Raw genomic sequence first — 65,724 nt, forward strand, 5'->3', positions numbered from 1 at the left:
TGTCTGGAAACACAGGAAGATGACAGCTGTATTGGTTAATATTTTAAAGACTTTCTTCAAATGCTCAAGGGCTAGGAACAATTTGAAAACAAAAGCCAAACTACTTGCACACAGCTCAGGACAAGGGTGTGGTGTTATAATAAGTTACACAAAGCATATAATCCTGGACAGCAACCTCTAAGCAAGCAGAATGTTAATTTACTGGACCAAAACAACGAAAAAACACCCTTCCCTTTAAGCAGCATTTTCCTTTCATAGTGTGGTGCTGAGTAATTTCAAGATGTCTGGATTTTTTTTTTTCCCTGAAGCATTCACTGCAATTTGAGGTTAAAAAAAAAAAAAAAAAAACCCACACATTAAGCCAGGTCTGGCTTTGTTAACAGACCACTGAGGCCCAAGCTCCAGAGCTGGCTTGTGAGGTGATGGCATGGCTTTATCGATTGGGGTTTTGGGTTTTTTTTTTTTTTTTTTTTTTTTTTTTGTTTGGTTGTTTGTTTTTTTTTTCCCTATAGTTTCTAGCTATTCTTTATTAAAATTAAGATGTTTATAGTGCTAGCTGAGAAGGTGCTGATCCCGCTCAGAACATCACTGACCACTTTACTTTGGATCATTTTGGTGCTCCCCACCCTGACTGAAGGGTTCGATCCCTCTCCAGTAAAGTAAAATCGCGGGCCGGAGGCGGGTTGAGCGCGGCCCCGTCTCCCAGCGCAGCGGGCACAGGCACGGCCGGCAGTGTCCCCGCAGCAGCCCTCGGTGCTCAGAAGATGCTCGGCTTCCTAATCTCCCCCGCCCAGCCCCGGCTGTTCTATCTTTAACGCTTCCTGTTGGTGAGAGGAGCCGGCTCGAAAATGGTCGTGTTTCCTGGCGGGAGGCTCGGCGGGCTCTCCGGCGCGTCGTGACCGCCCCTGCCCCGCCGCCCCACGCACGCCGCCGGCATCGTGCGGGCTCCTGCCGCCCGGGACACGGCCCCGGCCCCGGGGGGAGCGCCCGGGGCTTGTGGAAACCTCTCCCACGGCCGCGTCCAGAGCGGGAGGCTGAGGGGAAGGAGTGAAAGGAAGAATAACAGCTCCGGCATTTCCCCCTGCGGAGGGCGCGCAGGTGGCGGGGAGACAATAGCGACCCCCGGCCCCGCCGCCGCCCCCCGCCCCACGGCAGGTGCGGCCGGGCCTCGCCGCTTGTCCCCGGCCCCGCGCACGGCCCCAGCCCCGCACAGGGGACCGGGGGTGTCCCGGGAGGGGCTCAGCCCGGGCCCCTTCCCTGCCGTCCCGCGCCGGCCGTGATTTCGTTGATTTTCGGGTTCCCGCTCGGGCCGGTCCCCGAGCTGTCCAAACCCGCTCCCCGCCGCTGCCTTTAGGGCCGCGCTGCCCGCGAGTGCCCCGAGGAGCGGATCCGGGACCCTCCAGCCACTCCTGCCTTCCCCCTTTCCATGCCACATCCAGGACCCTCCAGCCACTCCTGCCTTCCCCCTTTCCATGCCGGATCCAGGACCCTCCAGCCACTCCTGCCTTCCCCCTTTCCATGCCGGGAACCTCGGGCATTTCGGGGAGGTTTTCACGCCTCCCGTCGCTTTGCGATCGCCGCGCAGGGCACCGCGACCCCCGCACCGCCCGCTCCGTCCCCACGAGCCGCTCCGGGGGCACGGGGCTCTGGCCAGGCCGGGGGTCCCTGCCCGGGCCCCGAGCTGGCCGCAGCCCGGCTGAGCCCCTGCCCCGACGGGGCGCGCAGCCCGGCCCCAGCCCCGCTGGCTGCCCGGCAATGCTGCGGGGCGAGCCAGGGCCCTTCGCTCCCTTCCCCAAGCCCTCTCCTCCAAATTTCTCGGTACCCGCTCCACTCACGGTCCCCAGCATCCCGCATCTCGGCAGGGATGCTCGGCCTCCTCCCACCCCAGAAGGGGAGACGAGATAGGGAGCTCGCCCCAGTTCAGCCCTTCAGCAAAAATACACAGTGCTGGGGGGGAAGGCTGGGGATTGGGGCCGGTTTTCTCCAAAACATCTCCTTTAGATGTGCTTTATTTACCTCCTCTTGTCCCAAAGCAGCCCACACCCTTTCCCCCTCTCTCAACATCTCTAACCATTTATTTTGGCTCATTAAATTTAATTAAGAACGGAGTAGGTGTTCCATATTTAATAATAATAATTAAAAAAAAAAAAAAACAGAAAAAAAAAGAAAAAAAAAAACCACAAACAAAACAGGGGCATAATAACCTCCAAGAGGACTAAAATAAAGAATCGCTATTCAGATGCGGGCAGCCACAGTGCAATTTTTTATTACTTTTTTTTTTTTTTTTTTTTTTTTTTTTTTTTTTTTTTAGTGTCTTTTTAAGAGCATCTAAGCACACACACATAAAAAGCTAGAAGGCATGCATTCCGGAGTTATTCCTATGCATATCCCTGCAATAATTTTCCGCTTTCCTTCGATAAAATTGCCAAATAATAATGAATCATTTCATAAATAATGGGTTTAGAAGCTTATCAGGGCAGGCGGGCCACTGCTGGGGTTTTATCTCTCTCGGCCACATTGCAGTAGTGTTCCGCTCTCCATACTAAATAGGAAACTGGACGTGATGTGGAATTAGAGCCTACCCAGCTGAAGCCACCCAACACTTACTACAAATATAGCCGCGATGCGTAGGCCACAAAATGGCTCCACTCACTTTTCCCAATGAAAAGCAAATGGTGAGTAAAGAGGAATCGGCTCTGCAGAAGTCTGGGCGCTGGGGGCGGCGGGATGTGGTTTTGGGGGGCTTCGGAGGGCACCGAGGGAGCTTTTGGGGGCTTCTGCCCCACATAAGAGACGAGAAAAAACACAAAATCTTTTCCGCGGTTGGGTTTTAATCTTTTTATTCTTTGATGCGGGGTCGGTGAGGAGGAGAATACACTTTCCACTTTGAAATTTGGGGTGCGGCACCCCCGCGGCCCCGGGACCCTCGGGCTGCGGCTGGGACGGGCTGGGGGCGAAGCGCCCACCGGGCCCGGCTGCCCCAGCCTCTTGCCAGGGACAGACAGCGGGACACGGCCCGACCGACAGCCCGAACCTGAGCGCTTCTCCCCGAGACGGGGTCCCCCATATCCCGCTGCCTCCCAAATTGCTTTGGGGCGATTTCCCTACAAAGGGCCGGCGGGAGAGGTGCGCTTTTGGGTTGGAAATTTCCTGCCGATCGGCTGCTGGAAAACAAAAGGATTTTGCGAAGCAGAAACCAGCGGGCGGGGATTTAATGCCCCCCCTCCATTTTTTTCTAAACGAAACCACCCCAATTTAAGGCAAAATTCTGCTGATATCTTTGCGGGTTTGCGTATTTCGTTTTTTAACAAATGCGGGAACAGACGCCATCGGGATTATTCCTTTTTTTACCAAGGGGAAAACCTCATTTTTCGTGATTTCGTTGGCGGGGTGAGCCGGCCTCACCTTCCTGTGTCTGGGCGGCGGGGAGCGGGCTCACTCCGCCGCCGGCCCGGTGCCGGCTGTCGCGGTTCCTCGGCCGGTAACCGGCCCCTTGAGGAATTTAATTTGCCCCTTTAGGAATTAAATTTTCCAGCCGGACGTGGGAGAAACGCCGCCGCCGTCGCCGCTTCGTGCGAGCCCATCGGGAGAAAAACAACCCCGTGTCCGGCCCCGTCTGTGATTTCCTCCCGGGAAGACCGGGCTTGCAATGTGTCCAAAAAAACGCCCAATTCGCCCCAAATATAGGGCTCTTTTTTTCACCTTTTTTTTTTTTTTTTCTCTGTTTATTTTTTTTTTCCACGCCAGACCATGGCCGTCGCTCGTTGTGGCCCCGTGTGCGAGGCGGCGGCTCCCGGCGGCGGCGGGGGGGGACCCGGGGGTGGCCGCTGTCCCCTATCACAGGGGCCTCCCCGGGGTGCTGTCCCCTCCTTCCCTCTCCCCTGCACCTTTCTCCCTCCACTGATCTCTGGCAATCCGGACCCACGAGATCCACCCTCTCCTTTTTTTTTTTTTTTTTTCTCTTTTTTTTTCCTCCCCCCCTTCTCTTCCTCCCAGGATTTAGCAGTTTTATCCCGATGCGGGTGTCCTTCCTCTCTGTAAAGTCGTAAGTACCCTGAGGTGGGAGGAGTAAATTCAGCCTGACACTGAGAGCGCTTTTGTTGAAACAGGAGAGACTTGCGGTGTCCCTACTTAAATATGACACATGTGAGTAATCTCTTCCTATACAATATCGGAATAGGCAATTAGATTTTTCTTTCTAGAGGGCTGGCGGGAAGGTGGCCGGAGGGAAGGCAGAGAACTTGTGCTTTAGGTTGGGTGGTTGTAAATTTTTTTATTTTATTTTCCAGAGAGATAGTGATATATGGCAAAAAAACCGGTTGGGTTTTTGCTTTGGTTTGGTTTTTTTGGTTGTTTTTTTTTTCTTTTTTTTTTTTTTTTTTTTCTCGCGACTCAGTTTATCAGAAACGAAATAAAAAACAACCCGAGGCAAAGGAGCGAGAAGGATGGGTGGCAGCTCTCTGCTCAGTAAAGCTCCTTATTTATATAGAAAAGAATAATCAATCAACCAAAACAACAACAACAGCAACAAAATCCAAAAACGAACGAGGGCATATGTGGGAGATAAAGCATAGAAATAATCACGATATCTGCCCGAGGCGTGAGGTGCCCTGTCGCGACAGCATTTGTTCTGTGGGAGAAGGGGACAATGCTGTGCGTGCGGCCGCGGCCGGGCCCCTTCCTCCTTCCTGCGGCAGCGAATGCGCGGGGGGATTGACTCCGTTAGGGGCCGGGTTAACCCCCTCTCCCCCAAAAAGTGGTTTCAGGTATATTTCGATAGTTTATAAATAACAATAAAAAACAATCATGGGAGGAGAAGAGGCCGCCCGCGAGGCTAAGGCCGCTACGGGCAGGCCGGGCGGCGGCTGCGCTGGCTCCGCAGGGCAGCGAACACCGCCGGGGACCCCAAAACGGGGAGAAATACCCCCAGAAAAGCGGGGATGTGTGCTGGGCCTCCGCCGCAATTTGGCCGCGCAATTTAACCCGCACCCTCGGCGGCGGCGCTGCGGGCGCTGCCCGAGCCCCCTCGCCGCTCGGCCGCCCCGGCGGTGCCGGTGTGAATCCCCGCCGGGGGCTCCGGCCCGTCCCCATCGTGCGGGACCGGGGCGCTGCGCGACGTCAAAGCGCCGCTCCGCGAGCCCCCGTGACGTCACGGCAGGGCTGGGGCGCCCCGTGACGTCACGGCACCGCACGGCTCGGCGGGGTGGACCCACAGACCCCCTCTCCCCCCCCCAGCTCCCCCCAGCAAACTCTAAAATTATTTGGGGTGATCAGGAACTGCCCCGTTCCTCAGCGGCGCGGTCTGAGCCCCGTCGGGCGGTGCCCGTGCAGGGGCAAAGCCCGGCCGTGCTCCGGTGCGGGGCCGCCGCTGAGCGCTGCCTCTCTCCGCAGGACGATGGACAGGCCGCCCGCCCCGCCGCCCCCCAGTGACCCCCGCGATGCCCGCCCCGCCCGGCGGCACGACTCGGAAGCGGAGACCACGAGCGAGCCGGAGAGCAGCCGCGGGGGCATGGAGGCGCCGGCGGACCCCCAGCTGCTGCTCAACGGGGCGGCCAAGGAGGCGGGCCGGCCCTCCCCCGGGCCCCCCGCCGCCCCTGTGCCCGTCATCGAGCTGGTGCGCCGGGGGGGCTCCCTGGACATAAAAAGCCGTGAGGCGGCGGGGGAGGCGATGCAGAGAGCGCCGGGAGCCGAGCCGTGCCGCGCCGCCGAGGCCGCCTGCGAGGCCCGCATGGTGCAGCTGAGCCCCCCCGCGCTCCCGCTGCAGCCCCCCGGCAGGGCCATGCTCTACAACCTGGGCCAGCCGCTGGCCACCATCAACAGGTCCGTGTCCCCCCTGTCCCATCCCCATCCCGGAGCTCCCCCAGGGGTGTCCCGCGCGGTGCTGGGGAGGCGGGAGGCGCGGGGCGGAGATGCGGGAGCAGAAGCAGCAGCATCCCTTCCTCTGCGCGGGGCTCGTCGCTTAATCATCGCGGGTTTGCACGCGAACTTTGCAAAGAGAGAAAGGGAAAAGGCGGGGGGAAAGTCAAAAACGAAAAACTCGTTCCTCGAAGGAGAAATATTTGCGGTGGTAAAGCCCTGGGTAGATCGAAGGGGTCCGTCAATAAACGGACGAGAACCGGTTTAGCCCTTCCGAGCCCCCCGGGCTCTCTCTGTTCTCCGACGAGTCCCGCAAATGAGCGAAGGGCACAGCAGAGGCTCTGACAGGGGCTGAGCCAGCCCGGGGGTGTGCGGGGACGGACCCCGCCTCGCCCAGGGAAAGCTGCGGTGCGCACCCGGCCCGCCTGCGGGAGAGCAGAATCGCGGGAATGGGGGGATTTTACCCAAAGCCGCAAGCCTGGACGCCCCACGCCGCTCACATCCCCCTGCCCGCGCAGGGCTGGCGTCTCTTGCTGCGTGTCCCCGGCTGGCCGCGTGTGGTGTCACCGCACGACCCCGGCTCGGCTTCGTGAGCGGCGAGCTCGCTCCGAGGTCACGGAGCCGCTCCGCTTGCCGCCGCTCCGGGGGCAGCCCCCGTCACGGGCCGGGCCGGGGGGATGGCGGTGTGTCCTCACGGCCTGTCTGCCTTTCTTCGCAGCGGGTTTTTCGGCGAACCGGACTCCTTCTCCATGTACGGCAGCAACCGGGTGAAGCGGAGACCCTCTCCGTACGAGATGGAGATCACCGATGGTGAGAGAATTTCCCCCCTGCGCCGCATCTTGGTGGGGAGGGGTGTCTCCATCTGCCATGGGGGGCAAGTTCCTGCACAATCCCACACTCTGGGACTTAATCCCCAAATAATAAAAGGACTAAAACCGTAAAACGCGAGTGGGATGCCCAGGGAGGCAGGGTGGCTCTCCGGTAAGCAGAACTTACAGCGGTGCCCAGCAGCGTGCTCGGCGAGTTTGCCTTCACCCAGCAGCCAGGGATGCAGCTCAGCCTGTGGCTAATTGCATCCCTGTTCTGCGAATTGCTTAGAGATTAAATCCGAAAAAAGACAATAAACGCGTGTCTCTGTTGAAGTGCGGATCAGGGCCATTGCGGTGAGATGTGCGTGTGTAAACCCTTTCAGCCGGGAGAGGTTCGCACTGCAGAGCACAGCCTCGGGCAGAAGGGATAACCTGCCTTTAAACCAACAGCCCGGGCATCCGACTCGCGTTTCGCGGTTTGCCTGCTCCTGGCAGCAGGTTTGGGGTGTGGGATGCTCCGTGCAAGGGCATCTCTGCTGCCCACGCAAAGGGACACTTACAAGAGCGATTTGCACGTGGAAGGCCGGCCTGTTTATCTCTGGAGTTAACAGCCCGTGCACACGAGATTCACTGAAATGCGTTTTATCTTTAGCGATTGTAAACACTGTGTTTCAATTGCTGGACAATTAATTTTCCTCCTTTCCAGCTAGCTGTCCCTTTCCTTCTACCCAGCTAATCCGAGATCAAATCATAACCTGCATCGGTCTAAAATAATGCATCCCGAAATGACAGGCTCAGGGTGTTATCTGCACTCATCAGTCCTCCACTCCCCTCCGGTCCTTTCAGGCTGCAGCCCCGTGGGACAGGGGATGCTACAGCCCCGGCACAAGAAGGGCTTTTTTCTGGGTTTTGATCCCGAGGCTCAGCAGCTATGCTGGAAAGTCCATCGAATCTCAGTGTCTGACTAAAGCTTTGGACTTGCTATTAAATCAGGTATTAAGGATTACAGAAATACTTGGTTGTAACCAAGTTTCTGAACATGTGTTTTGATGCAGGTGTACAGATTAGGCCCAATCCTGCAGGTTCTGGCTCATGTGAATTTCCAAGATTGGACTCAACATTTTTTGAGGGGGAAAAGGGTATCAGACTATGTAGTGCAAACAGGAACAGTTTGTAGGGATGTACATCCCATGCTGAGGCACCTGTGTGGTGGGGGGCACCTGCTGGGTGACATCCAGGGCACACAGGAGCAGCCCTCTCGAGGGTCCTCAGCCCTTGGGGGCTGCAGAAGGGCAGGAAAGTCTTGCCAGACACTTTGTGGTTTTTTCTGTGTGGGAATAAGTGGTGGGGTTTTTGTAGTAGTTCTTTATCTGTTTTATGGAAATTTTGTTCCATTTAATATCTTCTTTAAAAATAACTAGAAGTGAAGATAAAAATGCAAAAAAGTATCTCTACAAAAAGTATATCCTGGAACTTTGGAAGATCATATTTTTATTAATTTTCCTCATATTTCTAATTTTAAAGAGCATCAGTCAATTCATTATAAAAAAATCCAGGCAAAATTTCTCATCTGATTGCTTGAATTAATTATGAGGCAAGTTTTTTTATGAGGAGTAGATTTTCTATTATAACACAGCTATGGGGCATTTTAATTTCCTCCACTGCTTGACATGTTTTGGCCAAAACCTGATATCTTTCTAAAAGATATGTTTAATTCAGCTGGGGCAGGAATCAAGAATTTGAGTGGTGTCAGAATTTGTTTTATATACTAAAGCTTGATTTGAATGCCCTTGGATGAAAATGAACAGGTCTTTTTTTTTTTTTTTTTCCTAATTTCTGACAAATTTATGAATAGCTGTCTTTTAGTCATCAACTTTCAGTGAACACAAACACATATTTGAAGACTGAAAGTCTCTTGAGGATATTTTTTAATGAGCAGTATCCAAGATTGGGTTATTTCTCATACCCTTATGGGAGTAAATAGCTTTTGAGCTCCATCTCTCTCTGGATTCAAGACCGCTTGCTTTTTCTTGTCTGGAAAGAGCAGTAAAGTGCTAAAAATGCCATATTGTTTTAGTAGGATGTAGCACATTCTTCACTGCTTAATTAGCAGCACTGCTGAGGTCCCTTTGGTCCCTGTCCCCTTCCCCACAATCCTGTGGCATAGCAGGCTGCTCACATCAGGGACAGGAAACCTTCCCTTTGCACGAGCTCTTGTGCCTTAGTTCATACAGAGGGCACTAGGTGCTGTTTGGGGGTGAATATTGCCTTTACTAAAGCATCACACTGGAATCCTAGAGGTCAGAGAGCATTTTGTCATTTCTGCATCCCCCAGCTCGTCCCAGGGGCTGTTTGTGACTTCAGGGGACTCCCAGCTCTGAGCACACCGTGAGGAGGAGTGAGTTGTGTGGCTGCTCACACACTGGAGGAGCTGGCAGCTTGAACTGGCTGCTTGGGAGCGTGTCCCCATGCAAACCCTGCAGTGCAGGGTGTTCTCTGTGGTGAGCCGGGCTGCAGGGACTCAGCTTCCCCCAAAGGGAGGAAAGTGTGATGGTGTCTGATCAGCTGGAACGAGGGATTCCACTTCTCCTGCTGTGCAGGGTGGATTTGCTGAGGTACAGCCTCACCAGGATACTTATAAAAAGTCACATGTTTGGTTCCTGTGCCACAGTCAAGGCAGCCAAGAGTTTTGCTAGAAAAGAATAAAGGTGTTTAAATGTGCCCTGGGGGGCTGGTTCCACTGGGTGATGTCAGAACTGTGGCTTAAACTGCTCACCAAGGCCAGGGACTTGCTCCCACCAGGAGGGAGAAGTTAGGCAGGTGTCACAGAGTGAGGAATACAGGGGAGAGATGGGGGGAGTGGGAATTCCACAGTCCTTTGGGGTGAATCTCACCAATGTGTTACCTGCAAGGCTTTGCTTCCCACTCTGTGATGATTTTCACTGTATGTGATGCTTCCTATCCCATGGGAGTTTCTGCCCTGGTCATTCTTCCAGATTTTAATGAGATTGATGAGACCTTCCATTGTTGATGTCTCCTGGAGGAGATGATGGGAAGGATGTAATAATAAAAGCATGTTAGGGTAGTGTTCCCTCAAGTGAGCTGGTTTCCATGGACCCAAGGGCCTGCAATCCTGATTTACAGCACTGCTGCTCCTGCAGAACAGTCCTTTTCACTAGATGTGCTTTTGGGTTTCTTCTAGCACAGAGACAAAGCTTTTCTCATGTACTCCAGGAGTTGCCCTGATGTGCTGAAAGGAGAATTGGTGTGCTTTGTGCCTTCATCCTGTGTAGCATCCCCTCTCAGAAACATGGCTGTAAAATTCCAAGGTGTAATTGGAGGTCACATGTAGTTAGGTCAAACGGACACCTCCAGCAACTTGGAGCCCCTTCTCCAATCAGTGTCCGAGGGAGTTTTTGCCCTGTGGCAGTGAGGAGGAGAGAGAGCAGGCAGCCCTCAGGTGAGCTGTGAAGCTGTTCCATGCTCACCTGTGACCACCCTTCCAGCAGGACACTGCCTTCACTCCGTGGGTCAGTGTGGTCACTTCCTACCTGTCCTCATTGCCATGGCACAAATCCCACCACCCTGTTTCATTCAGAGGGCTGCTGGCAAGCCTCTGGTCTCTCTCAGCTGGGAAGACCTCTGGATCTCAGGGTTGTCAAAGTCTCTTAATTAGCTCAGGCTAATTTCGTCCTGTCCCAATGGTGTGTCCTTTAGACAATTTTAGGGATAGAAATTAAAGCAATCTAGTGAGATAAACTTCGAACGGGACCATTGTTGCTGAGTTACCCTTGTTGTTGAGTTGAGATATCAAAAAATTATAGCAGCCTTCTGCACACATATCATGGCCTAAGCCTTCTTCCTTGGAGAGGTAAATTTTGATATCTGAGGAGACATCCAAAGAGATGCAACTCTATTTTTCCCTTCCACTGCATTGAACAAAGTTACGGCTTTCTCAGCTCATGGGGTCAGCTGGAAACTCTTGTCTCACTGCCTTGCTGATTAAACCTCACTAAAATTAGTCAGTTAGTTAATTTGCAAAGCAGAAATTCAGCAAAGCAATACTTGTTAAGCCCAGCTCCTAATTCTGCGTGGTTGGAATTGCAGGTCCTCACACGAAAGTGGTTCGCCGCATTTTCACCAACAGCCGGGAGAGATGGAGACAGCAGAACGTCAACGGGGCCTTCGCAGAGCTGCGCAAGCTCATCCCCACCCACCCGCCCGACAAAAAACTCAGCAAGAACGAGATTTTGCGCCTGGCTATGAAATACATCAACTTCCTGGCCAAGCTGCTCAACGACCAGGAGGAAGAAGGAAACCAAAGGGGCAAAGTGAACAAAGACTCGGGGATAGTCCAGGAAGACCTCCTGCAGGACATGCTGTCTCCCAACTCGAGCTGTGGAAGCTCTTTGGACGGAGCGGCGAGCCCGGACAGCTTCACGGAAGAGCACGAGACGCTGGATTCGAAGCACACGCGGAGCCTGCACCACGCCATCCTCCCCGTAGAAGGCAACGCGCAGCGGTGATGACCCCCACGCTGCTCCTGAAGAGCCACGGGGGAGAGGCCAGGCCTGGCTGTGCAGCTGCTGGAACTTGTGCTTGTGGGATTCGTGACTCTGCCTTTCCCTGGGGGCTCGGGCTGCCCGCTCTCCCCAGCCCGGCGCGTTGGCTGAGGACAAGGCCGACCCAGACGGACGCTCGGGGTTTAGGTACGTGACCGTGCAAAGAAGAAAAGCGTTTGAAGTCATCTTCGTTGTACAGAACTGCTCGGGATGGGACTCTGAGGAGGGGAAGGAGACGTGGCTGGCGCCTCTGCAGCGTTCAGAGGGTTTCCAGACCACTTGGTGACCTTGGTCATCTGGGTGAGGCGTGGAGCTCCTCTCCCACTGCCCACGGAGGCCACCGGCGCTTTCCAGCTCCGCGTGGTGCTGGAAACTGCTGCATCACGCCAGTGCTGCAGCACTTCTCCAACCTGTGGCACATCCAGCTGGTCTGAGCAGGAGCTTGGCCACATATTCCTGTTGTCCGAGAGCTTTTGACTGTATCTTTTTAAAGAGGTGAAAAAATACCCTCAGCAAAAGAACTATTAAAAGGATTTAGACTATTTCTTTCTCTCTCCTTTTTTCTTTCTTTTTTTTTTTTCCCCCTTCCCTTTCTTCCTTTCTCTTCTGTCTAATTTTGGATTGTTTGGGCTTGTTGTATTTATGATGTGGGATTACTTCCGTTTAACACTGTCATGCAGTATCCACTGAATGAAAAGGTACATAGGTGTTTTCTGCCACCCCCCTGATCCTTCTGCTGGTAACACTCAGCAGGTGAATTTTAAGCCTGCTGTGGTCTCCCAGAGTTTTTCCAGTGGTTTCTGTGGGGCCAGAGCTTCTCACGAGAAAGATGAATTTCAGAGTTGGTAAAGGAAGAAAATATTTGCTAGTGAAATATCTCTTTGGACTGGGGGATTTTTAAATTCAAAATAGCAAAAAAAAAAAGGGCAAAAGGAGTCAATGATGTATCAACAGTGTGCGTGTACATAGGGTTATAAAAAGGTTTTTTGATGGTATGCTTTGAATTTTTTGGTTTTATTTTGTGAAATGGTGTTTCAGCTGTGCCAATGCCCCCAGTGTGGACAATAGTGCTGGATTTATTCTGGAGTTAGGAAGGTCCTCACCTGTCGAAGCTGGTGGGAGTCCACAGCCTCTTTGAATCTTGGGGGAAAGCAGTAAAAACAGTGGTGGGATTAGCCTGCACTCCTGAGTGCTCAAATTGCTGCAAAACTGAGCTCTGTGACTGAGCTGATCCCCTGCCCCTGCTGCCCCCCAGGAGGACGTCTGGGAAGCAGGAGGACAGGGGAGTTGCTGCTCCCAGCTGTGGCCTGATGGAGCATTTGCCCCAACCCATCCCCACCCTCTGCAGACATGTCAAGGCACAGAAATCCCTACCATGATACAGCAGGAAAAAAAACCCAACCCCACACACAAACATCCTTTGGAAGGGAATAAATCTTTCTGAGTGGGGACATCTTCCACCACACTCGTGCCTTCCCAAGGATGCTGAGGTACAAGGGAACACAGAGAATTTGAGTGGGTGTCTGCAAGCCTGTCCAGGCTTAATGCAGAGCCCTGTCATTTCCATCCCTGCTTGGTTTTGATGCCTCTTTGTAAATAATAGGTAAGAGTCTGGCATGTGGCTTGGCATGTTTGGCAGAATTAGTTGTCTGGGAAGGGATCCTGGCCCATGCAAGGATTTCCAGCATAGCCCCCAAATATTTGGAAAGCACCAATCTCCCCCATCTTAAATTGTGGAAAAGGAGGAAGATTCTTGGGTCTGGGTAGCCTGTGCAGGGGGTTCTTACAGGAGAGGGTTACCTGCAGGGCTGGGAAGGTGCTGGGGGTGAGGAGGCGATGCTGAGGAGGAGGTTTGGACTGGTACTGGTGCCAGGGCTAGGAGAGACAGGCAAGGGGGCTGCCAGGGGACCCTCGGGGCTGGGTGGGGAGTAGGGGAGTGCTGTCACACAGCTAAAGCTGTTCCTGGTTCCCAAATAGCCCTGGGTGGGGTATGTGGGGGTTTTACACCCTTGTTATTAACCTGCCGCGAGAAAATAAAATAATTCGCCGATACTCAGAAATCCCTCATTCCACACGAACCCATCGCTTCTTGTCTGTATCTTCTGGGTAGCTGCACAGCTGGGGAAATGGTACAACCTTGTCAGCACCCCCAAACGCCCCCAGGCACCGGGCTCCTGCCGGGAGTGCCGCAGGTGCCCCGGGGTATGTACAGTTGTACTTTAATTGTGATTTGAATGGTACATTTCCTCTGCCCACCTCTCCTCCTGCCTGCTTCATCTCTCGCTGTGTGGACCATCACCCCCATTCCTGTTGGGAGCAGCGCTCTGGGGCAATGTCGTACCGTGTGAGTGAATTCCTGCCTTACGAATTTTGTTTTTTTCAGCCCCATCCCTTTCTCTGCCACCCTCCCCTTGGATTTCTGCATTTTTTCTGCAGAAATGAAGTAACCAGACCTGGTACCCTGAGTCTCAACCCACTGTGGATGTGCTATTTAGAAAACACATTTGTTGTAATGTGTGTGTATATATAAATATATATATATAATGAATATATCAAGAATATTTCTAAATAAAGTTTTACAAAGCAGCCTCCACTCGCTGTCTGCCTCTGTCCCACCTCACCACTCGAATCCATCATTACTTCGGAGTTCCATCCCTGAGTGTCGTGGGGTGAAGACACCAGGGTGGCCCATTCCCAGCCAGCCAAAGACATAAACGGGCAGCGAAAAACGTTGCAAAAGGATCTGCCAATTGTGTTTTTTTTTTTTTAAACTTGCTTGACTCACACGGTCCAGCCTGGGCGGGGGGAAGAGCGCGCAGGGCCGGCAGGAAGGAAGGCGGGCGATGAAGCAATGCCCCGCCGCAGGCGAGCGTTACCAGCCACCCCCAGCTCACCCCAGCCTGTCCCTTGCAGGTCCCCCCAAGGCTCCAGTGGCCTTTTCCCTTCTTTTGGCGAGGCTGGCTGTGCAAGGAAGGGGCTGCTGGGGGCCACGCTACTTCCCTTTGCACCATGGCAGGCATTCGGCCACGACTTAACAGGCAGCGAGAGTAATTCCTCTTTTTAAAGAAAGAAATTATCACAGCCACGTGCTTAAGTGCTTTTAAAAATATACAGCACTAATTAGGGAGTGTTTACAGGCTAAGTGGTCCATTGAACATGTGTGTGTTATATATATATATATATATATATGTGTGTGTGTGTGTGTGTATCTATCTATAAATATATTTATATGTGTATATATATATCATATACATTTGATATGTATAGGTATATGTATATATGCATACATATATCATATATATTTTATATTTTATATATTATATATATACCGCACCATGCTGCTGATGGTGGCTGACACCATGCTGAGCACAGAGCAGATGAGCAGGAATGGTACCCTAAGTATTTTCTTCTCTTTAATTTCTATGAATTACAGATGGTTGCCTTTTTCAACAGACCCTTTAAAGCATCCCTTGCTCTTTTATAGCCTCCCCACAAAAGCTTAGCTGCTAACCCTTCCTCCATGGCAGCCTGGGAGCCAAGGCTTGCTTTTAAGGTTTCTAGGTGAAATTTCCCCCAGATGGAAGAGGAGAGCCTTTCTCAGGCTCCACCCTGGGGGTACAGGGAGCCCTGTCCAGAGCCCCAGACGAGGGACATGGGGATGTCCCCTCCACAGCCAGGCTGAGCAAAGCCCCAGCAGCCAGGGCTGGGCTGGTTTCATCCCAGGCTCTGGGACAAGGCGTGGGGCAGGTGTGGGCAGTGTGTGGCTGCTGGGTGTTTATCTGCAGCTGGGAGATGGTGGCTGTACGTCTGGTTTAACCCCTGTCTCCTGTTCTGCTGCCAGCCCAGCATGAGCTGATAGCTCACCCACAGTTATCTCTGCTTCCCACCTCCTGCCCCCCTCCCTCCCTCCTTCCATTGCCTTCCATTCTCCTTTCACCTCCCCCTTCTGCTTTTTTTGCTTTCTTCAATAAAATATCCTTGATGGCCACAAGTATTTTGCAACCAGCAAAGGAAAAAACATCCTTAAGGGAAAAACACCTGCAGGGTGAAGGCTTCAAACAACCCTGTGCAGATTTATGGGTTCTATAACCTATGGAAAGGGCTGAGAGGCTTCCAGTGCCACCTGCTCCGTGGTGGGATGGTCAATGTGCATCACTCCTGATTGACCCCGGTGGTGGGGAGACCCTGGGTGCTGCTCTGCTGGCTCCAGGGCTGTGTCCACAGCTGGTGGCTTCATGCTGGCCATGCTGGAAGAAGCATCTTTCTTCCATCATCTTTTTCTCCTGAGCATCTGGACCTTGTTGCTGCTTGGCCACCAAAAAGCAAAAGTCACAGAAGGTAGCAGATATTCACCTGCCTTTGTGTTTTGGTTTGGGTTTTTTTTTTTTTAAGTAACCATTCACCTGCCTTTGTGTTTTGGTTTGTTTTTTTTTTTTTTTTTTTTTTTTAAGTAACTTTCAAAAGCCCTTCCCATTCTTGTCTTTTAATAGAAAATTTAATTCATTTCTCATCAAATGGTAATTTCTTTCGACAATCATGTTTTGTTGCAAAGGGTGATGTGCAATGTTCTGTGGATACAAATATATGGGGGAAAACCCCAGCCCAACCCATTTTTTTTCCTCTGTTCATGCAAAACAGAAAAGAAAGTTGGAGAAAGAACCTTGAGATCCTGGTTGCCACTGCACAGAAGGGATTGGTGCAGCAGGAGGGAAACAGCCTGGGTGTCACAGGTGGCATTGCCCTCAGCTGGGACAGTGCTGGGGTCCATCTCTCACTGGTGGCACCACAAGGGGTTCTGCTCTGCAGGGCAGGAAATTTTCTGACAAATAGCAGTTTCTTCACAAACTTGAAGCAGATGCATTTAAAGGTGTTTCGTTCATCCAGTTTTGTTGTTCCAGGAATTGAGTGGCATTCAGGCTTCCAGTGGCAGGAAATTTCCCTTACAAGTGCACGGATGACAGTGGGAAGTGAGAACAGCGGGACTTGACATTGAGATAAAATTCAATTAAAAACCAGAGAGAAGGTGGGAGGATTGCATATATCCAAAATGTTGAAAGAAGAAACACAAAGCCTCAAAATCACTCCAAATTTGGGCAGCTACTATTTTCCAGCCTCATTATCTGTTTTTAATTACAGCTTTTCTGGCAAAGCCATGTTGAGGGCAGCCTGCACTGGCAGCCCTGCCTGGGAACACAGCCGAAGCCAGGAGCAAGGACCTGCTTCATTAAGGGCATTCCCACATAATTGAATCAAATATGCTCACGGAAACGACAGGACCCAAACATTCCCACCCCGGCAGCCGATGAGAAAGCTTCTCCTCTTCGCTGTGACAGGCCAAGTGACAACAGGAGGGAGTAATTTATGGCTCTCTGGGACTGCTCGGTCTGCTCTTCATCCCGGGGCTCATCCCTGACATTCCCAGCGCCACACAAAGGCTGCAGCCGGCCAGTGGTGCCCAGGGGACACCGCGCTGTCACACGCAGCAAGGAGATGAGCAGCGAGCAGGATCCTGTCTCTCCTCCCAGTTCTGTTCTTTCTCTCTGGTCCTCCTGCCTCTTCTTTCATCTTATTACTCTCTCTCCGGCTTTTTTTTAGTTTCCATCCCAAAACTGGGATGGGAGAGAAGGCTAGAGGTGGATGGGAGAGGATAAGGATGCTTTGAGACCACAGGGGCCACAGCAGGGACCTGCACCACTGATGAGGATGCAGGAAACCTCCTGGGGTGGGTCCAGCAGGCACTTTCAAACTTGTCCCCCCGGTAGACATTCCTTTTCCCCTGCTCTTGGAGCTATTCTCAGCCTCCCCAGTGACCTTTCCGGGGAACAATTTACTATTGTGTTTTGGTGAAGCCCAGCCTCTATTTTTACACTCTGTTTTGCTGATGCGGGCACAGGGAGCGAGACGGGAATCCAGCAGGAAATGGGAGGGAGCGTCTGGAGCACGGTTAAAACCCCGGCGCTTTGATGTGAACCCGACCGGCAGCACGTGCTGGGGCCGGGGGCTTCTCTGCCTGCCCATCCCTCCGGCAAATCCCGCATGGCACCAGCTTAATCTGGCCGTGCCAAGGTGGCAGTGGCTGCAAAGGGCTTTTGGCAAAGGGGCCGGCAAAGCCGCGGTGCTACGGCGCTCCTCAGCGTGGGCACCGCAAAGGGAAAGGCGGCTTTCTGCTGTGGAGCTCAAGGAGTGCTGGAAAGAAGGGGAGGAGGTGACTTGTTGGCTGGGCTAGGAGAGGTTTGAGGGCATGCCCAAGGAAAGGCATGGCTGCATCTTGTGAAATAAGCCGTCTGGAGGTCTTTGTGTGAGGGGCTGTCAAGCCTTGATCCTTCCTGATGTAGGACCAGGAGCTGGGCTTGTCAGGAGTGAATGGCTCCAAAAATGCCAAGCATCGAGCTAGAGTGGCTGGGGAAGCGTGCTGCCTGCACGCCCTGCTCAGCCTGTGTTTGTGTCAGGGAACAACAGTGTCCCACTCCAGATGTACATCTGGGAAGATGGCCAAAGCCCAGGGAAGGGAAGGGAATGTGTCCAATCCTGCAGCTGTTCTGCTTCCACCACTGTCACCACCTGCAGCACAGCCCCTGAGGCAGAACCCTGCTGGCAGGGCTTGCCCAGAGCCCACAGAAACCAGAGGTGAAGTCATCCTGCATGTCTGAAGGGTCCAGCTGTGGTCTCACCTACTGCTGTGGTCTCACCTACTGCCCGTCCAAGGCTGCCTGGGGGGATTGGGAGCAAGGGGATGCTTTACAGCAGCTGTCCCATCTCCAGAGCACTGTGCTTGCTGTGATACATCCCTTCACACTTCGCTGTAGCTGAAATAAAACACATCCACACCATCCCAGTTGTGTCTTGCCACCATCCAGCATCTCAGCACCGCTGCTCTGAGCAACCAGCCTGCTCCATCCCCAGGAATGGCACTGGAACAGGAGCTGGAGGCTGGCAGGAGTGTGCTGGATGAAGTCAGCAGTGTGCCACTGTGGATGCTGTGGGTGGGAAGCGCCTGCTTTGGGTGGGGAAATCTCTGTGCGTGCCAGGGCTGCTGCTGGTGAACTGGTGCCCTGTTTGTGCTGGGCCAGGGTGAGGAACAAGCCTGAGGCTGCAATTTGGGACATCACAGAGGTGGGTTAGCAGTGACACATTGGCACAGCCACCTGTGCGACAAGGAGTCACAAACACACACTGCCCAAATACCTGTGCAGGCACAGGACAGGTGGGTGTGCACTGACCTGATCACAAATCACAGCCCATGTGCTCTTGCACTGGAATGGTGCACAAACACAAACTCTCCTTTCTGCACATCCCATTCCCGTGGGTGCATCCATGGATGCACATTTGTGGACAGTCCTAAATACACTGGACACAGTCCTGCATGTGTCCTCAAGCCACCCAAGCCCATGACACGCTCACACATGTGTCCCCATGCACGCTGCCCTGCTTGTTGTCCCCACCAGACAAAACTCCAGGGTGGTTTTGCTTTTGGCTGCCATCAGCAGAAATCACTCAGAGGCTGCTCCCTGCCTCATCCTTGCAAACCTTGAGCTGTTTTTTTTCCTTTCTGGGTCAGGTGGCACCAAACCACCCAAGGCAGGTACTGGATGCTTTCCCGGGGTGTTTCCAGGGCGGCAGGAAGGCTGAGCTGAGCCGCGGCAGCCGTTGCTCCTATCTCGGCTCTCTGCCCATCCCTGGGACCACCCTCCAGCTGGCTCCATGCTGCTCCGAGCTGCTCCCCTCTATCGCTGCGTGCAGGTGTCGCGGGATGGGGATAAGGCCCTGCATCCACACACCGCAAGGGACGGGCAGAAAGGCGGTGAGAGCGGGAGCGTGTCTGTCCCCTCCAGCGGGGACACTGCCACAACACCGCCGCCCTGCCCGCTGCTCCGCTCTCCAGCAGCAGCTCGCAGCCGACGCCTCCCCGGAGCCGTGTCCCGGGGGTCGCAGCGGGGCTGTCCCCCGCGGGTCTCACCCGAGCCCCGGACCGGGCGGGCGCTGCGCTCCCCGGGCCGCCTGCTCCGGGCGGGCGCCTCCTTTGAACAGGTCTGGGGGAAGCCCCGCTCGCAGATAAACGGCACATCAATGCCACCGCAGCACCAGCGCTTCCTGCCCGCGGGGCCAGCCCGGGCCGCGGCGGAACCGGAGCGGCTCCGAAGCGGAGCCGCGGCCGGAGCAGAACCGGGGCGGTTCCGAAGCGAAGCCGCAGCCGGAGTAGAACCGGAGCGGAACAGGGGCGGTTTCGAAGCGGAACCGCGGCCGGAGCAGAACCGGGGCAGTTCCGGAGCGGAGCCGAGCCCGAGCAGACCGGAGCGGTTCCGAAGCGGAACCGGGGCGGTTCCGGAGCGCAGCCGAGCCGGAGCAGAACCCGGGGCTGTTCCGAAGCAGAACCGGGGCGGTTCCGGAGCGCAGCCGAGCCGCAGCGGACCCACCCCGGCCGTCCCCGCCGCTGCCGCCAGAGGGCGCCGCCCCCGGCCCGAGCGGCCCCGCGGGAGCAGCGCCCGGCCCGGGGTTCGCTAGGAACGGGGTTTAATGTTTTCTCATGTTTTCCAAATAAAGTGTGTTAAAGACTGTCCTTTCCCATTCTCCCTTTCTCTGCTCCTCCCCTTCTCCATTCCTCCCTCTCCTTTTTCGCTCTTCACCCTCTGCAGGTCTTCCTGGGGTTACCGCAGACTGACATTCGCTGTGTTAAACCTGCTGTATCTGAACACTGCAGCTATTTTCCTGCCGAATTTTGTATTCTGGGGTGGAAAGGTAGACAGCTTGAGGCAGCTGCTGTTCCCCCAGCTCTGGGGGTCTCAGTGCTGTCTGCAGGTCCCCATCCCTGGAACATGAGGGCAGGGGGTCCGTGCCTGTGGTCACCAGCTCCCCGTTGGCTCTACCAGAGCACCACAGGCAGCCGAGCCCCCTGGGATTTCAGCAGAGGTGAGGCGACCCTGTGGACACTCACGCTTCCCAGTGGGAGCACCGGTGGCTGTGCCGATGCCCTAATTACTGAGTTCTAATTAATGTCCCGCCAGCCCTGGAAACAACCTGTTCTCCTCAGTCCCAGGCAAAGGCATCTCCCAGGGGTCTTCACCTTTTGTCCTCAAAACCTGTTCAGGGCTGGATCCAAGAGGAGCCTGTTCTGAGCTGCTGTGGCACATCGGCACAGTTCGGCATTGTTCAGCCCTTTCCTATCAATCCCGTCCCTCCTGCAGGAGCCTTGGATCCCTGTCCCCCTCTCAGGGTGCTCAGCGTGTCTGCAGCAGCATCCTGAGGGGGCCAGCAGCCTCCAAAGATTCAGGAATGGGTTAAGGTTCCCAAAAATGTCTCCTAATTTCAATATACCGTGAGAAATGCCTTTTTCAGGTCTCGGACTCACATGAAATCCCTCTGGCCTTTCCATGTCCCTCCCGTTCTCTTTCCCAGCGGCAGAAGTCACTGCTCTGAGGAGATGAGGACACGATTTTCCCCCTCTCCTGCATTACCTGCATCTGTTTGCTTGGGTGGCAGCCAGAAAAGTGACTTCATGCATTCAGTCTTTTTTCCCCTGCCCTTTATTTTTCATTTTATTTTCCTACTAGCCCAAGGCTCCCGCCTGTTGTAGAGTCGAGGGGGAAGCATTCCGGCCAAATCCTGTCCTTGTGTTATGGTAATCGCGGCTGCCACCCAGCAGATGCAGCTCGCTGAAATAAAAAGGCTGTTTAACAGGCAGGGAGAAGGAGAGGGGAGCTTTTGTTTGGCTCTCGCCAGGGTTGGAGTACACTTGTAAAGCAACAACTGGAGCTCGTTGAAAAGAAGTGGAGGTTATTAGGTTCGTTTCACTTACTGCCGATGGTCCTGTTATTTTTTCCCCTTCATATTCCAGGCTTTTGCCCTGGTTCTGAGAAGGAAGAGGAGAGAGGTGCCACCTGAAACCTGCTGCCTCTGCTGCTGACCATGGAAACAGGGCTAGTGCCTACTGACAGGGTTCTGGTTGATTGCAGCCCAGAGTCCAAGGATGCTCAGGATGGTTTCCTGTGTTAGGGATGCTCCTCCCTCTGCCCAGGTCCATTTCTTTTTCCCGGTAAGGATGTGGGGCTGGAGGAAGGAAATCACCTTCCTCAGGTGGTGCTGAGCAGGGCTGCCCTACTGGATGCAGGCTCTTCTCTACCCCTTGGGGACCTAGACAGTCATGCAGAGGTGTCCTGCTCATGGGGCATGGCCTTGCCTGGTGCTCCTCTGCCTTCCAGGGTGCTTGGTCCTGCTCTTGTGAGACAGCAAAGTTAAGAAGACTCAAGAGCACACTTAATTGTGCTTGGAGCTATCAAAACACAGCGCTTGTCAGCAGCAAAAGTGGTCCAGAATTTGTCAGAGCTTGGACAGCAGTGGGTTGCTGATGGGGAGGAAAAAAATTCAAGTGACTGCAGAAGTTGGGATGGTACAAACCTGCATCCTTGGGGGTTATGGTCTTGTTTTGAAGTGTTGCAGTTTTGGATGGGAGAATGACAGAAAGTAGTGCCTTGGGGTTTGTACCTTCCCCCAGGTAAGTGGGGACAAAAACATTATTAGATGGGCTGGATTTCTGTCCCTGGTTCCCTCTACCTACCTATCTATCCCTCTGTCTCAATGCATCTTTCACCAGCCCTCTTTGCTCTGAAAAACAGCAGCGATCCCTTCAGATGCCAGGAATAAAATCAATTCATGGCCTCTCCAATTCAGGTAGCTGTCCATAAATCTTCCCAGCTTCAGGCTGGTCTCCTAGGACTCCCACATCAGCTGGGAACCTATTTAATCGACAGAGATGATCTGTGCTGTCTGTTGCCCAAAGGCCCTTTGAACTCTTTGTCTCTCACTGAATGATGCTCGAGTCCCTGGGGGTTTAGCCAGACTGGCCCATTCTGTGTGACAAGGCTCAGGTGAATAATGCCTGGAGCTGGCAGTGCCCAGGGTGCTGAGAGGAGTCTCAGCCCCTCTGCCAAGGCTTTATCTCCACATCTTCCCATGGCCTCTCATTTGGCTCTCTGCAAAGCTCCATAAACCCACACCAGCATGAAGAGCACCCAGCCTGGTGCCAGGGGAAGAGAATTACAGCTCTTTTTGGGAAGGCTTGGCAAGGGCTGGAGGGGGTGTATGAAATCACAGCCTCTCCCTCCTGGGGCTGCAGGCTTGATTTTCAGGATATTTTAGTGCATTTTATGTTTTAGTGGCTGGGAATCAGTTCCAGGCAGCAGCTTTGCTGAGGGACTTCTGGAAGAGGTTTTCCATGCTGGTCCAGCCCTTGGAAACACAGAACTCAGCACTGCTTAGGATAGGGCCTCCAGGAAACAAATTTAAAGCTGCCCCAAAGCAGCAGGACTCTTGGATCAGTTTCCAACCAGGGAAATGCTGGAATGCCACCTTTAATAGCTGAGATTCTCTCCTGGGCTGTGAGGAAGTGCTGGAGGTGGCTTCCCCTGCCCCCCAACAGCCTCCACCTGGTGAGATCCAGCCAGGTCCATGCCCCGGCTCCATCCAGCCCTGGCCCAAGGGGTCAGTGTTTCCAAAGGCTTCTGCACTCCATAAATCACAATTTAGCACGGACCACCATCAACACAGACAAAGTAACCTAATCTGCCCACATATTAGGGTGTTGGAAAACAATAATCCAAGAAGGAAACACATTATCTGGCCTTGTTACTTTACAAAGTAATTTAAATTAATTTTTCCCTAGAGTGGTTAGGGAGCACTGCAACTTGCCCTTGTCTATTCTCTCCAGCTAATGAAGCTTTACCAGAGACTGCTCGTGAATTCCTATTAAGACCTCATCTTAGAGGTTACAGGGCAAAGCAATTTCTGCTCCTGGGAAAAATGCCTATGAATTTGTAATTGTAAGTCCATGTTTGATAGGGATTAGCATCTGAAAGGGGTAGAGTGGTGGGTAGCAGAGAAAACATTATTTCAATTAGCTGAAGAAAAGCAATTTGACGTCTGATTATGGTTTACACTTTTAATTTTCTCCTATTTCTCCTCTATTTTTTCCTAATTTTCTGGCATCTGAGGTAATTATTTCCTGAAACTTTCCACCCTCACCAAACCAGCCACCTTTCCCTTCTCCTCCTTTCATCCATCACAGTTGAGATTCAAATGTAAATGGTTGCTGAGTTTTTTCCTTTCCCTTCTCATCTCCAGATTCACTGAATTTGGGGCTGGTGTTGAGGATGCTGTATCAAATCACACTGAAATGGGACAGGATATTTCTCTTCATGCCAAGGAGGTGAAAGATGAGGAAGAAGAGGCTTTGCTCCACATCCAGGCTCATGGTCAGGCTTGTGCCCAGCAGCTTGACACGGCGCCAGTGCCTGACTCTTCTAGCAGAGCCCCAATGCCTAAAGATCCTCTCTGTGCTCAGAAATTACTTAAAATTCCCTCTTTTCCTCCCACCCTCGGCCTTAGCCTCGAGCTCAGCTGTGCTCCATCTATTTTTTCGTGGCTTCTTGGTCTCCTATTTCCTAATGACGATGCAATCAGTTTTCGGGTGGGAGATTCCTCGTGAGAAGGCTTGTTGTTATTTAAGGAAGATCATGAAATCCATCCTTAATGAAAGGACAGGAGAAAACCCTTCCACCAAGTTACACTGAAGCCTGAGATTATCATTTTTATGGGCTTCCAATCTTTCCTGCCTCATGTCTTATCAGCAAATGCAGCTGGAGGCTTCAAAAACCCTCCCAGCTTGCTGCTGATTTTATGGGATGAAGATTAGAGATGATCGGATAGCAAATTATTCATTCCATTCGATATCCCTGGGCAGGAGGGAATATCCAGAGCAAAGTCAGCTCCTTTCTCCCTCTCTGAGCACCACACATTGGGAACCTTCCTATCTGCCACTCCAGCCACACAGCAGAGCTTCCCCCCACACTCAGAGCTGATTAGGGGTGCAGAATTCCCTCTGAGCAGATGGAAAAGTCAGGGGGAATCACAGATGCAGGCTCATCCCCCAACAATAAGGCAAAGCAGAGGCAGGTGGGGTTTCTTGTTGCAGGGATTTTTGGTTTGATTCCTCCCAGCCCTCCAAGGCAGGGTGGGACGTGTAGATGTTTTCTCTCTAATTTTCCAAGGCTCTGGGGCCTGAGGCTGATGTGAACATGCTGTCAGAGCCCTGGCAGCTCCTGATGTCAGGGGCAGAGGAGCAGGGAGCTCAGGGGGGACAGGAGAGGCCCCAGAGCTGCCCTAAGATGTAGGAGCAGCAGCATCAGGCACAGGGAGTGGAGGGCGTGACCGCTGCCCGGAGATCCATCCCAAAATCAACTGGTGTAAAAAATATCATCCAGAGTATCCCATGAAGTGCCCGTGGGCCACAGAGGGGCTGCTGAGCAGGCCTTGAGGGCAGTGAAGGCCACAGATGCCTTTTGCCAGGCCATTGACACTGGGGTTTTCAACAGCACATAAATAAAAAAATACATGGCAGTCTAAAGGCATTTTTAAAGAGGAGAAGTGGGGCACAGAGCTGTGATAGATGAAAACCCAGAGCAAGAGCTGCTTTTTTCTGCTGCCTTTTACTCACAGTGGCACACTGAGCCAAGAAAATGCCCTTTTCACAGTGGTTGTAGCTCCTGGCTCTCTCCTGGCAGCATCCAGAGCAGGCAGGATTTGCAAGACAAGTGTCAATGGGAAATGAGAGAACCCTGGCACAAGCAAAGAATACTTGGTTTGGATGGTAGATGTCAAAAGAAACAAGAAATTTTACATTTGATTTGTGTTTGGGTTGGTTTTTTTTGGTGTTTTTTTTTTTTTTTTTTTTTTTCTTGTGTTTGGGTTGGTTTTTTTTGGGTTTTTTTTTTTTTTTTTTTTTGCGTGCGGGATTTTATATTTCATAGCAGCTATTGAAATGTAATAAATTTATAATTACTTTTCTAATTACAATCTCTTCTTTAGGGAATGTTCAGGTTTGCTGTCATACAGTATTTTTTAATTTTATGGCTCTGTCTGGGAGGCAGGGAGGAAATGGAGAGGATGAAAGAGGGAAGGAAGGAGGGAGGAAGGAAGGAAGTGAAGGAAGTGAAGAAGAAAGAAAACGATTTCCATTAAAACACAGAGTCCCACAATGTTTTCAAAGAGGAACTGGCATCTGTGCTATGAGATATATCATCCAGGAATGTTGCTTTGAGTGGATATTAATTTTTCCTAAAAGTTATGAAATCTTTAGGGAAAATAGTTACCTATTTTTGGTGTATATGAGTGTAAAGCCTGAAATTCCAATCCCTGCTTTGTGTAAAATCTGTTATACAGGCAACTGCTCGCATGGGTGTTTGAAAGAGCAATGAGCTGGCTCTGACCAAATGCTGCCAGAGTGATTTGTCCTTCCGTGCCTCAGTTTCCCTCAGTTCTAAAATGGACCTGTAGGGCTTTGTTTCACCATGGCTGGGTTTTGCTGTAGGCTTAAATGAGAGACACAGCAAGATTTCCATCACTCAGCAGCAGAAACACACAGTTATTTGTCATTGCAGGTCCCAAGACACGGCCAGGACGCCAAAAGGAAAACCTGGCTGGCAAATAATTTGTTGAAGTTTCAGCCTTTGCCCCTGCAGTGAGGCTGCTGCAGTGACTTGCAGCTTCTCATCCCCCCAGGCCAGACCCAGGGATATGCAGCCAAGGAGGTGCCACGGGAGCTTTGTCACACAGGCACCTTCCTTCCTAATGGCTGCGGGGGCTAAACGTGCTTTGGAGCACAGGGGAGCTTTCAGATAAGCGCTGAGTGATTCCCTGGCCTCACCAGTGAGCCAAAAGTCATTGACTTGTCTTAAATGTCCCATAAATGTGGGAACATGCAATTGGTGAAGAATTATTTGCTCCTCAGGATGGAGCTGACAGCAAGGGTGCTATCTGAAAGGCACAGAGCCCTGCCTTCATCCCAGGGCCTGGGCTGTCATCTGCTGTCACCCCAGCTCACCATAGCACGTGGATGGATCCTTGAGACCTCCCTGTCTTTGGGAAATCAGTCCCAAGTCCCTGGAGCTGTGCTGAGCAGAGCCCTGGGGTGATTACACAACGCAGAGTACGTGGAGAAGGAACCTCAGCACCCAGCCCCAGGCGTGGCAGGGGAGTGGACAGCAGCAGCAGAATGTCCCAGACCTTGAATTTCCCGGGGGCAGCAGCAGGACCAGCTTCTCTAGGACTTCTGATCTGCTGATAAAGCCTTCTGCTCCAAACAGCCCGGCTGCTTTTGCTGGCCTTTTGCAGAGAAAAGCAACAGGCAGGCAGCAAAGATGGAGAGATCTGCACTCTCCCACCGGGTTTCCCCAGGTCTTGGGGAACCCAAAGTTCACTCTCGTTTTTACTTATTCACAAGCCATTCCTTTTCCTGTGTAATATGATTAGATTGTTTTACAGGGCCTAATTATGGGCCCCTGTTGTGATACTTCCTTGCTGGGTGCATAGGAAAGTCCCTGCCCCACTGATTTCGCAAGCAAAAATGAGTGGGGTTGGCAGTGGGGTTACCCCACACTGCAGCTGCAGGCCTGGCCATGGGAAGGAATTTGGGAAAGAGTTGGGAACTGGCCTTGTACAGCTCAAAGTCAGATCTGGTTTGTCTTCAGGATAAATGATATTATTGTGAATACAGGGTAAAGAGTTGAGATGAAGGAGGGCAGTCCTCCTCCAGCAAAGTGAGCATTCCTGAGGGTGCTGCACATTCCTGAACATGGTGTTGAGATGAAGGAGGGCAGACCTCCTCTAGCAAGCGAGCATTCCTGAGGGTGCTGCACATTCCTGAACATGGGTCCTGTGGGGATAAAGTGTTATTTGCTTCTCAGGATGGAGCATCCAGGGAAAACCACCAGTCCCAGAGGTCAGGGGCTCAGATGCTGCTGAGAGGTTAAAAAGATGCTGTGACACATCACAAGACGAGTGACAGTAGAACCCCTGGCTCACAACTTAATAATTTCCTTCAGGAACAACTGAAGTTGCTGTGAAGCCAAATATCTTTTATTCTTCCTATGGGGTGGGTTTGCCAGTCATCCAAACCTGACATGGACTGGAAAACTGCTTAACTTGGGACCTGCAACTCTCTCTGTCCTGCAGCATTTGTGCAGCTTGTGTGAAGAGCAAGCCTTGCAGCCTGCTGCAGCTCTTTGGCTGTTTCTACCTCTTCTGGTATTGAAGAAATTCTGGGGACAGCCCTGGTGACTCAATAAAATGACGGCTGGGTCTGTTCTGTTTAATAGTGTCACCATTAAACAATGTGTGGGAGGTGAGAGGCAGTACCCAGCACGTAGTCTGGTCTATTAACTGGATGTTTTAGAGTCACCAATGTGTTTTTCTGGGTTATTAGTGACACTTGTAGAAAAGAAAAAGCAGGGAAGTGAGTGGGGGTCCCACAGGGTGGGAAGGGATGTCAGAGCTGGGGCATTGCTGGGCTCCCCCCATTCTCCTCCTGTGGGGAGGGGACTTGGGGCACACCACGCTCCCCAGGCACCACAGCTTCACTGAGGAAGAGTTTTACCCATCTCGGCCTCGTTGTTTTCCTCCAAATGTTTTGTGCCCGAGCTGCCTCCCACGCCCTACCTAAGGGAACTGTCCGGTTCAAACCACCGCGCCCCAAATTCCCCTCCGGCTTCGGCGGGACGGGGCAAAGAGGCACCTCCTTCCCACACGCAGCAGGATTTGAATAAGCAGGTGAGAGCATCGGCCTTCCTCCTCAGGGCGTTTGATGATTGACCAGAGCTCATTCCTGCGGCAGGGCGCCGTGCCCAAGCGCAGCCCCGGCTCTCCCCGCGCAGCCCCGGCCCCGCCGCCACCATGCCCGCCCGCTGCCTGCTGCTCCTGGGGCTGCTCCTGCAGCTGGAACCTGCCTTCTGCCAGGAAGGTAAGGGCGGGAGGCTGCCTGACATCCCGGGAAATAGAGGCAGGGAAAGGCAGCCAGCCCCGGGCAGGTGGGAGCTGCTGCTGGGGGACAAGGGACAGCTGTGCAAGAGCGTCTTGGGAAGGGAAAATTCATCCCTGCTCCTGCCTGAGCTTAGCTCTGGCTTCACATCAGGATGGGTGGGTGCCCGTGGGTTCAGGGGTGTTGCAGGAGCTGGGATATAGAGACTTTCTACCTGTTTTGCAGAAGGCTGAATCTGCCACCGGCGGTTTATCTGAGGTGCTTGCACAGAGATAAACTGCTCTGCTTTACCTCTGGCAGGACTGTGCAGTGACATGAGTAATCTGTTTTCTTAAGGCTTCTTTTTTCTTTCTTTCTTTTTTTCTCACTCTTATCCTTGAGCAAGTGTTGTTCTGGGTTGCTCCCTGAGCTCTCTGATCCTCCTGTTAATCTGTAATTTTGATCATTGCTGAGGAGAGGGAACAAATATTTTCCTCAGCAAATTGACCTCCTCTTCCCAAAGACTTAACAGAGAAATTTCCTATGCTAAGGTAATATTTTTAGGAAATTCACTAAGGACTTCTCTAGTGCTAGAAATAATGAGTAGTAATTAAAACTCATCTGGTGCCGCCAAAGTCCTGGAAAATTCCCTCCCCCTTTCTCCTCCTGATGCCCCAGCCCTGACCACTCTTCCTGTGTTTGTTTACCAACTTGCTGAGGATTTAACAGTCTGGAGTGTCCATTGTCAGCAGGGTTGAAAGTTTTGCTTGGAAAAAGTTGAACAAAAAAAGTCCTTTAATGAGGATTCAGAGCCTGGCACAGCTTCCTTAGACAGCAGAAAAGACAGGCCAGCCAAAGCTTTCCAGACACTCAGAGAAGATGTATTAAAAAGCAGGTCTGTGTCTTCAAATTAGCTGTTGAGTATGGGAATGGAATTGCAACAAGTGCACAGGCTTATTCTGGCACTAGCACTTCCCTTGGTCTGGTTTGTAGCTGCAGCTGTGAGGAGACACATCTGCCAGAGCTGCAGATTCCACACTGCTTAGCTTGGCTTTGGAGATCTTGTTTGTGGGGGAAAACCCCATCATTACCATGGGGCAACACAGCGAGGAGGTGGCAGAGCCCAAGGGACAGGCTCACCCAGGAGGGGCATCCCCGGTGAGGCATTTTTCCAGGAACACAGTCCTGTTTGCACAGGTGAGACTCATCCTTTCAGCCATCCCTCCTGGCAGGGCAGCAAGGTGTGCTGGTGGGACTGCAGCCAGGCAGTGCCCCCGAGGGCTGGGACACAAACATTTCTCCCTGAATAGATCCTATCAAGCTCTTGCTTCTGCCTGATCCCCATTCCTCCTTTCTTATGCCCGTGCAAGTTTCCCAGCGGTATTTCAGAGGCATTTGCCATTCCCTTACCATCCTTATCTCCCCCTGCAGCCAGGCCCCGCATGATCTCTCAAAGCCAGAAACCCTTGATTTTGGTTTGGTGTTTTCCCTTTTGGCTTTGGATGCTCTGGAATCTGGTGGAAACAGCCACAGGAGTGAGATTTCACTGGCAAAACCATCCAGTACCTCCTGAACATGCTTGCTCCAAGGAGGTCTGCTACCACTTTTCTTCCCCTCTCCTTTCCTGGAAGATCACGAGATGCAAATTTGGCAGTTTAAGTCGTTGCTGACTTCATTCCCTGGTTGCCCTTGAACTCCCTTAACCCCAGCAGGAACCTCACCAAGGGCTTGACCAACCCCCCACCCCCCCGCAGACTTAGGCTGGAAACCTTGGATCGGGCAGGAAAAATAAACTACAACTAATAAATAAATGTGGCCAGCAGCCAAGGGCAGAGTGAGGGAGGAAGCAGAGCGAGCCAAAATTCAGCCAGGAGGCAATAGGTGTGTTGGGGGCTGCACTCACGGGGGGGGTGGGCAGCAAGGCAGGAGCATCCTTGACCACCAGGCAGGGCAGGAGGGAACCGAGCCCTGCTGCTCCCCGCTGTCACCACCCCTGGCTGCCAGCAGCGGCAGCCTGCTGATACAATGGTATTTCAGTGGAAACACGCTGATACGAGAGGGAATTTCCGTCTGAGATCCTCCTGCTTGGGTTTCTGCCCTGGGACCTTGCAGAAACACGACAAATGTCTCTGTGGGGAGAGGGGGCTGAGAGATGCTACTCAGGGCTGTTCTCACAGCCCCTTGCCCAGGAGTCCTTTCCAGACTGGCACAGCTGGCCAGGCTGATTCACTTCCAAGAGGAAAAAAACCCCTGTGTTTTGGAGGTTGAGGTTTGCTGTTGTTTTATTTATTATTTTTTATTTAAAAGTCTCTTGCAGTAAAGACTCCAGGAGCTGGGGGTGCTACCAAAGGACAGTCTACCTCCCCAAAATCAGAGGGAGGAGAGGAGAGCTGTTAGCAGCAGAGCCAGTGTGAAGCTGTCTGTGGTTTAGGAGTTGGCACGTGTGGAGCACCCAGCCTGCTCTTACCACTGCTAGTAAAGATTATTTTCTGTTTATAGCAGAGGGCTGTCTCCTGTGAGACAGAGTAAGTGTTCAGTGTAGAGTTCCTGAGGGAGACTGAAGTACCCAGTGCTCATCCTGGGGCAGCTCAGCCTTGCAGGTGTCCCTGGCTGGGGCTGGGTGTCCTGGGGCTGATGCTGGGGCTGGCAGGTGTCACCCTCCAGCTGCCCCTGCAGAGGGACCACAGCATGTGCAGGGGTTGGTGTTTTGATGAGGAAAAACTGCGTCTGAGTAAATAGTAATTAAATCTCAAAGGCTGTATGGACAAGGTGTCCTGTAGTGCTGATGTGAGTGCTTAAGTGGCACTTAAGGATGGATTTGACTACTGTGAATGCTACATTGTCCAAAATCCAGTGGCAGGCAAGGAGCAGCCATCCCAGCAAGGGCTGGGACAAGGCTTCCTCTTCTCACTGCCTGCCCTTGCATCCTGCCCACATCCAGGAATGTGTCTCACAGCCTTCCCACCCGTGGCTGGATTCCTGCTTAGGTCTGGATAGAGAAAAATGAACTTGTCAGTCTGTTCCATCCCTGGGGGAAATGGGGCTATCCCAGCCAGCTCCCACTCCTCCACCCCAGTGCTGCTTGGGCCCCTGCCAGCCCCACCTGTTCTTTGTGCTGAGGTTATTCCTCTGAATGGCTCAGCCTTCAATTTCTGTCATAAATCATTTGCTGCTCTGGAAACTTGTTGAATGGTGCATTTTACCAAAATCCACAATGACAACTTTTTGCTGTGGGAGTGGCAACCAAATCTTACACTCTCCCTGTTATGGAGTCCTTATTTTACCAGTCAGTATTTGAAAAATATCCCAGGAATGATGTCTGTGGCATATGGGGACAGAAAATAAGCAGTTTGATGAAACCCCTCTGCCTTCCTTCCTTTGGCAAACATTCTCCTTCACTCCCTTCCTCCATGTCCCCCAGACCTTTTCTCCCCCATCACAGGGTCACCAGCCCCCCAAGGTGCATGTTTATGTATTTGTGTGTGGATGTCAGTGTACATGGGGCTCCAAAGCTGCCAGGCACCACACTCCACATGCAAACACCAGTGAAAATGCTGTTAATTGTACTTTATTTCATTGCTATCACCCAGGTAAGCCTGCCTGAACCGACAGCAACGTCCTGCTCGGATTTGCAGGATCAAGCTCTCATCTGGACCTTGCTGAAGCTGGATGGGAGGAGCTGGGCAGATAAACCTGAGGATGAATTCCTAACCTGTGTCTTTTCTCTCCCTGCAGCGCGGGGCAGCCTCCAGCCGTGGTCGCAGGGCGTCATCGCAGTGGTTGTGTTTCTAGTCCTGGTGGCCATCGCCTTCGTGGTCAACAGGTTCTGGTGTAAGGATAAAGTGTAAGTGTGGGAGGTGGCTCTGAGCTGGGCTCAGCCGCCATGGCACGTGTCACTTCCAGCAGCCTCCGTGCATGTGCCAGCATTGGGAACACCGTGCTTGCTGTGCCGGGAGATGGGCCGGGAGAGCAAAGACTCCCTGTCCTCATCTTCCTGTCCTTTTGTCCCTGTCCTGGTCTCTGATCCCTGTTACTGATTGCCAGGTGGGAGCTTGCACCACACAAAATCTGCCATGAGAAAACTGCTATGCTTTTGGATATGGCAAAACTTTTGGGAATGGCAAAGCCACAGCATCATGGCTGGATCACATGGGAACATGTTCAGGGGGCTGGCCCAGCCTGGTTTTCTGTGGATTTTGGGGGTGCAGCTCCCATGTTCCTTATATCCATTGGGTAATAACCCTGAACCAGCTTTTTTTGCAAAGCAGACAGAGCCAAGATATGAGAACACACTGAGAGGAGCTGGGAGAAAGGGAGGTAGCCAAGTCATGGCAGTACTTTCCACCTGGAGCCCATGGCACAGGCAAATGTGGTGTCTTTATTCATCTGAAAAAGGCTCTGTGGGGTGGGTTAACTCTTACCTCATGCTGGCCAAGCAGAGTCACAGGCTGCTGCTCCTGCTCAGCCCAGCAAGGCCAACTGGCTAAGCTGCAGTAACCTGATCTTGAACCTGATCCCAAAGGCAACAGGGGATGAAGACCAAAAGCACCCCACATCTATTTCCCAGTTTCTCTGCACTGGTGTGGTTGCTTTAGGCTGGAGCCTTCTTGCACCTGTACATTCCTGCAGCCCCTCCAGGCTGGGCAGGTGGGCAGCTGGTTTATCCTCTGAGCATCAGCAGGTCATCTTTAGCCCCAGAGGCATTTTAAACAGGTCCCTTTGGGATACATCCTTTGGCATGCATTCTGGGCCAATGCATGATACAGCATGTGTGTGTATATATTTATATATATATATATTTATATGGTCTGATTTGCCACTGTGGTCTTTGTTTCCCAAAAAGGAACCTTTGTCCTCAAACTGAAGGAACACCCAGCCCATGGATTGGCAGGCAGGGATGGTGTTTCCCACTGCAGCCTGTTCCTGGCTGCCTTTTCCCAGCCTGGAGGCAGAGGATGCTGAGGAGGGCTTGAGGAGGGAAGGTGCCTTGTTTTAATTAATCTGGCCTTTCTTCAGAAGAGCAGGAGCGAGGCTCAGCAGCCTGGAGCCCTGCCAGCTCTGCGCTGTCACTGTGACAGCAGCTATCAGCTCAAGCCACTGCCTGTTTATGACAGGCTGTTCCTTGGAAAAGCCTCTGAAATTGCCCTTGGGCAAGTCCTGGAGGCAGGGCCGTGCATGCAGGGTGGACTGCACCCACCTTCTGCAGCTAAATCCCCCTGCTGCTGCTCAGGCTACAGGCTCGCTCCAGAGCCGAGCTTCTGGAGTCTGGCTCCAAACACCCCATCCCTGCCCAGTGGCTCCTTCTACAAGTGATCCAAGCTCACTTTTGAGAGAGAGCAGTTTGGCTTTTCTCACATGGATGTGCACAAGGACAGCCCTCCTGTGCCAGGGCTGAGGCACCAGAGGAGCCTTGACTGCTCTCTCTGTGTCCATCGGGATCCACAGGGACTATTTTGCAACAGATTACACGGGAGCAGACTGGAAAAACCAGTTAGCAGGAGAAAACAATCCCACGTATTGACAATGAGTCCTGCTGACTGCCAGCACGATGCCGGGAATCACCGCTGTGGAGACAGGGGCTGGCACTTGGCACAGCCTCTGCAAACCTGCAGTGAGGGTGTTCCTCCTTGTCCTTGTCCTGCTGGGAAGGCGGCTGAGGGGTGTCTGAGGACAGAATCACATCCAGGTTGTTTATTGTCTCTGTGGTGTCATCACCAGTAAGAGGCTGCTCCCCTGCATGGCTCCTTTGCTGCTCTGTCCAAACTCCTCTCTTCTCTCCCTCCAGGGAAAATGCTGAGAACGTGGTGAGTGTGGAGGACAAGCCAGATGCTGTCACATCCAACGGCCATGAAGGGAGATATGTATCAGCTGCAGCTGACTTCAGGTGAAGGACCTGCTCAGACTTTTTCTCCATGGCTCCCAGGCTCTGTTCTGTTCCCCTGGGGACAGCTCAGACATGCAGAGTCATGGTCTCACCCACTCAGGGTCTTACACATCCCATGCACCTATCTTTGGGGCTTTTAACCTTTCCAGGGGCTAAGCACAAGGCAGTGAGGGAGTAGCCCCTTCTTCCTCATCTCTCCCTATCTCTGCAGCTGAGCCCCATGATCCATGCACCACCTCACAACCTGCTACACCACATTTTTCTTAGGCTACATCACAGCTTTCCAACAGAAGAAACCATCAAAAGTGACCACCAGTCACCACATAGATGGTGACAGCCAAGACAGCCCCACTAACAATTAGAGCAATTCCCACCCCACACTTGGCTCTGGTCCTTTCAGGATGACCCTTCCTGTGGTCCCCATCTCACCCTTCACTCAGTGCACAGCTGGCACCAGCAAGGTCAGGACACCAGTGGTGGCTTTGGGAATGCTGGTCTTGCTGGGACTGAGCTGAGCTTTGCACTTGTCCCCCTTGGTGCAGGTCCAAAGAGAACCAGCACGCCTACGAGAACACCGTGGAGCCCGAGGAGAAGGTGATCACCACGGCCATGTAGCAGCACCCACCCGCCGCCCTCCTCCTGCTCTCTATTCGCTTCCCACTATTGCCATGGGCATTTTCACAGAGACCCTCTGGCCTGGCACCCCCTGGGAGTGAGGGGCCCTGGCGTCTCCACGGCACCACCACCTCCTGATCTTCTCCTTTTCCACCCATGGGACATGCTCTTGTCCCTCTGGGGCTGGTGTCCACACGGGCATCGGTCCCCAGGAGAGGTCTGGAGGTGCCACCCCTCCTGCATGGTGGTCACCCCAAGTCCCAGGAGGGTGTTGACCTGTTCAAGACACAGAGGGGATCCTGCTGGGTGCCTGGGACATCCCCACGCTCCCAGCTGCCCTCCAGGGAGCTGCTGATGGAAAACGTGCTCTTTTCTCCCCAGTTCACCCTCCTTTTTGTGACCTACACCATGCATTTTAATGTCAGAACAAACCTCCCCCTCTGTACATATATTCCTGGTGAGCAATAAAGAGAATTGTTGCCTATGACAGCAAAGAGAGTCGTTCTGCTAATCAGCCAAAGGACTTTCTGGCATCTCATAGCTCTCCCAGCCTTCAGGCAGTTGGGAGAATGAAGGACATCAGGGAATGTTCAGCATTTGGACTGCCTAGGAGCCTCAAAGGGATTTACAGGGAAGTGAGAGCATCATTCCCTTCCGTTTGCCAGGTGGGGTTACTGAGCCACAGAAACAATCCAGCACTTCTCAGTGCTGCTTTATGGGTGAAAGGCAGCACTCCCTGAATCCCACTGACCCCAATGTGGACCCTGCAGCCAACTGGGAGCCATTTCCAGGGCTGGAGGCTGTCAATGGCAGTCATTGATCAGTGCTGCCAGGAAGTGGCCAGGGGCTACTCTGGCCAGTGCTGGCTCTCCTGGGGCAGCCGGCCACAGTGCAACCTGCTCCTGCCAGGCTGCTCATTAACCAGGGTCTGCCTTTTGCTGTGGTGGGGACAGTGCCAGGGCCACCATGGGAACAATGAGCTGTTGTTCTAAGCTGTGGCATTTGTAGACTGAAATGAGAGACCTCCGATGCTTCAGTCATTCCTGGAACATCAGTTACTCCAGTGGCATGAAGGGTCCTCTTCCTGACCATTGAAGAAAGGATTAAGGGACTCTACAACCAAGGGCAGCCCAGCTGGAGCAACACAGGGGTGGGAGATTTATAAGAGGGTATTTTTGGCAGCCCCTGGTTTTTGTGGGAGTGAGGTGTTTCTAGAGCTGTGCTGTGCACTTCCCACAGCTGAAGCTGCTGATGTCCCTAACAAGTGGAGACACAAAAATTCAGACAAGTGTCTTCCAGTAACAGCCCCACCTCAAAAGGCATTTTCCCTAGGGTCTGAGGTAGGTGAGTATTTTGAAAATGCCCTCAAAGACTTGGCATTGTGAAATTACAGCTCTCACTGAAAAATTGCATGGGCGTTGAAGAAAACAGGCAGAAGGGTTAGAGGGGTCAAGCCCTCAGATGTGAAGGCAGAATGGCTGCATCCCCAGAGCTGTTTCCATCTACCACCCTCCCTTGGGTAGCTGGAGGCTGAGCCAGCCCCAGGCTGGGTCCTGGACCACCCCACTTATGCTCCTGATGGATGCTGCTCCCCTGACTTTCACAGGTGCCAAACATCACGTGGGTTTGGAAAAAACCAAGCTCCTCAAGGTTCAGTGGTACTGCTGCACTCAGCAGGGTTTAAGGATTAGTCATTGCCTGTTCCTGCTCTGTCAGCACTTGGGCTGGGGGTGTGGCAAGAGGAAGGGAACCCATTAATTTTTTACCTCTCAGTTGCAAAAGACAGTAACAATGTCATCCTTATAATGAGTAACAGCAGGAGTTCATTCCCTGCCCTGTGTACACAGTGAATGTGTGACTGATGCCCGAGCTGTTCACCCTGCAATGCTTGGATGTGGGTTTGGAGTGGAGGTGTGCTCAGAGGGTCTCAGTGTCCCTTTCCCCACGGATCCCTGCCATGGCTGTACGTCTGAGCAAGGACAATTCGTCACTGCTGGGCTTGCCCAGGAGCTTCCCTGCTTGTTCTTATCACAACCAGTTACCCTTTGGAGTCCTCTTCGCTGGGGAAAGCGCCTTGTGCAGGGACCAGTGCTATGTCCTAGCAGGATCTCACCTCTGCACTGCCCAGGGTGCTGTCCTGCCTCAGTTTCCCTCGTCTGTGTGTGAAGCAGAAGCCGAGGCTGACGGAAGCTGCCTTCCCGCGAGCTGTGCAGTCGCTCGCAGATGCTTCTCGGTGTGATCCTAAAAAGAACAAAAGGGAGCAAGCATAAATGAAATTTATTGTTGGAAAATCTTAATTAGATTTTAAGCCCCAAAGGGAGAAAAGTGAGGTATTATCTGACACAGCTAATGAGTGTTAAGGGTCCATTGTTATATCTCTTGTTTACCTTTCTGTACTGGCTGATACAGCCCAGATCCTCGTCTGTACTGCCATAATTAGGATATCTCATCTCTTGCTGATAGGGTTGGGATGCTCTTTAAAGCACAATGCTGTCTCATCCCTCCCTGGCAGAATGAGCGTGATTGGGAAGACAACTTCTGGCGTGCCAGTGCTCGTGCCTTCCACACAGCCCCCATGAGCTGGGGAATGTCCTCCAGAGTCCGGGTTGTTCCTGAGACCCCCGGGTGAGGGGCACCTCCCAGAGCCTCAGAGACATCTCTGAAGGGCCCTAAACCAACTTGCCTGAGGGCCAAATCCCCTCCAACACCTCTCCACACAGCACAGTGGGGTTAAAGTGTCCTTCACAAGCCTCACCCTGCCCACCAGTGAAGGGTAAGGACACCACTTATGGAATGGGAGGTGGGAGTTCTCCATCCCACCCCCCATTCCATAATGCCATTATCTCTGAAGCCTTGGGCTTCAGGAAGATGTCCAGGGCTGTGTTCTGCTGCAGACAGGATAGTCTCCTCTCGGGGAGAAGATATTCGGGGGGGGGGGGGGGGGGTGTGTGGTGTTTGCATCCCCACTTTATTACAAGGTGTATCATGACTTTTCTTTGTGACCTAGGAGGGTGCAATCCATCTCTTGGAACCCCAGATAATGAGATATCTTGTTCAAAGCCACCTTTACTCTGATGCTTCCCTGATCTCTCCTGAGGCTCTTTAGCTATGAAGCTTTGAGATGTTTCTGTTCCAGCTGTAACTGGAGTAGTTTGGGCAGGTGGACACCTACAACATAAATTATCCCAAGGTAGTTTAATTGCAGATTTGCTGTATTCAGGTAAATTGCTGCTGGAAGCAGCACCAGCTCTGTCCTTGCACCTGAGCAAACCTGGGGTTTATCTCCTGGCATTGGGCACCTTGACACCCAGGAGGTGTGATTTGGATCTCCAGAGGAAAAAAGGGAGCCTGTCCCACCCCCAAGGTCCTTTGGTTGGGGAAGAAGCTCAGCCACCCAGGTGGAAGCCAGGAGCACGGCATGGAGGGGTGGCTGTGTGTGGGCAAGGGGGCTGCAAAGTTTTTGGTCTCGATTCAAGCCACTGAAAGCCAGAAGAAAAATACCATCCATTGTTGGTTTATACACCCGTAGTAGCCAAACAAACATCCCCGGAGCCTGTCCTTATCACTTTATTACACCTGCTAGAGTGAATAGATTAAAGAGAACGGGGGAGGAGGGAGAAAGCTGAAGAATCCAGCAGAAAAACTGGGTTTTGGGATTGTTAATTATTCTCTGGGGTCTCTAATCTTTAACTGGCAAACAGCATCACTAACTGTCTTAAAGCCCCTCCTGCAACATCCTGATAATAAGCCATCTGCATGAAGGCACCCCGTTATCTGCCCTCCTCCAGCCGCCTGTGACATGGCTGGAGTGGGAGATAATGAATGTGTGGTGTGTAATAACGACACGTCATTCATGATTATCGGCCTGATACCCAACCTTTTAGCTCCATTGTTTGTGCTTCAAAAAGAGAGAAAAAAAAAAAAAAAAAAAAAAAAAAAAAAAAAAAAAAAAAAGGAGAAGGGAAAAAAGGAAAAAGGAAATTTTTGGTGCTATGGATTGGCCCGGGGCGTCTCCGTGCCAAAGGGGCTGGCTCTCGCAGCATCTCCCAGAGGGTTTGTTGGTACTCGGGAAGGACTCGACCTGGATTGGCGGCTGCCGTAGCCATGGTGACGGAGGAGCGAGCTGAGACAGCGCAGAAATGTCACCGCCTGCCAGGGAGATACTTGGGGCAAATGCACGGGCGATTAGATCTGTGTCACTGCCTGCTGCCCGGCTCCTCACACAGCTCCTTTGCTGCTCTCCCAGCCGTTTGGCGGTGGCTTGGCAGAGGAGGTTATCTTGTACAAGCTGCTGTCCAGAAACTGCCACGGTTTGAAGGTGGGGGGGTGTTTGTGCTGCTCAGTTTGACCTGGCTAAGCTGAAAACTGGAAGAATTTTCTCCTGGTTGCTGCTGCATTAGGGCTTCACGGTGCATCGGTGCTGCGAGACCTTCCCTCAAAAGCTTTGGCCCTTCAAACTGCAAACCTGGTTTAAGCATGATTCTTAACAGGAAGAGATTTTAAAGTGTTTGGCTCTGCTTACCTCAATTACTGTCATAGCTGCCTGGAATAGCAATTCATTTTTTGCATCAAAAATGTCAGCAGTTTCTCCTCTCCAAGGAGGTTACCAAGAGCAGTTTCCCTGGAGAAAGTCTCTGCTGGAAGTGATTTGGATTGGCCATTCATAATCTAGCAATCAGAAGGACACTTGGAAACAAAATGGGCAGCTTTGGTCATGGCAGTGAATAGGGTGATGGCCCCAAAACACAGAGCACTGTTCAGTCCATGGGGTGGACAGAAGCTGGGGGTCCTACCCCCTCCATTCCCAAACCAGAAAATGCTGTAGTGACACCTCTAAGTGCCATCAGATTTGTTTTGGAGCCCACCACCAAGGAGACTGGGATGGGTCTTTGTGGCCAAGGGCACCCAAAGCTCATTTCTTGGACCACCTGCTGGAGAGTAGATGAGCAGAGCTTCAAGGTGGTTTGCCTCTTCCCAGATGGGTGGCTGAAATGTCTGACAAATATGATTTTTCAGTAACAAAAAGGTGTTTTTAAACCACTGTCCTCTGAAGGTCTGGCTGTGCTGGAGCTGGGGAGGAGGACAGCAGGAGTCTGACCTTCCAGACCTGAGTCCACCAGGGTGCCAGTGTGGTGGCACTGGCATCAGCACAACCTGCAGCCAGCCACCTTCTGCAGGTGAGAAGGGGAGGGTTGGAAGAGGAACTTGGTCTTCAGCTGCCTTGCAAAATAAGCACAAGCTGCACCTTGCTGGCTAATCTCAGCATTCCTGTCCCTTTTTGTACCCACATAGCCAAAACAAAGGTCTGGATCCAGCCCGAGGAGAACTCTGTTTCTCAAAGTGAGGATGCAGCAGGGATGGGGAGCAGGAGGGCTGCAGGAGTTCTGTCAGATGGGGAGGTGCTCAGGTCTGACTGTCCTGATCTGGCCATCAGCAGAGAGCTGCTCAGGCAGACAGACAGGCAGACAGACAGGCAGACAGACACGGTTTGGATAGGTTGGTGCCCGCAGTGATCCTGGTGGTGCCAGTGCTGGGGGTGACAGCTGCACAGCCTTGGCATGGCACATATGCAGGCCTTGGTGCCTTCATTTGCCCTGAGGCCTGCTGAGTGCCCGGGCCCCGGCAGTGACAAACTTCCCCTGGGCTGTGGGTAATGCCCCAGACACACGGGGACTCTGACAGAGTGGCTGCTCTGCCGAGGGAGGGGACAGGGATGTCCCCAGGAACAGGACACATCGTCTGCCACGCTGGGCCTGGCCGTGCTGCCTGCCAGGCCCGGGGGTTTTACCGGGGACCGGGGAGAACTTTTTCTGGGTCTCCCACTGCCACCTACTGATCCATTTCACACCCTGGACCTGCAGCTCATCCAGATGGTCCACATGGACTGGTGCTGGGGAAAGGCTCCCTGCACCCCCACAACAAACCCAATTCCAGGGCCCGTGCTCACCTGCACCCCTTGGCAGGCCACCCTGGAACTGAGCAGCCAGTTTTTAGCCTCTGCAGGACAGAGTTTGAGGCAGACTCACATCTCTTGTTTTATTTTGCAAGCTGACTTTGTTCTTACCACCAGCACTTTTGTGTGTGCGGTGTGTATTTCTGTTTTGCTTTGTTTGACCACAGAGCATTTCAGTTGTTTCCTTACCATTGAAGTGCCTGGAGTCACAGGTGAGGTGGTGGATGGCGTGGGATCTGTGGAAACAGGCTCAACAGGGTGCATGGAAGCAGTGCTTGTGGATGAGAAAACACTGACAGCACTGCACCCTTGGGCGCAGCCTTGCCTCTGGCCTGCTGGGACTTCTCTTGTACCCTGCTGGACCCCCAAATGCGAAGGAAGCCAAAGTCATGCTTGGAGATCATCCCCACAAGGCTTTATTTTCATTTCAGAGAGGAGAACAATGCTGATCACACGCTGTTTCCAGTGTGCCAAGTGCTTCCTCAGGTTAGCTGGTGGCGTTTTCTGTGCTGGCTCCTGAGCACCCTGAGCTCAAGGAAGTTCAGAGCTGGGGCAGAAAACAACCACAAGCATTCATCTCTGTAATGGTGGGCACAGTGCCAGCCCCAGAACAGGAATTGTTGGGAGGGGCGTGTGTGGGGATGCAGGGAGGATGCTGGGAGGGCCCTCCTGGCCAGGCACACCCAGGCTGGAGGCAGGGCAGGGGCTGTGCTGGGGCAGTGCCCAGGCTTTGGGCATCCCTGCAAACCATGCTGGGTGTTGTTCACTGCCAAGCCCATTGGGGAACTGACAATGGGACAAACCTACAGGCAGGTGACAGAAGTCCTGTCAGGGAGTGTGTGAGGGCAGATGTGGAGACGAGCAGGACATGGAGGATGCCTCTGGAGGTGAAGGATGAGCCACAGCAATGCTGTGGAACCCCCTTGGCAATGCTGCTCCCCTTGCAAGGAGGGGAACTGAACCTGCTGGGTTTGGTGTTTGTGGGCTCAGCAATCCCCTCCGGATGACAGTAGGACAGGGGATAATATGCGAGAGGTCCACTGTGGGTCTGTTTGGTGATCCTCTCTTAAACCTGTGGGTGAAGGGTGTCCCTTGGGAGAGCTCTGATCCCTGTGGGATCAGAAAATCTTCTTCAAATGCAGGTGTATCCCGTTGCTGGACCTGAGGATGATCTGTGGTATCATTATGGGAAGCTTGGATGGGTCTGGGTAGAGCTCGAAGCGCTTCAGGGTCAAGGCCAGGGCCACCTTCATCTCATTCATGGCAAACTGCTGCCCGATGCAGTTCCTGTGGGGAGGGGGACAAGTGCTCTGATTGCTGCCTTCATCCCCAGCCACCCCGAGCTGCACTCACCCCATGTGAGAGCTGGGGCACCTCCAGCTGCTGCGAGGATGACACCACAGCTTATCCAGTAAGCCCCTGATGCACCTAGCTCTTCAATACCAATGGTGGGGTGTTGCTGTTTATTTTATTATTAAACATTGAAGAAAGAGACGAGATTGAGAGAACAGGGGCTTACTTCAATAGGAAGTGCAGCCAGGATCCAGATAAAAACCCATACACCCCCAAAAGGTTATTTCTGGCTCTGTGAGGTGATCCTCTTGCAAGCTACTGAGACCTCAGTATCCTACATCTATCTACTGATACAGTATGGGACCCATGGAGACTTGGCCCCTTGGCTTTGAGGCACTCTAGGACTCACCCCTAAACAAGCGACTGGTGTTCCCAACACAGGCAACAGAAAATGTAAACATCTCCACAAAGCCACAAGAAAAAATGTATGAAATCCTACAGTGACCACAGAGCTGATGGAGCATGGAAATCCTATTACAGGAGATGCTGTAATAGGAGATCCTGTTACGGAAAGCCTGCTTGAGTTGGCCAAGCCAGCTTGGCTTGTGGAGACTGAGGAAGGATTAGCCTTAGGAGCTCGCATCTGAGCTAGGTCTCACATGCAAGGCAGCCTGATAGGAAGGAGAGGGATGAAGGATCTCCCACCTGGATCCAGCAGAGAAAGGCAGGAAAGCATGGGAGTGCCTCTGTGCTGAGTTCTCTGGAGAAAACCTCAGGGGATTATAAACCTGTGGGAGCAACAAAGACCATCTGGTCAGTGTTTGGTGTGATCTGAGCAGCACCAGGTTCTTCCCTGGTCCCCAGGGCTGGATGTGGCCTCTGCTCCTCCTGGGGGAGCTGCAGATGACAGTCATCTCTCTGCAAAGCCACTGAGTGGATCTTCCCCTTGGACATACCCAGGTCACCCACTACAATGCCCAAGATGACTGCAGGTGTTTTCTCATCCATGGCAGCAAGGATCAAGCCAGGATCCCTCCATTCCAGAGAGGTCTGATCCTTGTTCTCCAGACAGCCACTGGAGAGAGGCAGCTATACAGCTTTCTTCAAACTTTCCAGTTATTTCTTGAAGCCTCTAAAATATCATCTTCAAATCACACACTCTCTTGTGGGGCTTGGGACTTCTCACACCGTTCTAAGTGTGTGCAGGGCGGCTGAAAGGAGTCAGAGCATCTCTGTGTCACCGTGCACAAAGAGAGACTATTGAACACCATTTCCCAGCCCTTTGTCATGTTCAAAGCCTTTGGGGTGTTTGGTAACTCGATTGAATTTTGTATTTAGATGTGGACTGTTGGAATGACATGGGGAGGAAAAAAAACCACTGCAGGCAGGCACACGCTGTCTTCTTCAAGGGGAATGGATGTCTGGGCTCAGAGCCCATCCTCCCTTTCTTGTTATCAAGGTGAAATACCTCAGGGTCCTCCCACACTTCCCGGTTCCTGTGAATAGCAAATATGCTCAATGCAACATGGCAGCCTGTAAAAGAAAAGTGAGAAAAAGCTCATGACAGCTCAGAGTGAAAATGCAGGACAGGTGTTTTTGGGATGCTCTCCCTCCCTGGGATCTGCAGGGGCTGTTGCATGAGATCTGGCAGGGATCTCCTGAAAATCTCACATGTCAAAAACAAAGACCTCAGAGCTGGGTCCCTTTTTGTCTGTCAGTGTATCACTTTTACTTGGCCAGGAACAGCATTCCACAAGTCCCCTCTGAGCTCTGGGGCACGTCCTTGGACTATGTCTGGCCACCATTTCCAGGCTCACTGTGGCAGAAAGCTGTGGTATACATATATACAGCTACAGGAGGGAGAAGGGAGTCTGGAAGACCCTTCAGCCCTTCCACACAGAGTGTGCTGCTTGTCACAGACAGCAGCATGAAAGACAGACAAACTCAACAGACCTTCTGGCAAGCTGCGTCCATCAGGAAATGTCACGGGTTTGGAGAGCTCTCGGGACACACCAGCAACTGGTGGGAACAGGCGTAAGCTCTCTTTGATGCACATCGTGGTGTAGGTCATCTTCCCAAGATCCTCCCTGAAAGCAAACTTGCTGAGGATGCACTCAACCCCTTTGTCTGTGTCACTGACAAAGGTGTTACTGGTCTGTCCCAGTACAGATCCCCGACGGAAACCACTTGTCACTGATCTGGACAATTGGCCACCACCCACCGGATGCCACCTTCCAAACAATTCCCCAACCACTCAACAGTCTACCCACCAAATCCTTCTCTCTCCAATTTAGGGAGAAGAATGTTGGGAGGAACTATGTCAAAGGCATTCAAGGGTAAATTAAAAGAGTTCAAGATAAAGGAGTAAGTTGTAGCTCACCACTCAATGGTGTCTCGGTCTCCCAGGATGCCCTGGATCTCCTCCCTGCACCTCTGCTGGTGCTCAGGGTGCAGTGACATGCAGTAGAAGAGCCAGGAGAGCCCACTGGCCACAGTATCATGACCCTCAAACATGAAGGTGTCCACCTCAGCACGCAGGTCCTCATCAGACAGTCCAACTCCATTCTCATCCTAAGAAAGACAAGAACATGTCATTCCTAAGCACATAGGTCTTTTATTTTTATACCCAAAGGACTTGTATGATTTGGTGTCTCTTGTGCTTCCCTTCTTGTGCTGATGCACCCTCGGTGCCACATGGTTCTGTTCTTTGGCATTTGGTACTGTCATCTCAAACATTTACCTTGCTACAAAGAAGAATGTCCAGAAAATCCAGGTGCTTCTTCTTCTGGATCTTTTCAAGCTCCTTCTCATTGGAGAGCAACATCTTTCTTTCCTTTATTACCTGATCTGCACAGAGGAGAGGTCAGTTCTGTGCATCCTGTCCCTCCAGAGTACCCTCGTGTACCTGACTGCTCAGTCATCAGCTTGGACTCTATTTAAGCTGTAACCCTCTGGCCATTCCATGCTGTAACCCCACCCTGAGCCACTCCAGGGGCAAGTGGCAGAGAGGTTCAGCTGGGAGACAGGACTGGGGAGAAAGGGGCAGGAATACCTGTGTGGGTATGGGCCAGCTTGCAGGCATCCTGAAATGCGTGGCCACTGGGAGTGAAGTTGTAGAAGACATCCTTGAAGGAAAAATTCCGGATCCTATTGGTCAGGAGGTAGCTCAAGTCAAATACAGCTCTAATATAATAGTGGGAGTTGCTGTAAGGAGACCGAAGTCAAAGCTGGTATTAGCAAAATGAGTGGTGAAACAGGAGCGCTTGCTTTCCCAGGGTTTGGAAACTCAGGTGCTGACCTCAGAGTCTGGCAGCTGGAATTGAAACTGAAGGCACATTTCATGATGCTGTCTAGTGTCATCAAGCTGACATCCTGAAAGAGCTCCAGTGACCTCCTCTCTGTGATTCTCTTGTCCCATTTATCCTAGAGGAAGAGCCAGGGTGAGGAGAGACAGACCACCTTCTGTGGTCAGATCATATTTTCCTGTCCTTCTTCCCAGATCCACACTGCTAATTGCTTTCTTTTCTGGAAGCAGGGACCCTAGCTCATGATATATTCTGTGAACCTAATCTAACTCTGCCCATTTATTTTCCCAGGTATGAAAGGATACACATGAGGGTATGAAAGGATATTCTTGCAGTGGTTGATTTTATTGGCAAACAAAGAGAAAGAATAAGTGGAATGTCCAAAGGAAGGTGAGGAGAGCAATTTTAGATCTTCAAAACTTCTCCAAAAATTCAGTGAAAGTAGAAACTCTCTAAGTGCCGTCTCTTTGTCTTACTAATTTTTTATTTTCACTGTTTCATGGCTGAAAGGTAAAAGTAGCAGGAGTGGAGATTCTTACCAGCATCACTTTGACTGAGTCTGACATCAGGGTCACGTAAGATTTCAGCACATCATAATGAAAGGCTGGGGTGAGCATCTTCCTGTGCTGGAACCATTTGCTTCCTTCCAAGATCAGCAGCCCCTTCCCTGAAGCACAAAGAGCAAAGGCACAATCAGCTCCTGCAGGCTCTGATCACAGCTCTGACAGCCTTACTACTGCTTTTGGCTTACCAATCCAGGGAACTAGGAGTTTGTAGACTGCACTAGCCTTGGGATCTGTAAAAGGGAACAAATATCAGAAATGTATCAATAACTGATGAATTCAAGACAAAAAAAGACAATTGCCATTTGCCAATGCCTTCTTGCCATTGCCACAACAACTCACACTTTTTACTGGGTTTACTGGAAAGAACAAATATTGTGGTGGTAGAAGCCATAGAAGACAGTAAGACAAATGACTTTCGAACTGGGAACTGACAGGAAACTGGAAGGAACAGGCACCTGGTCTCTGTTTTGCCATGGGATACACACTGCTCCATGAAAGCTGGGACAGCCTGGGAGTTTGTGAAGAGGAGCAAAAGAATTGCAATAGCTGTGAAGGAAGCTGGCAGAGGGGATAACTCCAGGAAAGTTTCCCAGTATTTTCTTGGTAGGAAATGTCAAAGACTTCTCAAAACTGGAGGCAGAGACTCACCTGCTCGGCCAAGTATGATTTTGGCATATTCAGGATGGTGAATGATTATAGTTGGCAGGACTGGTCCAAGCCATCTGGGAAAGGCATAGGGATATTCTTCTCCCCATGATACTACTTGGTGTAAAAAATTTTCAGATTTTAACTGCAATGAGAGTTAATAATGGATTAATAAAGGCAGAAAAAGAGGGGCATGTCAGGGAGAGAAGAAGTTCTTTATTGGGAAATGAAGGAAGAGTGGGTGGACTTGTCACACAGGGGCTTTTATGCTGCAAGTGGAGGAGAGGACGAGCATTGCAAAGGGACTGTGCACAAGAGGCAAAGCTGCCTGAGCCACCAAATCCCTGCAGCACAAGACAGCTCCATGGAGAGTCCCTTGATGGGCTGGTGGCAGCTGAGACACCTTTGGATGGAGCAGCTCCATGCTGCACTTGGGAGCTACAGCTGGCATAGGCAATGCCAGGATATCTGGTGGACAGGCCAGGAGGACCAAGGCTGCCACACCACTGCTCCCCAATTTCAGCAGTGCAAGGTGGGCTTACAGTGTGAAAGCAAAGCATCTGCACTATAGCATGGTGAAAATGGCTGCAATAAACACCCTGCTTTTGTGGCCATGTCTTCTTCAGCAACTATAGGGTAAGATGCTCCTTTTGGTAGAAGGTTTAATGTAGCAAAGAGACATTAATTATGATTAATATCGCTCATTATGGTTGCTTATATTTAAATAACTTCATGGAAGTCCCATGACTCTTCATTTAACAACATGATTGAAAAGAGCATGATCCTTTTTTTTGCCAAATGATGCACACCACATATCCAGCACCCTTTCCTCCTGCCCTGCAGAAGCCTTGGCACTCCCTATGCAGAAGTCCTCTCCTGTAGGAAGAGACAGGAGCAGGGCACACGCACACCCCATCCAGCCCTTCTCCATCCTGACTGATACCTTGCACAGTTGGGACAAACCACCCTGACTGAGCCCAGCTACTCCTTACCAGGTGATTGTGGCCATAGAGCCAGTGTTTTGGGGGCCCAGGAAATGCCTCCAGAGCTTTGACGATCTTCTTTCTCTCCCAGTACAACTGGAGCACCTTCAGCAGCACAAAGGTTACACCAAGCAGCGCAGACAGCTGCAGGACGGTGGCAGAAGATCTGGTTATGCTGTCCAGCAGAGATGCCATGCTGGTCCGGGACACTGCCTTCTCCTGCCTGTTTCTCACCTGCTCCTCTCACGCCTGAGCCAGGTAGGGAGCTCAGAGCAGGTAAAAATCCTCTCCCTGCTCCTCTGCAGGAGCTGAGCCTGGCAAAGTGGAGCTGGCAGCACAATTTATAGCTGCTGGAACATCAGGGCAAACATTGCGTCAGCTCAGCCAGCAGCCTGTGCACCACTTCCCCTTTGACCTGCTTTCTGCAGCCTGTCCCTGCAACCTGGAGAACAACCAGCCTCTGAATATTTCCTGCTTTTGCTGAAGTTCCAGCAGCACTGTCACACCCACGCACAGTCCTCCATGCCCAGGTGGATGAAGCCAGAGGAGGGAGCAGGTGAGATGTAGGCAGGCTGGGGCTCTAGCTGAACTCCGTGCTGTCCTCAGAGAGTTCAGATGTAGAAGGTGTTCATGTGCCCACAGGAAGAGGAGCACACAGGCCACCTCTTCTCTATGAGTGGGCTGCATGGAGTGAGCCACCTTCACCTGTGAAAGCAGTGCCCTGGGTGCCTGCAGCATCACCCAGCTCTGCTGGGCTGTAAGCCAGAGAACGGGCAGCGCTCCAGCAGCACACGAGGGATGTGGCCCTGCTCCCCAAGGACTCCTTCCACGGACAAGCCAGAAGACAAAACTGCTGCCAGGGGAATTACCATGGTCAGTAGATGAGACAAGGAGAGGAAAAGCTGCAGAGCAGTGAAGTGAGCTGCAGCAAGGCTGAGAGCACATGATGGGGAGGTGTGATGGCAGGGCCATGTTCCCTCTACAGGCCTGGTGAGCCCTCCTTCCTCTGTCCACACGGCATCTCACCTTCTCCAAAAGGGCTCTGCATCTCTGCATTTACCTCTCCAATGCAGTGCTTCGTTGGTTGCAGTGCTTGGCTCTCTTTGCCATCCCTGTGCAAATCCTGCTTCTTACCTGGGTTCCCATCCCATAAGCCCAGAAACCTGGAATGGCAATGTGGAGTTGGTGGAGAGCTGGGGCTGGAAGTCTGACATGTGTGGGTGACTTCCACGTAAAAAGCAGGATCCCCAGATGGGTGAAATAATGTCCCATTTGTGTCTTGGAATATTATGAGGATCAACTGGGTTATCAGCTGTGGAGGCTCGTAGTCTGGTGGGCTACAACATAGGGGCTGAACTTTGTGAGTGCTTCTTCTCAATGTAACACATCTCTGAGACAGAGGACTTCTGATGTTTGGGTACTTCCCTTTAGTTTTTAGTCCAAAATATGCCATGTCCCACATTTTCTGCTTGTAGGGTCATTTTGCTGATAAAACCCACTGTTTGTCTGAGGTTCATGGTCATTGCCTTGGAGAACATCCCTGACAGGCACTACACTGAGCAGTGTTACCTTTTCACACACTTGGCCATCCTCATGTAAATTAGTGTATCTTTTTATACTGAGCCAGCTGTGTCTGTGTGAAAGTTCAGGGCAGAGTTAAAGGTTGATCTTTAGGAGGCAGAAAGCTGTAATCAAGTTAGGCATCTCTTAGGGAGGGCTTTGGGTATAGCCAGAGCATAAGGGACCCAGTTTGACATGACAAACTCTCATGTGAAGACCTGCAGAATGTTCATAAGTATTATGATGCTGTGTAGTTGGGTTCCTCACAATATCTGTGCAAGGAAAAGAGGGAGGTGTGATGGCTGAGCCTTTGTTCAGTGCCAGTGGAGCTGTTTGGGATGTGATGTGGTACCTACATCATTACCAGACTGACCAGTCTGGATTTGGCTGGCACCTTTCAGAAATCCCCTGCAAAATAACACATAAATACCCCCACACCCAGAGGTGGAGGGGCCAAGCCTGTGGATGAAGCTTCTGGTGCAGCTTCAGATGAAACTTTTATAATAACACAGAAATTTTCTGTGCTGAGGGCGTCCCTGGAGAGTGAGGTTGACCATGAACAGGGTCAATTTTTACCAAACTGGCTTCCTTATAGTTATAAATTAACCAGTAAGCTCTGTTGGGTATGAAGGTAAGGGATATGGTTTGTCTTGAAGTTCATATGATATAGAGGGAACATAGGGGACAAACTGCCTAAACCCTCATTTATGGGGATTTGGAGCAAGAATCTGATCTTTGGTGACAGCAAAACTGGGTTTAATCCAGACTCCAGCCTCTGCACTCTGTATTTCACTGATGGAGGGGAGACAAAAACCTTTCTCATGTATGTCAGAGGTTTCACAGCAAGAGAAACCATGAACACTGACAGCCTGGGGAAGAAAACTCAGGGGGTTTTGCTGGGGAAGAAACGATGAAAGTTCAAAAGGCAAAGTGAAGTTGCTGCAGAGCTGCAAGTGAAGAAAAGTGAAATGGGGCAGTATTGGCTTGATCATTGTAAGGGCCTGGGACAAGGCCAGAACCATCTGTTAGCAGAGAATCTACAGCCCTGGTGATGGAGGACCCCAGAAGAAGATCTCAGAATGAAAAAGCAGGTAAAAGGGTTTTCTGCTAGCCACAGTGGTTTGGGGAGGCTGGCAGGGCTTGGCTTGATCTTCTGAACGTTTGAGACTGGTGGAACTGCACCTGGGTGTTAAAGGACACTTGGAAAGTTGTTAAACATTTGCAGAGAGCCTCTGGAGGATTATCTCAGTGGATGTCCATGTGATGGCAGAGGTGCCACAACAGTTTAGGCCATCAGCATGAAACAACCCACTTACACTGGAGAATTTCCATCCCATATCACAGCCATGGACACAGCAGGCTGTGGAATTTGCTTTCTGGGTCTTGGGGATTTCTCCACTCCCTTTAGACACCTAAGCAGAAGAAGGAGAGGATCTTCCTCACTGATTTAACTCCCATGGTCAGAATTCATTGCAGAAAAAGTGGTTTACTGAGCAGGTGAAATTTAGGTGGCAAATGGGTGCTTTGCCCCAGAGGCTGACCTTGCAGCAGCTGCTTTCCCTGGTTGTGCCTGTGTTTATTCAGATAGGAAGGAGAGTCCAGGCCCATCTGTCCCTGTGTGTTCCTGCAGCACATAGTGATGACAGATGAAATGTAGCAGTAATGCCAAAAAAAATAATAACATTTCAAGCTTCCAAACACATGATAGATGAGAAAATCATGGCAAGAGCCCAGCAAGTGTTGCAGAGTAATGCAAGCTGCCTGGATCCCATCTGACCACACATGTCTCGAGGATGAATGTATATCTGGAAGCATTTAATACAGCTGTCTGACAAATATGTAGCAATACTTATTTAATTTACTGCTGCTTCCAGTGTAAAATCCCAGTGGAGTTTAGATGGAAATTGCTGGTGCCATCTGACAGTAAATTTGCCCAGAGAGCAGCATGGGTCCTGTGCAGGGACTGCATTCCTGGTGCTGCTAGCCAACTGCTCTCCCTGCTGGTCCTGTCACTTCCAACATGCCTGGCAGCATCCAAAAAAGTGCCACCAAGGAACCGAGATAGACAGACACCCTTCCCGTGACCGGGATGTGGCTGCACAGCGCCGGTGACAGTGTGTGGGGAGAGGAATAACTGCACGAGTAGGTGGCATCTTTGCCCTGCTGCTGTGGAAAAACCAAGCCGCAATGAGAAAAACCCAAGGTGTTTTTAACTGAAACCAAGACTGACCCTTCTTGCACAGCCACCACCAGGAGCTCTTGTAACAATAGTTATCTGAAGGTCTGAATGACGCAGTCCAAGGTCAGCCCACCATCTTTGCAATTACCCTTTCTGCAAAAAGTAGGGAAGGATGAAAGAAGGAGGTAAGATCTCTGCAGCTGGACCTTGACTGTCTTTATAGCAATAAATCCCATGTAACCAGGTGTTTTTATTATTACCATATCTCTAATACCTGGTAGGGGAAAGGTAGATTTGGGGAATTGCTGTTAGGAATTAGGGTTTAGAAAGATCTGGCTTGCTCTGGCACTGGGGCACAGCAGCTCCAGAAGCCCTGTCACAGCCTCAGCCCAGCTCTCCAGTTCAGAAGCAGGGCAGCCATGGAAGCTCTGTGATGCAGGACATGAGATGATGCAGGATATGGGATGATACAGGATATGAGATATGAGATGTGGGATGATGCAGGATGCAGGATATGGGACGTGGGATGCAGGATGTGGGGTGCAGGCTGGCTGGCCTGGCATGGAGAGCTGGCCTGGCATGTGCTGGCCCATGTAGCTCAGGGAAATTGTGAGCAGGGCTGCCATGTCTTATTTAACAGAGTGTTTCCAGTTCCTGGCCTCAGGGGGTGACAGCACCATCACAGGAGAGATTTGTGAGCAGATTTTATGCTGGGTTTAGGTGGCTGCAGGGGAAACCAGGCTCTGCTCCCTTCTCATGCGAAGAAGCCACAAGCACAACTTAGAGGACGGTGAGAATGCTGCAGGGCATCTTCCCTTTTCAGATATGAAGAGGCAGCTTTTTAATGAATCCTAAAAGTCATGAGGGAGACAATGGTTGAACAGGATGAAGACAGAAGCAGTCAGGCTTTTCCATCCCAGGGCCAGGAACATCCGTGTGTTGGATCGTCCAGCTGGTACAGCTACAATGCAGCTTTTCCTGTATCCCCAATTCAACCCATTCACAAAAACCAAACCAAACTTGCCCCAGCCTTCTACCACATCCATTACCTCCTCTGGGCTTCTGGAGTATTCAGTAAAGCCAGTCACCAACTCTTAAAACCTCTGCAGATTCTCCAAATAACCCATGCCAGGGCTGTAGAAATCTTAGGGAGTGCTTGATGTTGTGCAATCTATCTACCCAAATGCAATTTAGCAGCTGCCATTTATCTACATGAGGTATGTCAAGTTCCCCTGGTGTGATCCCCTTTAACCTACTCTCTTTTAGTGGGTACACCATGATTTCAGCCTTTGCTCTTGCTCATTAGATACTCGTGCTTTAATCATTCACATTGGAATGCCAAGATACATCCACTCCTCTTTAGATGGTATTTTTTTCAAATCTTGTCTTTGTAAGAAAATTGCATCCAATACAGAGATGTATGTAATTTACTTCTGGTAACTTCAGTTATTTTGATTAAAAATTTTCTCATTTTGCACTTTAGAGTATGTAAGCTTGGAGTAGATGCTGTTGCTTTTATACTTAAATCTCCAAACAGAGTTGAAGGACACTCTCATTTCATCTGCTGAAAGAGAGACAAGTGAAAAATTTTTGAGAAATATTTGTGCTTATGCATCCAAGTATGATGTTTGCTGTGATTGCAAGAGCAGGATATTATTGATTCATATTACCTTTTCTATCTCTCCATGTACAGAACATCCACTGGAGAAATTGCTGCCTGTCAGTAATTTATTCTCTTGGTTTTGTGCCATGCCTGTGCCTGCTCTTGTGCTTATGGACTTGCTTTCCATTCACAGCAGCAGTTTTTCAATTTATCAAAATAATTTTGTATCCTGACATGGCCCTCCAAAGAGCTTGTGGTGTCTTATAGTTTCATAACTTTTGACATTTTGATAAGCATACTCTGTCTCTCTCTATTGCATAATTCTGATTTCAGCTCGAGAGCTGCACCTCGTGTCTGAAGAGGGGACAGGCAGCTGGAGCAAGTGGATTTTCTCCTGGGCTGTCCCAGCACATCCCTGCAAACCGGACCCTGCAGGTGAAGGCTGTATGAAGTCAGCAGCTGCCCAACTGCACAGCAGCCTCCTCCCAGCTTTTGGGATTTCACAGTTTGATGTGTGATATTCCATCCCAGTAATGATTCCTGCAGAGGCAGAGGACAGCTCACTAGTGTCCTCCAGTGTACCAATTCTCATAATTTTATCAGCTTAAGAAAATAAAATAATACTTAAAAAAAAAAAAGAGGTACACCCCCCCCCCCCCCAGACACACTTTCCAACTATGAGAACTTTGATTGATTATTGATTATTGGACCCTTGTTAAAGAGTTGCCCATAGAAGAAGATGCTGTGTTGGCTGGAGACCCACAGGCAGTTTCCTAGCCTGTCCAGGGTGGTCTCTTGCTGCTCATGGACTTCCTCTCCACATCTTCCATTTCTAAAGGAGTTTTACACTGCGTTTGTGATGAAGCAGGCAAGCACCAGCAATATAAACAACACAGCTGTTGTTGCAGGAAAAATTATTGATTTATTAAGACAAAAATTACAGAATATTTTGCAATTTGGGCATGATTTCAGAGCCCAAATTAGAATCAGTGCTTTCAACAAATTATAGGCCCACTGAATGTGAGAAGTGAGACAGAGGTCTGTCACAGGCTGTCCCACTGCAGGAGAGCAGGGCTGACCTCTAGGCACTGAGGAAGGTGCTGATGACGGAGCAGGGCTGGAAATGGTCACAGATTTGGCCAGGGCACGAGTGTGAAGGCAGGATTTGGTAAGAAGGAGGCTGGTGGGACTTGCAGATGTTCCCAGGCCAGGCCAGACCCGCCCTTATGGCAGTGCAAGGGGACAGACAGCGTGGCCGTGCCTGGCTGCTCTCAGATCAGTGCCCTGGAGCAGATGGGGCTGTGCAATGGCATCCCAGCCACCTGGGCCTCGCTGGTGGACGAAGCACAGAAATCAGGAATCCTCATCCCCAAATCCTGCCCTGCACTTCTACCCCAGAGAAACACCGTCTGTCATCTGCTTGGTCCCTCCCTCTGGTGAAGGCAGGATGTTTTCCAGCATCAGTGGATTTTCTTTAAATACAGGTGAATCCCGTTCTTGGAGCGAAGGATGATCCGAGTTATTTTGAGGGGAGGCGTGGCAGGGTCGGGCAGGAGCTCAAAGCGCAGCAGGGTCAGAGCCAAAGCCACCTTCATCTCATTCATGGCAAACTGCTGCCCGATGCAATTCCTGCAGGGAAACCGAGAAACTCAGCTAGCTCCATCCCTGTGCTGGGCACAGCAAACCCCACAGCCCATCCCAGACAGCCCATCCAACACAGCTCCATTCAGTGCTGGGCACAGCCCATCCCACACAGCCCATCCCACACAGCTCCATCCCACAGCAAACCCCACAGCCCATCCCAGACAGCCCATCCAACACAGCTCCATCCAGTGCTGGGCACAGCCCATCCCACACAGCTCCATCCCCAAGCTGGGCACACCAAACCCCACAGCCCATCCCAGCCCTCCCACACCAGCACACATCCTCCCCCTCTGCAGCTCAGGGGTCCCCAGGGGCATGGGCTGAGCAGGAGGAATTGAGAGGAACATCAGGAACTCATCCGTGGTCAAAGAGCAGGGAGAAGGAGGGAGATGGGGAAGCCAAAGGACAGGCCAGCAGGGATGAGGTGGGTGGGTCTCCAAGCAGGGAAGGTCTGCGAGGTGTTTGCCTTGAAGGAGACAGCACAGGGCAAAGGGAAGGATTGGGAGGAGGGGGAAAGGGGAGAATCAAAGGGCAGGAGGGTGGGGTGGGGTCTCTGCATTAAGGAGGGGAGAGCAGGTGAGCTCAGAAGGCTGCAGGCTCCCTGCAGGATGCCAGCAGGATGTTCCACAGCTTTGGGACCCAGTTCCCTGTCCCCAGAAGGGGCTTGGCAATGATGCCTTCCCATTTTGCCTACTGGTATCAGAACCCCTCTGTTGCACAAACACTTATATCCTTATTTAACTATTTAACCATGTAATTCTGCAGAGCCAGGACTGCAGGTGATGGTCTCTGACCACTACTCCTTCAGTGTTCAACTCCTTTTACCTCATTCCAGCAGAAAAAGGCAGAAAGGCATGAGAGTGCCTGCCAGAGACATTCTCTGGGGAAAAACGCAAAGGGTCAAACACCTGGAAATGAAGAATATGCAGCAAGAAAAAGTGATTATTTAAAGAACACATTTATGAAGAACCCCATAGCAGAGAGAGAATTCTTCTCTCCTGCTAATAAGTGAAGGGTACATGGGAAGAGGCACATCACAAAGGGAAAGAATTATTAGGAGATCAAAAGAAAACTCACCAAAGGATCTTTCCATACTTCAGGGTTTCTGTGAATGAGGTAAATGCTTATTGCAGTGATGCTTCCTGGAAGACAATTGAGGGGGAGAAAAGGGCTCACTGACAAAGAAACAAGCCAACATCTGCACAGCCCTGCCTGAACATCTGTGCCAGCGAGGATGCAGCTGGTGCCTGAGAGCAGAGCTGTGTGCAGCAGGAATGGGATTTACGGGAATGGGACTTACAGGAATGGGATTTACAGACCTTCGGGCAGAGTGCGTCCGTCAGGGAAGGTGAGGGGTTTGCTGAGCTGCCGGGACACGCCCGGCACGGGGGGGTAAAGGCGCAGGCTCTCCTTGATGCACATGGTGCTGTAAGTCATCTTGGCCAGGTCCTCCCTGTTGGGACAGGCAGGCTGAGCCCCCCACTCCCCCCACTGCCTGTGCTGGGAGGCTCCTTCACCCACAGCCATGCAGCCCCTGAGCAGACTGCAACAGAACAGAGGGACTCACCATGCCCAGGCACAGGCTGAACAACCTGAACAACCACTGAACAAGCTCAAGTGCAAAGTGACAGGGAAAAGTGAAAAGCACAACTATGATGTCCTGTGGTGAGAAAACAGGAGAGAGCAAAGAGCAGTGCTGGTGGCCCAGGGCTTGGGATGGCGTCCAGAATGTCCCTTCCGGGGGGCAGACTTAGCTGAAGGATCTGTGAAGTCCCTGTGCATGCAGCAACCTTTAGCACCACCAGCATTTGAGCCTCGAAGACATTGCCCACTTGGAAACGGCAGCAACAGGAAAAGAGTGAGCAGCAGAGGAAATGGTGCACCCTTACCACTGGATTGTCTCCCGGTCCCCCAGGATACTCTGGATCTCCTCCCTGCACCGTTGCTGGTGCTCAGGGTGGATTGCCAGGCAGTAGAGGAGCCAGGAGATGCCACTGGCTGTGGTGTCGTGGCCCTCAAACATGAACGTGTCCACCTCAGCACGCAGGTCCTCATCAGACAGCGCAGCTCCATTCTCATCCTAACAGTCCAGAGACACTCTCAGTGGCCCATATATATATATATATAAAATTTATATATATATTACAGTAACACACACACATATATATAAAATATGTAAATATCCCAGTAGGGGCTATTACATTCTTTCAGCTGTCGCAAAAGGGGTGTGATGATGCCTGTGGGATACATGTAAACAAAATGAATGTCTGTTTACACTGAATTCAGAGATCCTTTCTCTTCAGTTTTAAATCTCTTTATGTCCCCATATTAAGCCACCAAGACTACAGAATTCTTCTGCATTCTGTATACCCAAAAAGCCACTGTCAACACTTCAACAATGGAAAATTGGATCACCTTGGCCTCTCTTCAACTGGGTGGGACTGGGCTAATTTTTTTTAATGGCTTGTGCAGTCCTGAAGGTCTCTGGGGGCTTGTGGCACCCCTGCAAAGACTGACTTGCTTTTGCACTCTGTGCCCTGCCACAAAAACACTCCTTGCCACTCACTTTGGCACACAGCAGAATGTCCAAGAAGTCCAAATGTCTCTTCTTCTGGATCTTTTCAAATTCCCGTTCATCTTTAAGGGATTCCTTTCGCTCGTGGATCACCTTGTCTGGGGGAGAAAGGGTTAAAGGTTCAGCAGAGCCAGGAGATGCCAAGCTGCAAAACTTTGAATGCAAAACTCAAAGTTTTGTGTCTCAAAACCTCATCTCAAACTTTGTGGTTTGAATGCAAACCTCACCCAAAGAGTGAGCACTGCTCAGTCCATGATGCATTTGATCTGTCCTTCTGCATCCCAGGCACTTTGGCTTTTTCAGCAACATGGCAACAAATGCCATGGATATTGGCATCCTTTGCTTTGTTCACCATGGACTTCTCAGCCTACTTTACACACCCTTCATGCATTTAAATCACACCTGGCTTGAAACGGAAAATCGTTCCTTGCACTGGTGCTGCCTGCAGTGCCCATTCCTTGTCTCATCATTGGCCATTTTACAGGAGCATTTCCAGAGGGCAATTCCTCCATTAGTCCTGTTTAATGACCCAGGAGCTGAGAGACCCCTTTGCTTCTTTTCTAGATCAGATCACTACTGCAAGCTGATGCCCTGCTCAGCTCTGAGCCTCTGGGCAGTATTCACTGCACAGGCAAGGAGAAAACCTGACTGCCTCTGTCCAAAGTTTTGGGAGAAGATGCCAGCAGGGAATACCTGTGTGGTCATGAGCGATCCTGCAGGCCTTCCTGAACTGAAACCCATGGGGGCTGAGCCAGTAAATGATGTCATTGTGGTAGGGGAAGATGCGGAGGCGCTGGTGCACCATGTGGCAGAGGTCGTAGACAGCCTGGATGTAGGTGTTTTTCCTGGAGAGAGGGGAATAGGAAGCTTGTAAATTTGGGAGCACAGTGACATGTAATTTGCCCACTTCCCTTCTTAGATGCAAACTTCCTGCCAGGGTTTGGGGCAGCCAGCACTGACCTGTTGGTCTGGCAGTTGCTGTGACAACTGAAGGCACATTTCATGATGCTATCGAGAGTCATCAAGCTGACGTGCTCAAAGAGCTCCACTGGCTTCCCATCTGCTATCAGCTTTTCCCACTTATCCTAGGGCACAAAGGAGACAGAAATGAGAAGACAAGGAGCAGCTCTGCATGATCTGCAGTCACCCCCTGGTTAAATGAGTGCTCAGATAGAGACCCATCCCAGAGAAATTTTCACTAGTTGCCAGCAAAATCCCAGAGAAGAGAAGCCAAAAGTGGAATAGTTAATATGAGATTTGCCTCAGGCAGCTGCTATTCTTGGATCCTGGTGGTGGTGAGCCTGGCTACAGCCCATTCTGAGGCAAGAGCACCCTGAAGAAGCCCAGGACAGGTGCATTTCTGGGTGATGGGCAGTCACCCAAATCTTTCTTAGGATAGAGTGTGTTTTTCTGTACAGGAGCAGCATATGCTGCCATTGGGCTTCACTGGGTGCCTTCTTGAGCAGATTTGAGCTTTGTGCCCAAGACACAAACTCTGGAGCAAGGTTTTTTCTGTCACATGATCTCAGTGCCAGTGTGTTTTGCCAGCAAGTAATACAGGAGCTCTTGCTCAACCTTCGCATAGGGCACCCCTAGAGAAACGATAAATCCTGCCTCTTCCACAGCAGACATGAAGTGATGATGAATCCTCTGTGCCCTCGAGGCTGTAAGGAACGAGCGGACTTCAAAGCTGAGAAAGGGAGAGGGAGGAGCACGGTGACATCAGAGCTCCACAGCACCAAACCAGGCTTATGGGGACAGATGCACGTCCGTAGCGCATGCAGCGATTGCCACCTGCTGGCACGGGCTCACACAACTGGCGTTGTGCACAAGGAATTTCAAGCTCCCAGGCACTCCCGAGCCTTGCAAAAGCTCTCCTGGCTCTCCAGCCCCTGGCTCCTGGCTGTTCCCTGGGCCAGTAGGAGGAATCCAGCCAGGATCTACTTGAAGCTGCCAGGGAGGTTGGAGTGAGGGAGGTGAAGGAGAAGGAATAGATCCAGCATCCAAACTCCTCCAGTTCACATGCACAATGCCCTTCTCCTGTAATTCCTACTGGTTTCCATCCTGCCCAGCAGCAGTGGATTGAAGAACAGTGCATTTTTACTGTTTATGAGCCATGGAAGGGAGTGCAGTCCAGTCATGGGTATGTTGACAGCAAATAATACCCTTTAACCTTAGGTAACACTACAGCTCTGCTCCAACCTTTATTTTTGACAGATTTATTATGAACGTTTATTTACCTCAATTCTTTATTTAGACAAACACCCTATAAGAAGTTGCTGTTGGAACTGAGATCATGCATGGGATGGCAGTAAAATCAATCCTGAAATCTCAGCCACAGATCCCAAGGCAGTACCAGAGACAGTGTCATTGCAGGGAGGCTCAACCTGCCCATCCCTTCCAAGGGATGCTCATCCCTCCCAGCTCAAGGGCAGGGATTTGGGGTGACTCAGAAAGATTTACCACCAAGACTCAGCGTGTCCTTACAATTACCAGATAAAGAAAACCCTGCTCCAGCATTTACCTCCTAACCAGACAGGATGGGGAAAAGCAAACAGGGCAGAGAGAGGAGCACCATGAGTCCTACCAGCATCACGTTTGTTGATTCTGCCATCAGGGCCACGTACGGCTTCAAGACGTCGTAATGAAACCCTGGGGTCAGGAGTTTTCTGTGTTGGTGCCATTTGGGCCCATGTAAGATCAGCAACCCATTCCCTAGGGAAACACAGGCAAGGCATGTTTTGCTGGGCACAGGCTGCTCTCAGCCTGCACAGAGCGTGATTAAATCTGCTATCTGAGCTGCTGTGAGAGGGTATTTCCAAATGCTGCCATCAGCCCCAGGGTTCCCAGAGCTGAGCAAAGCCCTGCTCACCAAAATGGCACAGTGGTGTCTCTGAGAAAAAACACCAACACTACTGGAAAAGAGAAATTCAGAACAGCAGATGTATTTTTCACCAGTCCTCCAATGAATTTAAGCTTCCCCCATCACCAGTCTTTGCTACCTATGGACATGTAAGTATTTGTACTTACATATGTTCTATGTAACATATATGTTACACATATATATATAACATATGTGTCTATATGTTATGTCTCAACTTTCCTTCCTTGAAAATAAATAGAACTACTTAGCACCTTTTTCAGTAAATGCAATAATTTCAGAAAGCTTTTACCTATAGCTCCATCAAGGAACAGGTACAATGCTGTTTATTTATAGCATGATTTTGACTAACTTCAGAATCATTCCTTGCAGGCAAAGCCCTGGGAATACATACCAATCCATGGGACAAGGTGTTTATAGCTGATGTTATCCTTGGGATCTGTAAAAAAAATAATAAAGAAAGAGAAAATAAAACGGTAAATGTTTCAATAGCATGAATTCAGGTTTGCAGCTGAAAGCTCCCTCTGGGCTCTCACTTTTTGTTGGGTATTTAGCAAAATCAGTGGCATCCCTGCAGAACTCCCAGTATTTCAACACAAAACAACTTTGTCTCTGCCAGCAGCAATAAATACATATAAAAGCAGATGCTCACGCTGAAAAAAACAACAATATTGGTAGTCCAAAGTCTGTGCAGTGTGATAAATGATTAACCCTCTCAGACATCACTGTTCAGCACCTTGTCTTCTCGATCCACCAAAGATACTTCTCTACAGTAGGAGCCAAAACTCTGAACCTAGAAAAAAGCTCGCAAGTGTCTTCTCCTTGCTGGGATCAGGCACTGAGTAGGTAAATTTCAAGGAGCACTTGAGGAAGTCTGATTTTCCAGCAATGGATTTGGAGTCAGCCCTGCAGCCCTGTGCCTGAAGCATCCAGGGCACAGCATGAAGGAGTGGTATCTCTCCATGCCTTTAGATGATTTCTGCAAGAAAACCTCTCTGAAACCCTGCCTTGCTGTAAATTCTGAGGCTGGCATGGGAAATCTGCAGGCTGGGGTTGCTGCTCCCCAGCTGAAGCCATAATCTCTCACCTCCTCTGCCCAACAGAACCTTGGCATAGTCGGGATCAGTGACAACCAGGAATGCTGAGAAACTCCCAAACCACACAGGGTGAGCATGTGGGTACTTCTGTGACCAGAGCTCTGCCTTGTCCAGCATCTCTTCCTCCTTGAGAAACTAGTTCAGGAGAAGAAAAAAGAGAAAGAATATACAGATCTGGAGGGAAAAAAATAAATATGTAATCTCCCAATACACTGTCTTAAAAGTTCAATGTCTTTCTGAACACAAAATCAGATGAGGATAAACAAGGTGTTTTTTCTTCATGTTTGCAAAGCATGGGAAGTAGAGATGTTTGCTACTTTTAAAGCTCCTGTAAAATAATTCTTCCTTATCACTTGACCTTAAACTAGAGAACATCCTTAGGCACCGTGGTGGTGCCTATCAGCTCATATGTGTTATCTGCTCTTTTTCCAGGGCCACCCCATAGAAGACAGATTTGCTCCAGACAGCATCTGCATTTTGTGGCATGCAACTACATTCTCACTTGCACGTGGCTGAGCAGTTAGCAGCCTGCAGCTGGGAGAAAGCAGAGCAGCCAACAGCATCGCTGCTGGGTCTGCCCCAGTGCAGCTGTGGGGAACACAGCCCCCTCCAGACATTTTGATGGAGAAGGCCAGTGTCCAGGAAAAACCGAACAGAATTAATCCAAAGTCACCAATGGATCATACAGAGAAGGGAACACTGGTTAATAACATTACATTAATAATTCATTGATATCTGGGAATTTAATTTTACAGGCAAGGAAGAGCTGGTGCTCCTAGAAAGATATATCTCCTGTCCTTGGAAGCTGCAATCTGAGGAGCAGCATGAGCACCAGCCTTCATATCAGCAGCAGTGGCAGGTTCACTCCAAAGTAATCTCTGCTTTATTGCTTTTACAGCTGGTGTTGTTATGTACAGAAAATAGGCAAAGGACAAGTGGAAAGATCCACAATCACAGGCAGAGGAAGAAAATCACTAGAAAAATAATGTAAGATTCTTTTTTCTTTGAAGAGAAACTACTCTGGGCCAATATGCAGGGGGAAGGATTTTGGTAACCTAGGTCTGACATAGCTGCTGCTGCTTTGACTTGAAGCTTGAAGATTAATTAAATCAGCATACTGGTGCAGAAATCAGCCTCGAAGTCACCCTGTTGGCTGCATCAAATGATATTTGCTGAGTTGCTTTAGTGCTGAGTTAGTTCAGCTCAGCTTTTAGTCTGGCTGGTGTTTCTCAACCCAGGACATGGCTCATACTCAAATAATCACCCACATCAAATATTCAGCCATGTGTGGCTTGTCTTGGAGAGGATATCTGCCAGAGGCATATCCAGGTTCAGCTCCAAGACTGAGCCCCCCGCTTCCACACAAGCTGCAGCACATCCCATATGTCTCCCACATCCAGCAGAATTATGAACTGCAACCAGTTATTACAGAAAGTTCAACTCCACTTACTCAAGTTCAGAATTTCGAACTTAATAAATAGAACCATCAATTTCTCTGACTTCAGGGATCAAGTTTTAGGGCAAAAGGAGGCAGCTCTCCTCAGCACCCACCTCTTCAGCAAATGCCAGCAGAAGCAGTACTTGGCACAGTGCCTTTATCTAAGTGACACCTGAACATGTGAAATTCCCTTTGATACAGCTGCCTGTGCTTCTCCTGTTGTGAATCACAATAAACATAATGGAAAGTAACTGGGAGATGCTGAGCAAGTCTCGCTGGCAGAAGTCCTAATCCTAGAAGCCTTGGCATCCAACCTTGTTTTGGAGCAGCACCCTTGGCTTAGGCTATCAAGAACCATCCCTGTGCTGGCAGAGGGTTGAATGGGTTTATTTGAGAGGAGAGGTTACCCTCAAGGTGAGCAACCTGCTGCACCAAGCACTTCTGGAGCAGAGAGCGTAAAGTTCTGTGAGCTGCAGAGGAATAGAAAGCTCTCATGCCTTAATCATGGCTCCAGCTACCCGGCTCTGCATGCAAGATCATTACTTCTCCTTTTTCTTCCCCATGGGGTTTGAAAACAAAAGTATAAACCCCACTTGGTTCTAAGAAAGAAAGGTAATTGCCTGATCTCATGCTGAAATGCAAGTTTTGAAATGGATCCAACACTAAAAGCATCCGGGAAGAGGCTTAAGGGCACTTTAAATGACTACACACTGACAGCAAATGGAAGAGCAAAGACAGGAGCTGAAATCTGAGCATGAGGGTGTGCTGCCTGCAGCCAGAGGGGGCTGGCTCCTCCCCACACAGGGCAGAAGTGTGCAAAGGGCTGCGAGGGACTGACACCCTCCCTGGGCCAGCAGGGCAGTCACCCTGCTCTCCTCTGCTTCCCACCAAGCCGGGCCATGGGGAGTTATTTTGGTCAGCTCAGGGCTGGCAGTCTGGGTTTAACTAAGTCGTGCTGCTGCAGTGAGACTGAACAGCTCTGCACAACCTGATATTTTAATGTCATTTCTACTGAGTGATTTGGATAAGCCGAGACTAATACCCAGAGAATGCTTTAAAACAAAGTGATGTATTCCCAGGAGATCCACCCAGAGCATGACAAATGCATTTGAGCTTCTAAACTGGCCTGGATCAAAAGTGGCAAACAGTTAAATCAGCAGAACAGGAAATGTCAGTGCTCTCCCTGAATACAGCTCACAGGTCCTCCTCCAGGTGTGTGCAAACTTTGTATTCAGTGTGTGCCCAGAGCACTGCCAGTTTCTTTGCTGGCTTGATGAACTGTTAGGCTTTGGGGAATTCAGCAGTGTTAATCAGCAAATTATTAAATCTTCAAAAAAGGAATTCTCATACAAACATTGAGGTAAAAGTTGAGGCATGAGCAACCTAGGCATGATGACAGCAAGTGATTGGCACAAATGGTTAAATTTCCTTCCAGGACAAATAGTCACAACTAACAAACAGAAGAACATAGTTTATTTAATTGCAGTTTTAAAGTCTAACTGGCAGTGTAACAAAGCTTTGAACTGGCCCATCTTCATGCTCACATTGCCAAAATACTTCTTGTCCTGTCCAGCACAGCAAAACTGGCAGTGCCACAGCACAGAGACAAGTCCTGTGAGGTCTCCTCCTGATTTCCCAGACACTTTTCAGGGTGCCAGCTATTTAATGTGCCACGGCAGGACACCAGCAGAGTCCAGTAGATGGCAAGGTGATTTTAGGCAGCCTTTAGCACATATGGAAAAACCTTTTGCATCAGCAAGCTCGTGAGGCTGCTGATGAGTTGTGAAAATCTGTTTGCCAAGGCAGCCATGGTGATCTGTGTGGGCAAGTGCATACCTCAGGAAATAATAATCCATGACACCAGTGACCAGAACAAGGCTCGCCTATGCACATGGGTTTAGTTACCCATGACCTTAATGCAATTGTAAGAAGATCCACGGCCCTGTGCTGGATGCAATGCCTGTGATGTGTTTTGCGGCTGAAAAGTAGCTCGGAATGATCAATTGTCAGGTTCACCTGGCCATGAGGCCGAGGCAAGCTGACAGGGGAGAGACAGTGCCTGTGGATAATGGGAGCAGCGAGCATCTGCCCAGCATCTCATCAGCTCAGCGCCGCAGGGAGAGCTGCAGCGGCCCTGCCCCGGCTGTCAGGGAGCAGAGGTGACAGTGGAGCCTGCCCCGGGACAGAGCAGCGTGGCTCTGCTCCCTCCAGCACCGATGCCGGCTCACATCCCGGCATGACCTTGCCTATGCCACACTGTGTTACCTCCCCCTTTACTTGAGAGCCAGCCACCACCCTTTTCCATCGTGCAGTCTGCAGCAGCGTGCGGAGCTCTGCGTGAGCCATGCTCTCGCTAAGCATCACAGGCAGGGAAAGCACGTTGGTCTGGCTTGGAAAAGGGATGCCCACCTCTCACCCACCCAGCGATTCTTCCGGATCACGGGGACAAGTCCCACCAGCATCATTCCCAGCCCCTCGGGAAAGCTGCTCCCCGCACTCCCCCCGCCCCGGCAGCGCAGCCCCGGCTCTCCCCCACCTCGTGGACGTGGCCGAAGAGCCAGTGGGTCGGGTGCCCGGGGAAGTCGGCCAGCGCCCGGAGCAGCTCCCGCCGCCGGTGGAACAGCTGGATGGCTTTCAGCAGCACGCAGGTCAGGCAGAACACGGCGGCCAGGTGCAGAACCCTGGAGATATCCACGCCCAGCCACAGGAGCTTCATCGTCCCGGTGAGAGCCGCCAGCCGCTGCCTCCGGTGTCCCCCAGCGCCCCGGCGGCACCGGCCGCGGCAGCCAATGCGGGGCGGAGAGGCAGGTCCAGAGTCCGAGCGGCTGCCAAATCACGGCAGCGCTTGTTGGGAGGGAAGGGAAGGGAAAGGAAGGGAAGGGAGCATCCCGCGGGAACGCTCCTCTCGCCGCCGCACCGGCGGGGAGCTGCTGCCCGCCGCGAGTCCCTTCTGCCGGCACGGTCTGGCTCCGCGCCGGGACGTCAGGCTGAAGAGAGAGGGAAAGAGCGTACCCTGGGACTCCTCCTCCCGAGGTCTTCATCACTTATTCCTACCTTGCGAGCTTTCACCCTCATCTCCACCTATTCCCATCCGCATCCCGGCTAACACCTCCCGCTCTCCTTCCCTGTCTCCCTCTCCGCTGCCGGCACTGTGAGCCGCATCCCAACGCCGGCCGGGACAGCATCTCCGGGCAGCGAGCGCGGGGAATGCCGCACCGCACCGCGCCGGGCTGCCGATGCCGCGCGTCAGCCGAGGGCCGCGTACCGTGGCAGCTTTGGCACGGCTTGGTGGCACGGCCGGGCAACACCGCTTCCATGCCATCTTCTCTGCGAGCTTCTCTGCGAGCCCGGCGGGCACCAAGCGAGCCCCGCCGCGCCTCACCGCCCCCTTCCCATCCCGTCCCACCCGCCGGGGGCGGGACTCGAACCCGCGGCCCTGCCCGCGCTCGGCGGCCCGCGCGGGGCGGTCCCGCGGCGGCCAGTGGGAGCGCGG

General features: G+C 51.4%; 4 protein-coding genes across 7 annotated transcripts; 2 read left to right on the top strand and 2 right to left on the bottom strand.

The window, feature by feature from the left end:
• Positions 1–2,524: 2,524 nt before the first annotated feature.
• On the top strand, positions 2,525–13,813 carry TAL1 (TAL bHLH transcription factor 1, erythroid differentiation factor). 2 transcript variants are annotated; one of them, XM_041421372.1, is made up of 5 exons: positions 2,531–2,675; positions 3,997–4,146; positions 5,392–5,820; positions 6,575–6,666; positions 10,773–13,813. In XM_041421372.1, coding segments are annotated over exons 2-5 (942 nt in total). In that variant the 5' UTR covers positions 2,531–2,675; positions 3,997–4,144; the 3' UTR covers positions 11,192–13,813. The 2 variants fall into 2 exon arrangements, with proteins under 2 accessions (XP_041277305.1, XP_041277306.1); XM_041421371.1 differs by lacking the exon at positions 3,997–4,146 and having other exon boundaries at positions 2,525–2,675.
• A 17,730-nt stretch (positions 13,814–31,543) lies between these two features.
• On the top strand, positions 31,544–34,970 carry PDZK1IP1 (PDZK1 interacting protein 1). Its single transcript, XM_041421669.1, has 3 exons — positions 31,544–31,854; positions 33,796–33,894; positions 34,437–34,970. The coding sequence occupies exons 1-3, from the start codon at positions 31,544–31,546 to the stop codon at positions 34,507–34,509; spliced, it is 483 nt and encodes a 160-aa protein (XP_041277603.1). The 3' UTR covers positions 34,510–34,970.
• A 6,462-nt stretch (positions 34,971–41,432) lies between these two features.
• On the bottom strand, positions 41,433–48,034 carry LOC121345024 (cytochrome P450 4A4-like). Of its 2 annotated transcripts, none has more exons than XM_041421533.1 (12): positions 47,264–48,034; positions 46,275–46,416; positions 45,812–45,856; positions 45,600–45,727; positions 45,054–45,178; positions 44,808–44,959; positions 44,496–44,602; positions 44,136–44,326; positions 43,709–43,842; positions 43,224–43,288; positions 42,461–42,543; positions 41,433–41,749 (listed from the first exon to the last, which is right to left on the bottom strand). In XM_041421533.1, the coding sequence occupies exons 1-12, from the start codon at positions 47,447–47,449 to the stop codon at positions 41,581–41,583; spliced, it is 1,527 nt and encodes a 508-aa protein (XP_041277467.1). In that variant the 5' UTR covers positions 47,450–48,034; the 3' UTR covers positions 41,433–41,580. The 2 variants fall into 2 exon arrangements, with proteins under 2 accessions (XP_041277467.1, XP_041277466.1); XM_041421532.1 differs by having other exon boundaries at positions 45,042–45,178.
• A 5,476-nt stretch (positions 48,035–53,510) lies between these two features.
• LOC121345025 (cytochrome P450 4B1-like) lies at positions 53,511–65,615 on the bottom strand. 2 transcript variants are annotated; one of them, XM_041421535.1, is made up of 13 exons: positions 65,497–65,615; positions 64,768–65,218; positions 60,784–60,928; positions 60,091–60,135; positions 59,403–59,530; positions 57,776–57,900; positions 57,509–57,660; positions 56,807–56,913; positions 56,130–56,320; positions 55,560–55,693; positions 55,318–55,382; positions 55,066–55,148; positions 53,511–54,225 (listed from the first exon to the last, which is right to left on the bottom strand). In XM_041421535.1, exons 2-13 carry the CDS (start codon positions 64,945–64,947, stop codon positions 54,057–54,059), a joined length of 1,524 nt encoding a protein of 507 aa, XP_041277469.1. In that variant the 5' UTR covers positions 64,948–65,218; positions 65,497–65,615; the 3' UTR covers positions 53,511–54,056. The 2 variants fall into 2 exon arrangements, with proteins under 2 accessions (XP_041277469.1, XP_041277468.1); XM_041421534.1 differs by having other exon boundaries at positions 64,768–65,599.
• Positions 65,616–65,724: the final 109 nt, after the last annotated feature.

The sequence above is a fragment of the Onychostruthus taczanowskii genome, unplaced genomic scaffold, assembly GCF_017590055.1.
Source record: "Onychostruthus taczanowskii isolate IOZ18803 unplaced genomic scaffold, ASM1759005v1 scaffold7, whole genome shotgun sequence".
NCBI lineage: Eukaryota > Metazoa > Chordata > Aves > Passeriformes > Passeridae > Onychostruthus > Onychostruthus taczanowskii.

Coding starts and splice junctions, on each gene's coding strand:
- TAL1 (XM_041421371.1), top strand. Junction 5,821..6,574: donor CCGCTGGCCACCATCAACAG/GTCCGTGTCCCC, acceptor CTTTCTTCGCAG/CGGGTTTTTCGGCGAACCGG. Junction 6,667..10,772: donor CGAGATGGAGATCACCGATG/GTGAGAGAATTT, acceptor TTGGAATTGCAG/GTCCTCACACGAAAGTGGTT.
- PDZK1IP1 (XM_041421669.1), top strand. CDS start 31,544: ATGCAAACACCAGTGAAAATGCTGTTAATTGTACTTTATTTCATTGCT. Junction 31,855..33,795: donor TTCTGGTGTAAGGATAAAGT/GTAAGTGTGGGA, acceptor CTCTCCCTCCAG/GGAAAATGCTGAGAACGTGG. Junction 33,895..34,436: donor TCAGCTGCAGCTGACTTCAG/GTGAAGGACCTG, acceptor CCCTTGGTGCAG/GTCCAAAGAGAACCAGCACG.
- LOC121345024 (XM_041421532.1), bottom strand. CDS start 47,449: ATGGCATCTCTGCTGGACAGCATAACCAGATCTTCTGCCACCGTCCTG. Junction 44,960..45,041: donor ACTCTGAGGTCAGCACCTGA/GTTTCCAAACCC, acceptor GTCTCCTTACAG/CAACTCCCACTATTATATTA. Junction 44,327..44,495: donor ACATTCTTCTTTGTAGCAAG/GTAAATGTTTGA, acceptor TGTCTTTCTTAG/GATGAGAATGGAGTTGGACT.
- LOC121345025 (XM_041421535.1), bottom strand. CDS start 64,947: ATGAAGCTCCTGTGGCTGGGCGTGGATATCTCCAGGGTTCTGCACCTG. Junction 60,929..64,767: donor TCTTCGGCCACGTCCACGAG/GTGGGGGAGAGC, acceptor CTCCTGAACTAG/TTTCTCAAGGAGGAAGAGAT. Junction 55,694..56,129: donor GACCGGGAGACAATCCAGTG/GTAAGGGTGCAC, acceptor CTGTCCCAACAG/GGAGGACCTGGCCAAGATGA.